This window comes from Amphiura filiformis, chromosome 6, assembly GCF_039555335.1.
Source record: "Amphiura filiformis chromosome 6, Afil_fr2py, whole genome shotgun sequence".
Lineage (NCBI taxonomy): Eukaryota > Metazoa > Echinodermata > Ophiuroidea > Amphilepidida > Amphiuridae > Amphiura > Amphiura filiformis.
Window position 1 is genome coordinate 68696388 of NC_092633.1, and position 67364 is coordinate 68763751.

At 36.1% G+C, this 67364-nt stretch overlaps 2 protein-coding genes across 3 annotated transcripts; one reads left to right on the plus strand and one right to left on the minus strand.

Moving 5' to 3' along the window:
- Window positions 1-748: 748 nt before the first annotated feature.
- On the minus strand, window positions 749-16585 carry LOC140155913 (ras-related protein Rap-2a-like). The gene is given in 3 exon segments (XM_072178931.1): window positions 749-2315; window positions 15783-16084; window positions 16087-16585. Coding segments are annotated over 2 exon segments (558 nt in total). The 5' UTR covers window positions 16369-16585; the 3' UTR covers window positions 749-2315; window positions 15783-15808.
- Window positions 16586-21028: 4443 nt separating this feature from the next.
- LOC140155914 (mediator of RNA polymerase II transcription subunit 14-like) lies at window positions 21029-59591 on the plus strand. Of its 2 annotated transcripts, XM_072178932.1 has the most exons (36): window positions 21029-21117; window positions 24952-25183; window positions 25667-25772; window positions 26631-26725; window positions 28062-28140; window positions 28249-28378; window positions 30538-30578; window positions 30902-31018; window positions 31787-31865; window positions 32541-32673; window positions 33102-33249; window positions 33964-34032; window positions 34490-34532; window positions 34996-35121; window positions 35406-35490; window positions 35668-36050; window positions 36804-36835; window positions 37829-37957; window positions 40277-40353; window positions 40730-40890; window positions 41416-41547; window positions 42164-42255; window positions 42631-42780; window positions 44635-44712; window positions 45101-45224; window positions 46094-46161; window positions 46600-46851; window positions 47029-47131; window positions 48211-48330; window positions 49460-49672; window positions 50868-51091; window positions 51526-51655; window positions 52658-52719; window positions 54168-54395; window positions 54704-54893; window positions 57145-59591. In XM_072178932.1, exons 2-36 carry the CDS (start codon window positions 24987-24989, stop codon window positions 57204-57206), a joined length of 4458 nt encoding a protein of 1485 aa, XP_072035033.1. In that variant the 5' UTR covers window positions 21029-21117; window positions 24952-24986; the 3' UTR covers window positions 57207-59591. The 2 variants fall into 2 exon arrangements, with proteins under 2 accessions (XP_072035033.1, XP_072035034.1); XM_072178933.1 differs by lacking the exon at window positions 48211-48330.
- Window positions 59592-67364: the final 7773 nt, after the last annotated feature.

The following is a 67364-nucleotide window of genomic DNA, read 5'->3' on the forward strand; positions in this document are numbered from 1 at the left end:
GTGACCTTATTTTGATTCAGATCCTGACATACTTTATTCAGTCAGCAAATAATAGTTTAAACTGGGTTTTTTTTAATTGTTAGAAACCAAGGGTACCCACCGGGGTCACTCCCATTGTGGCCTGTACACCATCCGCGATAATCAACTTTTTGAAAAGCACCCTAAACAAGGATTTAACCCTTGGCTAAAACGACACCCTAAACAGGGATTTCATTCCTAACATCAAATTTCATACCCTAAATTTCATTTCCGCGTATTTAGAAATTGCAATTTTGCTACCCTTTTTCCAATTTTTCATGTTTTTGACACCCTAAACGCGATACGCAGCAGTATCGTGCCTACCCACTAAAAACGACCCTTTTACGCTGTTTTCATTATCGCGGATGGTGTACAGGCCACAATGGGAGTGACCCGGGTACCCCATCATGTATTTACTTTGGTGGAGCCAAATGCGTATCTTTGGACACATTCTTTAGCCATGTGATTACTTGGTGCCCTAGCATGCTTGATTGAAATCACCTTAGAATGAATGAAAATGAATGTTTTTTATCCTGATCAATCATCTAAAAGCAGGCATCGGTCACACAATACACTAAATGTGTGCATGTTTTTCTATTAGAACACATTGTTATTCTTCCCCTATTATATGCTGCCCAGTGCACAAAAGAATCTGGCCTTGAATACCACACAATGCATCATTCTGTGAGTTGCCTCTGCATTTGGCAATATTTTATCTGACTAAAGTCCCAATATAGGACTTCCATACCTCTTAAATTGTGCATAGTAGTAGTACACATACACAATCCCCTGCAATAGTGCATGCTGTGATAAAAAAAAGTCTATGTATGCAATAAATTATGTGAATCTTAAAAAATCTGACAAAAGTTGAATGCCAGCCAGGGTTCCTGCTAGGTTCAAATATTATGGAGGTCCACTCCAGTTGGACCCCATAATCTGCAAAAATTGAAAACTATGGGGTCCCAAACAATTTTTTGGGGTCTTAAAACACAAATTCTGACACAGTTATCACATTTTAGTCTCAAATGATGGGTTCCAAATGGACCCCATAATTTATCAAATTTGAAAAATATGGAGTCCATGATGATTTTACTGTGCTAAAAAAACCACCAAAGACCACATAACTCGGTGTAGCGGGAACCCAGATGCCAGCATCACCTTAAAGCACAAATAGACAATTTTTTTGACACAGTGCACTTGGTGGATGTTTAATTGTTGAATAAAGTTAATTGGGTGTAAATAAATACTGGTCTTGTTTAAAATCAATTTACCCAACACTCTTCTTATTGCCACATCACATTTGTACAGCACTTAAAAATTTAAAAACAGGGCTAATAAAAATAAAAAACACTTAAGTACAATCAGCGCAGCAAAACAACCATCAATATATGAAAATTCTCATCTGTATGTTAACGTCAGAAGTAAATGGCTAAATGCGAAGATCTTTTCCAAGATCACAAATATATTATAGAGGATGTTATCATGATTGTAATCTGAGACGTTGTGTTCCAGAAGCACAGAAGTATGGCTTGATCATATAGTTAATGCTTAAGTGTCTCAGAATTTCTTTTTTCTGAATATTTCCTTAGCTGCAAGATATTTTTCCAACATTTTCATATCGGTAGTAAAAAACCACAACATTTTCAGCTTGATCATGAAAACATTGCAGAGTATTGCAATGTGTGAATATACATGTAAACCATATTAACCATACATGTAATATCAAGAATAATAATTATGGTCCGGCTGGTTACATGAATGAATTTCCACCGCTTGGCTTGTTCTCCTCTTGTTTTCTTTGCTGCAATCAGGCTGATAATGTTGTAATTTGGTTTCAGATAATCCAACGACAAGTCAAAGAGCTGATTCTTCTCCGTTGTCTACGTTTACCAACAATTGCAAGTGGAAAGTTCTTTCATCTTAAAAATTCTGGAGTACAAAGATATACTTTTATACTTGGCTTAAAATTAGACTAAAACATTGACCACAAACAAAGCCACAGTAAACAATTCTGGACATAACAATGGACTTGCCTTGAAGGGAATTCTCTTCAAGGAAGCAGCACCGTCTACTGGAAAAACTTTGATGATGCTGAATACTGTATGGATCTACTCAGATGGAAGCACCCAGCTAGAAAAAACACTGTAAGATTCTTCGGTGGCTGAGATCACCAGTCATGGTACAAAAGAGTTTATCGGTTGGGTTTCATGATGCGTCAACAGCACGTGGAAAATGACAGAACACTTTGTATAATATCCATTTCAAACACTTGATGCACATTTATGGAAGACTGCAGACTGAAACAGAAAAGAAAAGAAAACATTTTTAATTGAAATCAAGAAAATCTGACATTTCTATGTTGTGATTAAGGCCATGATAAGTTTCAAGTTGTTGATTTCAACTTGCAAGTAACATTTTCCCCACATTCATCCATAAGTTGGTCTATGGAGCATTATAGAAGTAGCATTTTTCCCAGGGCCTTAGACCTGCTGTAACCACAAGTCAAACCTCAAGACTATCTACAGGCATCCTAAAAATCTTATGTAAAAATCATAGTTGTGTCAATATAATACGGGTTATTGAACTACACATATTGCCCTATGGCTTAAAAGCATGTTGGAATTCGTGCCAGAAATAATTATACGAAGCATAAATGTTGAGCTCTTTGGGAGTTATAAATTACTATTGCTCATTATGTATACAGCATCAGCCAGTATACAAACAGGTATAAAGGAAAGCTGCAAATATTTTCACAAATTTTGTCAAGTGGTAATGTATTTTTTAAATGCAAAATATGTTGTTTTAAAATATCTTAGTAAACTATTTTCATGACTACTAATATTTTCTCTCCTTGAATTTTGGCTTGAAATTAGTACTGCCAGGTTTTGTGAGAGCTGGTCACAATTTAGAAATAAGAATGTCTGCAGACCAGTGCACAAAACCCAAATTTATTGAAAAACAAATGTATAGGGCCTATATGCCTTGATATAACTCTTGAGACATGATAAGTTCTATCATGTCAAGTTTCCCACTTATGTAATGTGTGATTTGCTCCATAGTGACGCCATAAATTTTGGTTGAATTTCTACTTTTTGTATGATTGTAATGCCAAATGGTGTACAAAAAATACCATGTGAAAGACTAAGTCTGAAGTGCTCTAATTACAGTAAATTTTTATAATAAAACCGGAGATCTCTGGTTTTATTCCTAGTTCACTGATCGAGTGGTGGCTAAACACATCGCGTGCATGTGTATTAATTAAATCATTGAACCAGTGACATATAAATTGTGTGCATATTGCTATTCGTCTTACGTCTTGACGAATGAATTGTGTGCATATCACTATTCATCTTACATCTTGTTTGTTTGTCCCAAAGCTACGCCAACATTCATGATAATATTATAGGATCTGTGTGCTAATTTTACGCATTCTAGGCGCTGGAATGAAATAGTGTCTTCGTTATATCTCATTTGTTTAGCTTGAAATTAAAAGGGGACAATGTGATTGAACACTAACATTAAAAATAGGAATCTATTCTTTAAATATCACATATTGCTTTAAATATTATTTCATGATGACTTTTGCCCGGTCAACAACCCATTACCCACCAGCCCACTGTCTGTCGGTGAGACCAGATTCATCACACTACATGTATCAAATGTAGGCCTACCATATTGATAATTATAACAATTGTGTGGGAAATCACAGTTCCTGGAATCCTCTGAACTCTATTAACTCTCTACCAACACCACACCACAGCAATAGATACCTTTCCTATTTTCTATCCCTTTATTTCATGCACACCATACACCCACTGTCATAATGGCATTTATCCAGATGCAAAGAAGTTTTGACAACAGTACACCTGTCTGACTGAATCGGAAGTGTGACCTCTTGGATGATTTGTGCATGACATTGACAATGAATGAAATCCACACAAAGAGGATGTATAGATATAATAAATATCCATTAGTTTAGTCATCTATCAATTTATTAGTATACAGTATAAGCTGCTTTCTTCAAAGTAGTAGGGAAGTATGATATGGTATGGGATAATATTTTGTATTCCAAGAACATGTACACAACAAACAGAAATGTCAGCCCTACATGTATAGAGATTTGTGATGTTCATTTTGTATACATTGTCAGGCTTTATCTGCAATGGTTTGGACTGTGAAGTCTGAATACACCCAAATAATTACTTACATTGTACAATCACATACACAAAATACCTCATAATCTGCATAATTACAGTACATTTACATACACCTTAGGAAATTAAGCATAGCCATACCACCTATTAAACCTTAAGATACACATGTTTATTTGCCTTTTTATAAACCCTAATGATCTAGACAGCGATACTCAAAACAAATGTCAAAATGTTTAATGTTAAATCCTAACCTCCCCCACCCGGTTTAACACTTTTTATCAGCTTCTGATTTGCTCCAATTCCAGTTCAAACCATTATTTTGAAAATGATTGTCAAGTTTACATTTGACCATGCAACATATACATAGTAGGAACCTGACCTTGTACAAGATGACATTCATTTCAATTAATGGTACATTATTAATTTGCTTTACATTAATACATGAATCCAAAGCTTATTGGAAATATAATTCTTCATTTTCTATGGTCTGGTAGCCATTCTTTAACACACTAATGCACTAGCCTTCAGCCCTTCATTTTCCATGGAAATACTAATTAAACTATGAACCCATTAAAAAGCTTTTAAACCACATGTATATCATAGCAGCCTTTGCAACATGATTAAATGGTTTCCACATAAATTAATTTCAAAGGAAATTTCCTTGTTTGGAAATGAAATATTAGCACCGCTTCCTGTTCAAATATCCTATCAGAATAACCATCTTTAAAAGTTTCACAATTGAGACTGATAATTATTTGCAAAGGATTTTTCTTTTCATATATCATGGACCTTTGTCTTACTGCACTTTCGACTGAAGTTGCCAAACTGCGTAATAATTTTACCTGAGTTGTATTTATTATCTTGTTTGGTTTTAGTGACTAGAATTATATCCAATTTATCCATTTGTATCAGCAATTTGTTAAATCCAATTAGACCACCCTTTTTCAATGATGACCTCATGAAAGTAATTTAAATTATTAACGTTGGGCATTGGGTGTACATGTACATGTAAGGATTTTTTTACTTTGAGTATAGTATTTATTCATCCAGAAGTGAAAAAACAGAAAATGGTATTGCACTATTTGAAGTACAATGTTTGTTTACATTGCAATAATAACAAAGTGAGTTCTTCTGTGATGTATATCTTGCAGTTACATTGTCCAAGAACTGAGCAGCCCCTCAAAAAAGATGTATCCCCAGATTGCAATAATGTTTACAATTGTATTACAACATGATTAGTGTGCCCATCATCTGTGATCAAATGATAAACATACTCCAAAGTTCATAGCCTGATTGTGTCATAATAAATTGATTTCATAAAATTCTTATGTATCTGCATTTGTTGTTATGTCATGTTGACTCAATTATGTCAATGAACCATTTTGTTGACTTCTGTCTGGCCCACTAGAAATGATCACAACATGTAATGAAGTAAACTGTGACAGTGTTACTGTGGGTCCTATATTGTTATCCTGTCATTGGGAAAGTAAAAATTCACTTGAAATATAAATCATGGAACTGTTAGTGAACTTTTTATGAATAGAAAATGATACAACACTAATCAACAGCAGCATTCAACATTACACAATTTTGAGTTTACCTTAATTTAGAGCTACTAATTTTGGAAGCCAAAAAACGCATCCTGATTGTCCAAAAAATGCAAAAAAATGTTTGCGGATTTGGAAAGTCCTTGGACCTAACATCAAGTGCTGCAATCATTAAAAACAAATTGGGGGGGGGGAGAATCTCCAATTGGTGATCTTTTAATTTTTTACACGGATTTGGAGAGTCCCTTTACCTAGAGCGAAGTACATGTACTGCAATCATTTGTGGTTGATTTTTTAAAAATCTGGAAACAAATTACAATTTTGTATCCAAACAGGTTCAATTTGTAACTTGTGTTCACTGCATAATCTATTGAGGATCTAAAAATGCATTGGTTTTGTACACAAGTCTATATCTTAAATAGATTTTGAAGTGAAGACAAGATACAAATCTGCCCCATTTGGTTACAAACTTGTAATTTTTTGGTAATTTCTTTTTAATCAACCACAAATGATTGCAGTACTTCGCTCTAGGTCAAGGGACTCTCCATATCCATGAAAAAAAATTTTTTTTAAACACACACACACACAAAACAATAATAATTTTTTTATATATTTTTCATTTATAATTTTGTTACTTTTGCCATCTTTGCCGGCAAAAACTGTGGTTACCACCTGCAACAAAAAACTTGTGCATCCTGCAATAATTCCACAAGCACGCAATTCATTTGGATTGATGGTGGGATTTGGTGGCTTAATTTATCTTGCGAAACAGGGCAAATTACCTAAAGAATCACTTCATTCAAAAGGAATGTTTACATGTACATCAAAAACTATGATGCCTGCATACATGTACAATGCTTCCACACCGAGGGAATTTTTACACAGAAGTTGTTCTTTATGAAACTGACCTCCACCATACACAATCTGTGCAGTGAATTGTAAAACAATTATTATGATCAACACTATTAGTCATGTCAAAGTTGTGATGTGGAAATTATTAAAAACTTTTCACAGTACTACAGTAATATTTAATACAGTTTTGTATCCTGCTCTTTCTAAGCTGCAAATTTTTTATCTTTTATTCATGGCAAGGGATTAAGACAAAATATGGATCAATTAGACTGAATATATTGTTTGGATACTGTGAACCCTTCATTTATTCATAGAATACTGTGAATGGCGCATTTATAAATGATGACACAATGATTTGCTCATGAATAGGATTTTATTGATTAGGGATTGATCTTCCACATCAAGTGAATCATTTCACAACTGATTGCATCAACTTTAGCCAACAATACAATTCATGTAAATTTGTGGGCATTAAATGGGTGTGGTTACCCTATGTACTTTAACATTTCTTCTGAATTCATTATTATTACTAGGAACATTAAAAGTAATAGTGTATAGGTCTGTGTGGGAAATTAAAAAATGGTCAACTTTCAGCTCAACAGGTCCTAAATATGGAAAAATAAATATTATTGATAAAGGGGTATGTACACTACACCCCTGTGGTAAATTTGTGACTATTTTAGCATTTTTCTCAAAAAATAAAAACACACTGGTAACAAAAGTTATGTATATTAATTATTGGGGCAAGGAATCCAATTACTACACTGAAATTTCAGTGACTCAAGACAAGCGGTTCAGTATATATGATAGGAAATGAGGTACATCATAACAGTACCTTATTTCTAATCATAAATAACAAACCGCTTGTCTTGGGTCACTGAAATTCCAGTGTAGTTATTGGATTCTATACATAACTTTTGTTACCACTGCTTATTAGTTTTTGAGAAAAATGAAAAAATAGACACAAATTTATCGAGGGGTGTAGAACCCCCTTAATTTTGTATTCCCTATAATACAGGATCCATCTACAATGTACAAAATAAATAATAAATAATATAATAATATAATAATAATAATAATAATAATAAATAAATAAATAATGATCTGCGCTGAGTGTTGTGGATCATTTTGGCTTCACCTGATTGGCCCCCTTTCCACACATGCACATCTGACAGGAATACCATCCACATCACATAATACATGGTTATCCCCCTCTCCCTTCTGATCCTCCTACCAGACTATGACACACAACCTCACAAGTTAGTCAAAAGTGTGATGACTCCTACATGTACTTATGAGCTTGTAGTTGTAGGGTGTGTGGGGGATGCAAATGTGTATAAATTGATACTTTTCCATAGCATGTAATTTCAGCATGTTTATACTGAGTACCTTGCATTACCGCTCTTTCACCTTTCCCAAAAATCTTAATTCCCTCACCATCATCAGGTTGTTTCTACTGCACTGTAAATGCAGTGGGGAGGGCGGAAGTCCAGAAAATAGTTTTTGTGACCTTCTAAGGTCAGATTTTGAATGCTCGCGCTATTTGTAGTAGGCTGAATTCCGGTGTCACCTGCAAAATCATCACCCGAACTGTTTCTACTGAACATTACCGCGCATTTACCACTATTATTAACTACTTCAAAAGGTGGTTGACGGATGACGGTAAGGTTCAATCGCATCACCGCGCATTCACTCGATCGGTTTCTACCGGGGCTGTTACCGCATATTCCACACATCACCTGGCCCCCTCTTCACTTGAATTCACCATGAACCATAATTTGCACAGTAGAAACACACTCTTTGTGCATAATTTTGCATACATCTGATTTTAGAACAGGAATCGAAACAGAAGTCATTGAATGACCCTGATTAGCACTGATAAGCCCCTGATTTGATGCTAAATACACAGGCTCATAATAGCAATGCAAAGGAGCTTGAAAGGAACAGTCATGGTGCAGTTCTGTTTGGAAATACCATAGCCATACAAATGTAACAATCTGTGGAGGAATTGAAAGTTGAATGTATTTATTTTGTTTTATTGATTTTTAGAAACATGGTCCAGTAAAATTGACATTCACAGCGATATTGACTTGGAAACCTCGTCAACTCAAACATTTTCTAGATGTTCCTGAGAGTCACAAAATTTATCTCCTGAAAACAATGAAAATTAAAAATAAAATTTTAGGACCATTGAAATTAGCTCTTTACTCAATGCAGAATAGGAACATAGTGCTATGGTGTACATGTATGTACCATGACAACAGACCTGCTATGCAGTCATGTGGAATGTAAATCACCTTATTCAAACTTTCCAATGGTAACGTAATGCAAAATTTTATGGACAAAATTATGGCGTATTTAAAATTTGATCTATGATAAATAATGCATAGAAATGACACCTACACAATACTTGCAGTTTTGCACTCTACATGTCATACCTGTACCAGATTTGCTCATTCAACAGGAAAACGCACAGCATACATGATTCTACATGTAATAACAGCCATTTTAACCTTTACATGAACTCAATATTCTAGGATGAACACATGGTAGAGATAATATCAAGTGATGAATGCAACCAGTCCAAACGCTAAATATGTAACATTGTACATGTACATTGTACAGTGGCAAAAATACACTACTGAATGACCTTTTGTGAACTATGCCAAAATTAGCTATTCTTAATTTGCTTTAAATAATTAAAACTAAAATTAATGTTTGATTTCACAATTTGTCATAATTATTCAATTGGGTGTGTAATATGCACTGAAAAATTGTTTGTTTTAAATTTGGTATAAGTGCAAAAAGATCACCAGTCTCAAATATAAAAAAAAAGCTGTGGATCAGAGTCAAGTTCACTCATTTTTTTATAATTTGCAGGTTATAATATATGGTAAATTGACAGTTCTTGACTTCTCAATGGATCATGGAGTATAATGTAAAGATTGGACCACTGAATTAAAATTTACAATTTAGGATTCCATCTTTGTGGGGCACTACTGCTCATTCAGGCAAGGAGGCAATATTGAAGGCGATTTTGACCAGTGAATCAAATCCAACGAGAACCTGAGAACCTGTTTTCCTGAAGATTCTCGCTGGATTACAATTACGAGAACCAAAATTGGTTCTTGTAAGCTTCCAAGTCTCGGATCGCATGTTGTGTTACATTTTACCTTTACTTGCATCGGAAATATGATTTTTAAATCCAATTAATCCAAAAATGTAATTCCGAAATGTTGGTGAAAAAGGTAATTTTTTTTTCATTTAGCTGTCAATTTTAATACGTATGTGTATTATAGAACGATCACGAATGGAAACCCATGGGCTCAGAACTAGTTTTAAGTTAGAGCATTGTCGTGAAAGGGTAGTGAAAACGTTAAATGACATGCATTGTCTGTCAGAAAAACATGAGGGGAAGGTGGTGACAGCCTTATGATTTTCTGTTTTTCTCAACATTTTGCGGGAATCGAAAGCCTGATTTTGATGAGAACCAAAGGTTCTCGCAAGCCCTTTGCGAGAACCTGAATAGGTTCCCACAATTGATTGTGAATTTGAACCCCTGATCCCTAAAAACCATAGGTTTGTCTCTCAAACCTGGTGTACATGAACTATGTGAAATGAATCCATTCTAAAGGGTAGCCCTACAGTACATGCGGAGTACGCACTGGGCCTTTTTTACAGGCTTTTTTAGTTATCCCAAATTCCCAAGCAGAAAAAACACAAGGAATGTTTGAAACTTAAAATTTACATACATTACATGATACATGTACAATTTGTTGATTGATTGGGAATCAAAGATTAGTTTTCTTCTAATTTTATATCAAAATACTAGCTGTATCAGATCTGTATTGTGAGTCACCATTCACTTTCTTACTCAAGCAAATGACTACTTCAGTACATCAATTATATAGTCCAACTCACTCTTAATCCTTCAATAATCACAACACCCATTTCTTTTATCGCTTGATTGATAGCTATACAAATTACAGGTACACTTTGCCTTAATGTAAAGATCAACATGGCCACATCTTATGTCAGCTCATCACAATACTCTAGCCTCCTTCTACAAAGTCACCGCCGATAATTTGAAATAACTCGTTTCGCAATTTGAATAACGTGTGGCAATGATCCCGGAGGGAAAGCAAGAGCGTTCAACCAAAAGATGATGACGATGAAAATGAATCTCTTCATCATTGAAAGAGGGTGAAGGGGAGAAAAATTTCAATATTATTGTCGGTGTGTAAGTTGTGTTGGCATGATCTAGCCTGCAGATATGAGTTTGATGTAGCAGTATAAAACACTGATAGGACATGTCAATGGCCATTGCACGTCACAGGATGAATGAAGCTCAAGAGTATTCAACACAAAGGATGACTTAATGGATGGTCTAGGTTGAGGATCACCTGAAGCATAAACCTGCAGAATAAACTTTGATTTCATGTAAGCACAGTTCCAATATCTGTGATGTCAGGTATCAATTCTTGTATGTATGATGTATCATCAGCATAGCAACTGTATTGTGACTGAAGTGAAGGGGAATAGAGATATTTGGGGCCAGCACGGCTAGCGAAGACAGGGCCTTGCATCCTTCCAGTGGGGTCATATTATCATATCCCCTAAAATCAGCTGAAGCTATAGTATTAGTAGCCTAACAATTCTGAATCATTAAAGTGTACATATTTTGTGATCCTAGCATCCTCTTCTTGTAAACACACTGTCAGTTGATATGGACACGAAAAAAGCATGTTCCACTTCCCAAAATTTCAGTTGATTCTGATTTTGCATTTGCGAGTTATACATGATTACGTGTACACCGCTGGCGCTCCATAGGCCACTGATGCAGGGTTCCTGTATGACAATGAAAATGAATCTCTTCATCACTTAAAGAAGGTGAAGGGGAGAAAAATTTCAATATTATTGTCGGTGTGTAAGTTGTTTTTGCCATTTTTGCCTGGTTTAAACCAGCAAAATGGCAAACATACATACATGTAGTTCTTAATGTTATCAACAAATATTTTTTATAAGAAGTTCCTGAGAAGTATTCCTGAGCTTTCTGTGTACTTGTTAATATTTGTGGGACTGTACATGAGTTTTTGCCAGTTTAAACCAGGCAAACTGGCAAAAACAGGTTTTTACCAGTTATTGCCACTTGGCCCACTTTCCCGGCAAAAACAGGTTTTTGCCGGCAAAAACCGAACCCTGATTTGGAGAGTCCTTGACCTAGTACCCAGCCAGAACTGCAATCATTCACAGTTGATTAAAAAATCAATAATTACTATTTTGTAAAAAAAAATACAAGTTCTTGCATTTTTGGCAGGAAATCACATATTTTGCATTTTCTAGAAAATATGTGTATGCCTTCCAAAATCGCGTATTCCTAGTAGCCCTAAATTACCATACCAGCGAATTATACTTATCATTGTATCATTTGTATGCATACAAAAATTCTGAGAATATTTTGTGATACACAGGATTGAACTTTCAATGACCCACCTCCATTGTGTAGATTCCTATTATTAATCAATATCATTTAATAAATAATCAATAAGTGGTGAGGAAGAACTCATATAAATTGATATATAATAATATTGATTGCTATCCTAATCAAGGCAGTAATCATCAATTCAATTGTTACTGTTAAGTATACTCAATTAACACTAATGTGATGTTGTTCATTGTTTAGGAGGTACTAATCACCTGTAAGAATTTTGCTACCTTGGGATTTAATTGTTCTAATTTCTAATCTGCATAATTAGCTGCCTTATACTAGTTATTAGTAATTTGTTTGTAGGGCTGTTGTCGAGGAGTATTTTCATTGTCGACAATCATCAAATCTCAAGATCCGACATCGGCAAGTTGTCGACAAAGCAATACATGAATGAAGTCTAAGTTCAGAATCATGTTATGCGTTGTTTATTTACATCAAAATATGTGTCATTTGGACGCCCTGTTTTCAATTTGGACACCTTAAAATTATTATTTTTATAATGGAGTGAATAGGGAGTGGACACCATGATTTTGAAGAATAAGGTATTTTTGACCATTTTGGACACCCTAAAGACACCCCTCTGGCTAATGCCTTGTGGTGCAGCTACACGCTGGGCCTAATACAAGGACCTCATACAATGTATTCCCTTCCAAGAGCAAAAAACCTATAGGTTAGGCCAGGTTAACATGGTTACAGGAGGAACTAAGGCCTATGATTTTATATTCATGTTGATTTGGCCTCATCCATTCCATTTACGGAAATTGCTCTGCTAAACTAAATTATTGCTCAATTTCTATATGCCTGGCTGAATGTAGTATGTAAAACAAGATCAATTGTATGTTTTCAATTTTTGTCATGTTCATTTTTCAAGCTTACAGAACTATTCATGTATTGTGTGGGTTCATTCTTATCCATGATCAGACAGTAACATTCAACGTAGGCCTATTTGGCTAGCATCCAAACCCATGTTATGACTCACACTATTCCAACACTCAATATTCTATTTAGTAGTTCAGTGCCTTTTGACCTTTTCTTTTCATGTGCTTGAATTGCTTTTCAGGTGTTCAGCCTAGCTTGGCTGTGAGTAACTCCAACAAGAGTTTCCCTAATAATAAGACAGGAAGTTCTAAACCATTGATATCAAAATGATGAATGACCTTTATGTCCACAAATATGATTGTTGACAATATGTTGGTTAGAATCATGTCTTGGTTGATTGACCTGATGAGTCGGCTCATTACGTTATTATTGTGTTGGATTGTGCATAATATTTCAACTATTTATTGTCTGTTGTAATGATTTTAATTTAGTACTTCAATACATACCTGTAATTTAGTACCGTACCGTACTTCAATACATACAGCCTGCACACTGTAATCATTACATGTATGCATTTATAGTACCACCAAACAAATACCCCGTTTACATTGGGCAAAAGTCGTAATCGACTTAAGCCGTATTTTGAATTACGACCGCAAATTAATTTGTTTGATGGGTGTTTACACTGCATCGGCTTAATTCAATTTCAAATTCGCATTCACTTAATATCGAATTCGCTTTGTTACCAATGGTAACGGCAGGTAAATATGAATTCAACAACGTGTTCGTTTACTTTTAGCAAAAAGTCGTAATTAATGACGACTTATTCGAATTCACTTGAAATGAATGATGATACAAGTCATCATTGGAATTACGACTTTTGAATTACGATTAATTACGACTGTACCTGTTTGACACGTATGATACGAATGAAGTCGATTACGACTTTAGTGAATTCGATTACAACTTTCGCCCAATGTAAACGGGGTATAATTTTACAACACGTACAGAACTTGGATACATAATTCCACTTTTCCTCCACAAATTATTTATAATTTAGTAAAATTAAAATTTACAACACCATCTAGCCTACATGTACTGTAGATCCATGTCAGATGTTTTGTTCGCCAAGAAAATTGACCCAGGAATAAATAGTGCAATACCCACATGATAAGATTTCTAAATGCTCGTCTTGAAAGAAATCCATTTACCCGTCTCCTACAGTATTTAAAAAAACATTCAAACAAAACCTCATCAATGGATATTTACATGATAATGTTTAAAGTGCTTTCTCCTGCATGATTTTTCGGACTTTATGTTGTCTGTCTATGGCATTCATAGAATTTGTAGCCTTATATAAAATATCGAATATTGTATTTTTAAGCTGTAGACTTTACACGCTTTGCGTAACTTCTGTGGCATCCACATCTCTCATACCACATTATTAAAATATTATTTTGTAATATTAATATTGGTATCTCAATTGTAAATTATTTGGCATTGCATTGTTACTAATTTATTACAAATGTTTTTTTTTCTATATCATGTTATTTATATGTATAGTGTGTTGAGATGAAAATAAAACTGAACTGAACTGAAGGGTTGCGCCCGTATGATGACGTTTAAAGGTCATCACACTTTCACTTTGACCCGGGAGGTCGGTCGTTGCCTCGCGGTTAATTGATCGGCGTGTGTGGCAACGAGTGATTTGGTCCAATAGCGGAATGGGTTTGATCGAGTGTTTTGCATGGACCAATGGGGGCAGGCCTTTTAAGAAAGGTCAGCTTTTGTTATTCATATCACAACGCATTCAGCCTTCATCCAAGACGGATCAGATATTTATTGGATCAGATATTTATTGGATGGCTGTTTCCTTTCTCTGTCTATGGGTAACTGCATATGGCTTGTAATTAATTTATTGACAGCCAGTTTCAAAATGATTTTTTTTAGGGGGCCATCCTACACCACCAGTTTTACGACTGTCTTTTATCATATTACGCACACAAAGTTTTGTCAACTTGCCTAGAAAAGTCAAATTTAATCTCTGTGCAATCCTATGCAATTCCCATATCACATCGTTTAAATCGGCGATCGTTTTTTTAGCCTGAAGTTTGGCTGGTTCCCACAAGCGTCATGCACATGCACAGCTAAAATAATTGACCGGGAATTGGGATCATTAAACGTCAACCGTTTCAAAATACGCAATGACAGTAAACTTAATGGCGAGCGGTCCGAATTCTGAGCCATACAAGTTCACGTGGTGAGTGAACTAGGTAACCTATGTATGGATGGCATACCACTCATTAGCCCGAGGTACTCACACCTCCGTCACTACGATTTCCACTGTCCTTTTCCGTACGAAGGTCTGAGACTCCTGAGCATATGGTCCAGGGTACACATAAAATAACACTTTTTCTCATAAATACCACTGTAAAAGACCAGACTTGTGACTGTTATCGTCCCTGTGTTTTGAATTCTTCCTATAAATTACAAAAATAGATGCCGTCAGTGTGACGTCATCTCCGCGACGTGAGTTCACAGTGCCCCGTTTTTACGTACGTAGGGCATTCATGGCCCTAGTGAGGAAGGAACAGGGCCATGATGTTTCGGGCTAACCATTGGCATGCTCTGATTGATGACATGAAAACAATCAAAGGTACAGAGAGTGCTTTTAAATACTATCTAAGCACATTATTCAAGCAATTGTAATTTAACATAATACAGAAAATTAATAATAATAGAATTATAAACATACTTTGGGTGCACATCAATCTTAACATGTTACTTGTTAGAACATCTCTTACACTTAGACAGTTGAATTTTAAGTATGAAATGGCCTCCATTTATGACGTCATGATAAATTATTTATCATATGTATGGCATGGCATGGGCGTATATTCTTACCTGCGATTAAAAAAAGTTGTGTAGAGCTACAAAATATTGCATTTATGACAGCAACCGCTGCCTTTTCCTCTTCTCGGTACCAGAACACGCATAATTTCTACAACACATTCTGCAAACACTTCATTAACGTTCTGTGTACTTTTGGCCGATGTCTCGTAAAACGGAACATTCCATCGTTCCGCTAGTATCATTCCTTCACTGGACGGTACTTGACGTTCTTTCTCTAGATCTGCTTTATTTCCAACTAATACAATAGGCACTTGGTCTGATCCTTTAACTCTGAGGATCTGGTCTCGTGAGACTTACAAACGTCACCAAAACTTTGTTTACTTGTGACGCTGTACACAACTAGAAATCCCTGACCATTTCTGATGTATAAATCTCTCATGGATGCAAATTGCTCTGTTCCAGCAGTGTCTAGAATTTCTAAAATTGCCATTGTATTTTCAACTTCGATGGCTTTTCTGTAGAAATCCTCTATCGTTGGATCATATTTTTCCACATAGTTTCCCGATACAAACTCTACAGTTAGTGCACTCTTTCCCACGCCTCCACTACCCAACACAACAACTTTATACTCCCTCATTTTGGAACTTTTTACACTCGTTCTTTCCTACTTTCTACGACTCCGATCGTTAAATGGAATATGTATATCCCTAGATTGGTATTTTATCTTGTTGTTGAAGTCCTTCTTAGGCACATTTTGGTTGAATACTTGGTCAATTTTGAAGTAAAACTACTCCCAACTTTCAGATAGTTTTGGTTCCGTATCAATCACCATAGACTTCCACATCAGTCGCCGTCTTGTTGCATTATGCGGGATGCCAACTTTCTCAATGTTGCTGCCTGCGGGCGCAGTTTATGCCCCCTAAGACGTTGAAAATTGACACAATTTCCATTTCCTATCAAGAATTTTCACCCTCTGCTCCCTATAATAAATAGGCATAGGCATTCCAGAAAAACTTCATGGCATTTTTTTGGGGGGGGGGGCGATTAAAAGTATTAAAAGGATCCTGTTTTGTCGAATAAAAAACATAGCGAAACCATAATTTTTAGTTAGTTCCCTGGCTGAAATTTGATACACTTTTGATACACCACTTTTGATACGTATGAAAAATGTATGAAATAAAAGGCTTTGAATTGGAACCCTCATTTCATACACTTTTAGGTATCAAAACTGTATCAAATTAACATTGCATACACATTTTATACATATCAAAAGTGTATCAAATGCCAAGATAATGTATCAAAAAGTATCAAATGAAATGTATCCTTTCATTTCATACATATTTGATACATAATTATATCAAAAGTGTATCAAATAAGTAACTGTATCAAATCAGGGTTCCAATTTAAACTGTATCAAATTAGCGTTCAAATTTTTATCCTTTCATTTCATACATATTTCATACATAATTTATATTAAAAGTGTATCGAATATGTTACTACTGTATCAAATGAGGGTTCCAATTTAAACTGTATCAAATTAGCGTTCACATTTTTATCCTTTCATTTCATACACATTTCATACATAATTTATATCAAAAGTGTATCAAATATGTTACTGTATCAAATCAGGGTTCCAATTTAAACTGTATCAAATTTTCTTTGAAATTTTTATCCTTTCATTTCATACACATTTCATACATAATTTATATTAAAAGTGTATTGAATATGTTACTGTATCAAATTAGGGTTCCAATTTAAACTGTATCAAATTAACATTCAAATTTTTATCCTATGGCATGGCATGGGCGTATATTTTTTTTACCGGCTAGGCCTATTATGTGATCAGGGAATAAATAATGATGATGTGATATTCAAAATTTGGGCTACTAATTTCAGATTTTTTCGAAAACACAAATTTGGAATGCTTAGACTTTGTGCCCAAGTCTTTGAAATTTGTTACTGAAATTGTAATAATAGGGCCTATGTGTCATGTTTTTGGCCCATTTCCCTTGAATTTGCAAAAGTAGGCCCTATTTATTTTATTCAAGTTATTTTGCTGGCACTGAGTTTATATTAGGGTTGGGGTCAACTTAGATCATTTTCTTCGGAAGGGGGTCCAAAATGTACAAAAAGTCGGCGTCAATAACATTGCGACCCCCCGGGACACCCCCTATTTCGGCAACTAACCCCTATCACCACCACCGATACACCTTAGGGACCGCTCATTATTAATGTGGGAGGGGCCGGGAAAAATGTAGGGGTTATGTGATTTTCACTTTGACAAACAGGGGGGGGGGGGGTTATGTGATTTTATTTTTCCTGATGGGGGGTCATGTGAAATTTAATAGTCATTCACTATTTTTTTAATGTATATACCAAGAATCCTGGAAGGTCTTGCATACAGTAACAATATATACAACCATACATAACTTGACTTACCGGTATTCACACAAAATTGTTCCCATTTTGCACCATATGTCACCATTTTAGCTTCAATTGGGCCAAAAAATTGTGCGCTTCCCGCGCATTTGTAGTTATAAACATAGTCAACGGCCAAAATGTGCTGGATTCAATCCCCGGATTCACTATACCAAGTTCAAGAAATATTTTCTTTTTCCTACCCCATCCCCCCAATGTCAAAAAAGAAATCTACACCACTGCCACATGCTATACACACCTCTCAATCCGCACCACATGACCACCCCACCTCCAAGCACACACCTATAAATTTTCTCATCAAAAGTATATAGATCTATTGGCATAGGGGTAGATCCCTGGGGATGGGAGTTAAATTCCCGAGGGGGATGGTCCATACAATCACAGTAGGCCTTGGCCTATCATGTGGGTTTCTGACCAAATTAATCTTATATTTAGCAATTTTTGTCACAAAATTGCAAATTTTTGTGCGCTTCGCGCGAATTTATTCCACTTTGCATCATATTTCATTTTTTCATCAATTCAGCTTCAAAATGGCAAAAATATCTTTGCGCTTCTCGCGCACTTATTTTGTCGCCAAAAAGAGCTGGATTCCCTATGACTTCAAGAAATTGTTTCCCACCCCATCACCCCCAATGTCAAAATCCCAATCTCTGTGACTGAATTAATTAATATTTAAGTTTGCTTGAAGGGAGGGGGGTGTCAGGGGTAGCGTTAACCCCCCGATCGGGGGTGAATGACCCCCTACATTTAAAAAATATTAATTTTTCACCCTCTACATTGGGCATATAGGCCTATGTGCAAGCTCGGGGGTGAACTCTGACCCTCTACTTTTGGACCTTACTCCTACCCCTGACTACACTGCAAAATATTTTTCACCCCTGAGATTTAATTTTCACCCCATGTATTTGGATTTTCTGCAAGCTCAGGAGTGAAAAATATGGGAAAGCAACCCCCGACTTTCGGGCCTTAATGCTATACCCCGGGGGGGGGGGGGGTTATGTGATTTTGTTTGATTCAATAGGGGGGGGTACGTGAAATTGATTCATCGCAATAGGGGGGTTAGGTATTTTTCACCCATTAAGCTCAACATTCTCCTGGCCCCCCTCCCGCATTAATAATGACCGCTCATTATTTACAGGGGGGGGGGCCGGGAAAAATGTAGGGGGGCTATGCGGTGTTCACTTTAACAAACAGGGGGGGGTTATGTGATTTTATTTTTTCCTGATAGGGGGGTCAGGTGAAATTTAATATTAAATTATTCACTATGATTATGATTCACTACAATATTTACCTCATATTTGGCCATTTTAGGCACAAAAATGTCGATTTTTGCGCGCTTCGCGCGAATCTATTCCTGCGCTTTGAGTTTAGCTTCAATATGGCAACATTTTTATGCGCTTTGCACGCATTTATGTCATAAACTTATTCTCTCACCAAAAGGTGCTGGATTCACATTTAATACTTCAAGAAATTTTTCCAACCACCTCATGTCATAAAGAAATCTACGCCACTGTTCATCAGAACATTAGCCATATGGCAGGGTGGCAAGTCAGTCCCCTCCCCTGCTCAGTCGACAGATGTATTGTGACAAACTTATGATTAGCATCTTCCTTTTGGTCTATTTTAGACCCTAAATTAACCCCATTTTTTTAGTTTCAAAATGCCAAATTGCCGCGTGCTTCGCGCGCATTTATCTCAGAAAAAAATGAGTAGATCTGCGAGATGTGCCCTTAAGTTCTGGTGTTTTTTTCATCTTGAACTTGAACACGAATCTCAAAAATGAGAGTTATAATTCCATCCATTCTATAATTCATAAATATGAGTGCTAGGGCAGCTCCTCTGATGCTTGGAAAAAGCATAAAACTTGTGGGACTAAATTAACCAAAACTTTGTGAAAGCCCTAGATATGCATCATCCTTTGGAATGATTTAGGCCACCTGATATTGCCCTCAATTTTGTTCATTTTAGCTTTTTTGTCACACGCTTAATTCGAGCGCATTTGTCCAGGTAATGTTATTTTAGTAGCAGATCAGTGGGACGATTTGGAAATCTTGCCCCCCCCCCGGCTCGGTGACTCCGATACATCTCTCTTTGAATTTTAGCATTGAAATAGCATATTTTCTGGGGACAGCTTGGAAAAAAACTTGGATTACAATTGTGGGGAGAGGGGTGTCTTCTATACGAAGAGCCAGAGGTGGCAATCATGTTGCCATGCCCAGGGGCCATCAAAAGGTGAATCCGGCCATGGTATACCAGCAAAATGTATTTCTCAATGGGGGGGGTTACGTATTTTTTGGCTGTTATAGGGGGTTATGTAATTTTAGATGCTGCTAATAGGGGGGGTTGTGTAACTTTATTAACTCAATTTTGAAATCCTCCCCCCCCCCCCTTATAAATAATGAACGGTCCCTTACCCCTACAGGCTAAAAATAATTGTATTGAATCCGTCTTTTTGAATAAAAATAAACACACTATCTGTGGTCATCTTGTGACTCCCTACATTTTGGTCATCACCCCCCCCCCCCTCTTTTTCTTTCCAAAAATGTATGACCCTGTATATTCCCCCCCCCCTTCCGAAGAATAGTGCCCTTGGTTTTCGAATACAGACCGTGACTTTGGCATGAAAAATTAAAAAGCTAGGGGTACTCAATTTGACATGCAAATATTGTGTTTTTAAAATACGATTTTATAAATACCACGATGTAGTTTTACATCTTTTACTTATAGTTAAATTTTAACTTGTTTGGACTCAAGAAGAGTAACATAATCTCAGAAACAAATAAAAAAATGTATACATTTAGATATCGTGGAGAAATAGAAGATGTTTGCTTAATTTCTTTTAAAAGTAAATAGAAACACTGGTGGCTGAATTCGGAACCAACGTAGGAAGTTAATTTTCGGGAAATAAGAAGACAGATTTTTTTCTAAAATTTGTACATTGTTAAAGGTATTTATGTCGAATATTCTTTTCTGTTTATTGTACGACTATTTTGAATTATTATAGGTAGGTTTTAATATTTTTAAGTGCAAGAAAATATGGTTAATTTGATCGGGGAAAGGTAACGAATTATCGACGATGAAGTAAGCTTATAATATAGTTATACAAAAAATAGAAAATGGCGATGTTTTCTTAAAATTTACACTACCCGACCATAAGGTTGAAATTACAAGTTTTATCAAATTGAACTTTGGCATCAAGGTTAAGCATGTTTTAAATGTACAAACTTACCTTTCATTCCATTGAACAACTTCAACAAGTTTTATTTGATCCCAACATTTCTGTTTTATCGCTCTATTTGACGTGTCGATGTCGTACGATCGTATAAAGTCAACAGACTAGTTGAGTAGTTCGCAAACTTAAAAAACTGGGCAAAACAGACACATCATTTATCGGTATGACATTTTCGTATTGGCGCTGCCCTATTTAAGTTTGCACTGCCACTGAAGTGAAGTACCATCTCAGTTTTGGTGCGCCGATTAGACAATAATAACTGCGCACCATCTATTTTGAGGTCATTGTGTGAAATCGGAGGGTTTTGTTTTGGGCTGAGGTATTTTCCGAGGGAAAAATACCGAGGCCCAAACAAAACCCCACAATTTCACACAATGACCTCAAAATAGATGGTGCAAAGTTCTTATTGTCATTCATTACCGTCGTATCTAATATTTTGAACAAATCAAAATGGCATTTTATGCCATAAAACGCTGTTAAATATAACCAGTTTTAATCATTATTGTAACCTACCCTACAAAAAAATCAACCAGGCGAATATAACATTCACGCCGACAACAAGAGCTACCAATCACAGAAGCGTGACGGCATCGCGTAGGCGTGTACGTTGCCATAACGCGTAGCTTATACACGCACGCGCGCGCAGAAGTCATTGTTGCGCGTCCGGAGTCATTGTGAGTTATTAATGCACAGTCAGGCAATCAATTTCTTTTGATTGGAGTACAGGCTTCGTGTATATTAATGAGGTTATGAATGTGCATCATGTGGCTGATGACTGTGCATATACGAAAACTTATGCCAGGTGAATTCAAATTTGCCATCAAACTCCATCATTTTATAGATCAAATTAAAGCCCTTGAGTAAAGAAAGCCAACACTGAAAACCTTTTTGTCATAGCACTTTCCGTAGGAAAGTTACATCTAGTCAAAGATTGACTTTCATCAAAAAGATTCAGCTAGCAAAATTCCCAAAAAAAGGAATTTCGGGGGTGTTTCTAGATCTTAGTCTCATGACGATAGCAGCTTTTTAAAATGGAACTGCTATCAAAATCCCTCTGAAATTCCATGTGCGAGTCTCTCATCACCAAAAAAAATCATATAATATTTGGGTCAAGTGAAGTAGGCCTATTATAGACAACATATTTATGTAGGTTTCCTTGAGCAATCGGTTCTTTTAAATTTCAATGTAAATTTGTATTGCCGGTTTAGGCCATTTTGGCTGACTAGCAAATGTGTTAACTGACGTTTCCCTCTCATACCTAAAACTTATTTATTCTGTAGGTATGAAAGGTGAATTCAAATTTGCCATCAAACCACATCATTTTATGTATCAAATTACAACCCTTGAGTAAAGAAAGCCAAAACTGAAAATTGTCTTGTCATAGCACTTTCCGTAGCAAAGAAGTTACATCTTGTCAGAGATTGACTTTCATCAAAAACTCAAGATTCAGCTAACAAACAGCATTTTGGTGGTGTTTCTAGTCCTAGATCTTAAAACAGTGATCTCATGATGATATAGCAGCTTTTCTATGTGGAACTAATATCAAAATCCCTCTAAAATTGCATGTGATTATCTCATCACAAAAATAAATCATTTATTTGGGTCAAGTGAAGTATAGACAACATATTTATGTAGGTCTTTTAAATTTCTATGTACATGTAAATATGCATTGTGTTTGGGCCCCGGTTTAGGCCAAATTGGCTGACTAGCAAATGTGTTAACTAAGGTTTGCATCTCATACAGTGTCTATATTCTGGATAAATAATGAAGTAATAATTACAATTTTGAGCATAGGCATTTAGGCAAGAAGTACAAGAAGCTGTGTAATTAATATTATGACAAACATGCAACTATTTAAGCTACAGGAGCCTTGTATTTTTTAGTGCAAACTGTATTGAAATCATGCAATTGCGTTGCACTAGCTTTTTGTTAGGCATGGGAACGTTAAACGCATGCATGATCCGTTTAAAAACGTTTAGCAATTGTGGTAGATGTGTAACACGCAAGTCATTTTAAAACCTTCAGGGTTTTTTTTTCACGCTATGCACCCACTGTGGTGTCTGTCTACACGTTTAGGGCCACAATGAGTGGGATAGAGGATAAATGAGAGAGCTCATGATCTTACAACCTTCCGACCAATAGCCTAGCACACCAAACTACATGACCACCCTCTACCTCTAGGCAAATACTGTAGCTGTCTACAGGGTGGACTAAGGATGACCACCATTTCCCTTCTCCTCTGTTCATCCACCAGTGGACTGCCGTTGACTTTGGAGGTCATAACTCATCCACCTTCACTGTCGATGCTAACTGCTGGTGCTAGCTCACTAGATCAATTAAAGCTTATAACAAGGGCTTTAACCTAATGGTCACCAACTTTGGGATTTGGCGCCCAATTGGGCGGGGTTATTTTATTTTATGTGCTATGAGCATGTGAAAGCTTATAATAAGGGCTTCCACATGGTCGTCACCTGGTTTTCGTTTGTGGGCAGGGGAAGGGGGTTAGGTTATACCTGGTCTCATGTACCCATACCTAGTGTATGGGTACATGGTGTAATGAATCACTCTCACAGCCACGGATCGAGCTGTCAAAGAGTGTATATTTCAAAACATGATAACTGCACCAGTTATAAAAATTCCCACACACATACCACTTTCAAAATGCACTCAAAGTCCTTATTCCATATCTGAAAAATATGATCCCCAATTTGTACTTTATTGATAAAAGTCTAAATATCCACATGACAAATTCAGCTGTACATGTCCATTGTATATGTTCACAACATGACCCATAAACATTTTTAAGCTTTCAGACCTAAGACACATGCATAAGGCCTTGATAGCAGTGACATGTGCAGTCAATAGCCCAATGCATGCTGAACAAGAGACTGTTTGGGAGTCCACATGTTCATTGACCTGCACATGGCTGACATGCTTCAACTGATGATGTGGCATTTAGCAATGTCATGATAGTGACCTCATAGTCACAGTCTCTGTTCTGTGGGGTATTGGAAGAATAACACATGTCTATATGAAAGGTCAAAAGTTAAGGGATTGTTTTGTCAGACATTTTGAGAGCCAGATTTAATCAACACCATTTGAAGCATGGTGTAGCTTACAAACAGGACACATAATTTCAGGATATTGACTACAAATTTGGACCAATAAATTTCCAGAGACATAATACAACCAAGGAAGCTTACTTCAAAGATGTTTAGGGCAACAGTGACATGGTAAGTAAAATAGTCAAGGAAGAATACCTTGGTGTACATTTGTAATGTAATTTCTGGTCTTTGTACATGGACTTCATGTCTCCCTATTCCACACGCATAGGGTCAGGTGGGGTCACGGGCATAGATATCTGTGTTTGGTCAAACACAACTATGCCATCTAGTCTTGATTTCTTGCCATTCAAAAAATGTATACTTTTATATATGTCTTGCATGAATAATTACAAAGTTATGGCACTTTTACTACATTGTACATGCATGTCTGAGAGTACACAGCTGCCTTAAAGTGATTCATTTTGATTTTTTTTTTATGTAACAGATCATGTGATAGTAACGCACCAGCAAGCAAAAATAATGCCTCCAATCTCAACTCCACAAACCCAACTGAGCTTGACCCCAATGGGTGGGGTTGGAGCTCAGGTGGGACAGGCTCCTCATCCTGGCAACAATAGCATCTCATTGGGGTTGCTGCTGGATTTTCTCGTACAGAAGACGTATCATGAGCTATCTGTGTTGGGTGAATTGCTCCCTAGGAAGATGGATATGGAGAGGTAAGTCTATGTTTTATAGGACGCAACCGATTATCGGATCAAATATCGGATCGGTAGACAAATGCCATATCGGATGAGCCCTAATGCTTTAAATTGAGTAATGGAGAGAGTAGGGCTTGACTTATGCAGAGGATGTTTAAGGGAGTGGTTTAAATTGAACATTAAGTTAGCTACAACTTACTCTGTTGAAAAAGTTTAGAAAAGCCTTTTAGCAGAGTGATTGCTTCCATTAAAAGTCAAGGTGTAGAGTACAGGTATGTTGACTAATTTAAAATTTTTAAGCATAAAAGTTGCTACCATTCCTCACAACTTTTAAAATCACATGATCTTTGAATATAATGTATAATTGTGACTTCAAAGTGTCAAAAGGATACTCAAGTTCATTTCATGTCTCATTGTATAATATGTGTACAAAAATGTTTACAAATCAAATCAAGTGCAGGTCCAAAATCATAAATGACTGAGGAATGATTTCTCTTACAGGAAAATTGAGATTGTCAAGTTTGCAAGGAGTACCCGTCAGGCTTTTGTACGACTGTTGGCTCTGGTTAAATGGGCAAGCAGTGCTGCTAAGGTGGATAAGTGTGCGGTAAGTGTCAAAATGTTAAGTCTTCGCAACTTGTTATTTTGTAATTAAAATTGATCTCAAACAGGAATGACAGAAATTACAAAATGTGGTACCGGTACACATCAGGGCTCAAGATACTTTGTTGTTTTTGTTACAAAAACTTTAATACAAATGTACGTGGTTAGTCGTGGTAGTACAGGATATAGCATAATAAAGTTGATACTGATATTGTTATACTTTTATCTTGTTTATGCAAGCTGTGCCATTTGTAGTGTACGTTTCCTTTTAAACTATAATGTATCGCAATTGGAGGCTATTTCAGTGTATTGTTTAGATTACCGTATTGGTCCGAGTATAGTCCCATGTTCGAGTATAATCCCACCCCATTTTTTGAAAAATTTCAGAAATTGTAAAAAAAAATATAAAAAATTTTAAGTTTTTTTTTGGTTTTGGAGTGTCCCTGGACCTAGACCTAAATGCTAGGATCATTCATGGTTGACCTAAAAAAAAAATGCATTGAATTTGAATGCATTTTGAAATCATTAATAGAGTATGACATGAAAACAAAGTATCAATTTTCATATTAAAAATATCTTGAATTTTTTTTTTTTTTTTTAGGTCAACCATGAATGATCCTAGCATCTAGGTCTAGGTCCAGGGACACTCCAAAACCGGAAAAAAAACTTTAAAAAAAAAAAAAAAATTTTTTTGAAATTGAGTATAATCCCACCCCCAATTGTGAAAAATTTTCACATAAAAAATGGGTGGGACTATACTCGGACCAATACGGTAATTGTGATTACTTCCTGTAATTTAACCCCTGTGGATCATTTTCATTTTGGAATCAATGTTGTTGTTTTTTTGTTTTTTTTTTAATAGGCAATTTCAGCTTTCTTAGATCAGCAGTCACTGCTGTTTGTAGACACGGCAGATATGATGGCAAGAATGGCTAGAGAAAATCTAGTAAATGCAAGGTAAATAGAAAAAATAAGGGATTCTATTATACTTTGATCATAGATGATTCCTGCAACATTAATATTATTTTGATTTCAATGCACCCAACAGGTATGTAACAGTACTGAACATTTTCATCAGGACTGTTGCCCGGACTGTTGTTGAAACATAAATGAAGAAATTTTATATTTCTGGTCCAATAAATCAGTACTCACTGTCTAGCAATCTAGTCACTCACTCAAAGTCTAGCAAACTTCTTTCTCAATACTATTGTTGTTATTACGATCTTCTGTTTACTGCAGATGATACTGGTTGCTCAGCAACGCGGTTGCCAGTTCATTTTCCAAGAATATCGTCAAACATGGCACTTTAAGGTTGTGCCTAAGTTAAAGACTTAAAACACTTTATGCAGAACCATCCTATTGCCTCCGACTTGCCATTAAAAGCCTAATGCTAAATTTATGATGTCAAATATCATTGATATACCGTAAACATTCACCTAATGGCGCACCTGGGCTCCTTTGCCTTGGGGTAAACTGTGCAAATAGAGAGTTCCCTCCTCTGAAATCCCAACAAGAACTAATAGTGCCGTGCCCTTATGTGCTAGTGGGAATTTTACGGGAGGGCACTTTAAGGTTGTGCCTAAAATTCCACTTATGTCAAGGGAGCTATTAGGTGACTGTTTACGGTTGTGTGTCTCATCTTAAGTTGGGAGTAATGCAGGGTCTTAGGCAGGATTTGAAGGTTTGGGTGTGTAAATTCAAAAAACTGGGTGTGTAAATTTAAGATTTGTGTCCAAAGTATAAGCCATGTGGGCAAAAACTGGGTGTGTATTTACAAATTTAGGTGTGTAAAATACTCCCTACACACGGCTGGCTGCCTAAGCCCTTGGAGTAATGCCATATTGGATTTTGAATTGAAGGGCAGATTTTATTGCATGCACTATAGCTAAAATAATAATTTCTCGATCATGAGAGTATGAATGTACTGCGTGCACTGCGTAATGTCGCAAGTTTAGTGGAATGACACAATAGCGCGATCGAATTGTGCACGCACAGGAAATGCAGCGCTACCCAAAACGTGTGTGTGGTAGGCGCTGTACGCCGACGCAATTGTCATTGCGTGCCTATCGAGCTCTCATGATCGAGAAACAGTTATTTTAGCTATAATAACCTGTTGTGCATATACACACGCTGTCCATAACACTGGTGACGCAACTCACTGATTCAAATCTGCCCCATTGAAATCCAACATGGCATTACTCTAAACTTGAAACAAGACAATATAGTTTGTTATTAGTTATTGCTCAGTGTCCTTGTGATAGTTGACTATGTTGTTTTATTGTTGCCGTTATAGGTTGCCAAACTTTTCCTTACCATGTGCTGTTGATGTTCTGACCACAGGATGCTACAGGAGACTGCCGACATGTATTAAGGTGAGTCTGGTTATCATGGCACAACTACAACAAATTGATCTAAAAACATAGACAATGCAGCTGTTATGTACTAACTGAATTTATGTTCTTACATTTGTTCCCACATAGGAAAAAATCGTACCACCTGACCCAATAACATCCAATGAGAAAGCATCAGTATTACAGAGATTGAATCAGATTATTCAACATAGACTAGTGACAAGTGAATTGCCACCAACTCTGGTCAATTTAACCATAGGTAGGTAACTTGAATGGCTTACAGTTAAGATGGTGGTGACACGGTCTGACCCAAGCCAGGCCAAAGGCAATAATCTTGAAATTGGGAGTGGATCAGGTTGTGTCAAGCAATGAGCAATCAGTGAACTCTTATACTACAGGGTGTAACAATAAAATTTGTACAATTTGGAAAGTAGAATTACACAAGTATGCTGCTTATTTTTTGGTTTAATATTTATATGTCTATCAAGATAATTTCTTCAGCCACCAGACAAGCTTTCTTCCAATAGAATCGATGGTATACAAGTGAAGATATGGCCAATTATATTACCTAGTCTTAAAAACGTGTGGGCCACTTTTGTCTGTGTGCGACAAAAGTGACTGAATAGAGTTGAACCATGGACCACTTGGTCTTATGATAGGCAATTTTAAACAATGGGGTATTCGAAGTGGTAGAAATGATTAAATCTCCTTGAGTTTTTGAAAGTCACAACTATAAGCACTGACATAACACCCTCATTTACTAGGAGTCATGGCTGCAGCTCCACAATGTTGGTTATCTACTTATGAATACAAAAACTGTTCTTAGTTTTACCAATAATGATATTTCAGGAATATGAGAAATTTTTTTATTTATAAGACATTTGAAAAGAAATATCATGACTTCATTTATAGATTTCAAAGAAATATCATATTATTATTTAGTACATGTTAATTTATGAAGAAAAACCACTTCATAATACGTTTGTGTCAGTTCTTTGATGTTTAATGCACAATAAGCGTACACAGTTTTTTACGCGTAGCGGTGCACATTTGATATACGCAAACATGGCAAAAGTGGCCCAACACGTTTTCTGGAAGATTTAGTTAATCGGACATAGCTTTTGAACCCAAGCTAGTAAAGAAACCAACTAAACGTCTTCTTCTAGCTAAGATATTACACATTGTATTGCATATAACATTTGTGTCATAACTCTTTTTGTTTTTTCCTGAGAAGTCGAAATGTAATTGTACAAATTTTATTGTTACACCCTGTATATATTTCAGCACAAGAAGTAACATTCAATCAGATTAGTCAATTATCAATCACTAAAAGCTGAAATATTACTAAAGCATATTTTAAATAATTCTTGTCCCTGGTAGAATGTACCTGTTGCGTACTAAGCGTGTACGCAGTGTAAGGCGTGTGCATGCATTATACACCTGTGTGTTATCACAGAGCTGCAAGTTCCACCTTAGCCAAGAAATATTTAAAATTGGCAAGCTTTGAGTGACTGAAATCTGACCAATGAGCTGAATCATTTAGAATGAGCCATGCTATTCATTGGTCAAAAATCAATGGCTTGATGCTAACAACTAGCGACTAAATTCTCCTTCATAGCTAACCATCAATATGTTTTTTTAATATTTTTTGCATGCTTTTATCATGTTTCTTGTTATTATGGTTTTCATCTCTCCTTATATATTTTGCCTGTAATATTTGCATATTGTTAATGTTTTTAATGCTTTGTACAGTGCTTCGAGATTATTTTGTAAGCGCTTAATAAATATGTGCATATTATTAATTATTGTATTATTATTATTCAATCCAACTTGACATTATGGTATACTCTGTATACACAAATGTGGAACGTAAACTAATGAGTTCCCAGCATGAATGCCTGATCACTAATATCTAGTGAATTTCACAGATATGTGCAAAAGCTAACTCAGCCATGTATTTGACTAAGTGTAAAGTGGGTTACTTTGTTTGTAGCAACATTATGATCTGTATCAATGCAATGTCCAAATTCCCCCAGTATGAATGATATTTATTTGATAAATAAAGCCAACACATTCGAGAAGGGCCTGGACCAATAATATTAATTGGTCTGCAAAACAGCTGTCAGGTTCATATGCTGCCTATTAGAAGCTCACTCTGAAGTGGCTATGAAGATTTGGCTAACACATGTTCAACCTATTGCGATCATTTTAAAATTGTGCAATGTTTGCTAAAACATCTGTTGCCTGTAGTCCATACTATTTCACAGACTTGCAATATGTGTGGAATCTTATGATGCAATGTATACTCATCTAATATCATTAAATGCTCCTGAACTTATTGAAAATTCAATGCATTAAAAAAAGTTTTATTTGAATTGCTTTAGTGTTAATTACAACTTTTGCACATTTGTTTTTCAGCTGAAGGGAGAGCTAAGTTTCATGTACCACAGGAGTTTGAGGTATGTGTGACTGTTGGTAAAGGAACAAATATGGGCGGTATTATAAGATGTATCAGATATTGGTTCTAATTTAAAGTTAAAAGTGTGAAAATGCCAAAACAACAAATGAAAAAAAGAACAGTACTATTAATTTAAAATTTTAAATAGAAAATTAGTTAGAATTGTCACAGATAAAATACTGAAAATACTTTGTGTCTTAATTTTGGGTGGCTAATGGTGATGATGCAATGCTATTGATGATGTTGCTGCTGCTGATGGTATAATAGTGATGATACGATACCAGTGATTATGACATTGATGATGTTGATGATACTTTCTTGCAGGCTACTTTGACCCTCATGGGTGATGACCCAGCTATACCATGGAGACTACTCAACATTGATATTCTTGTTAGTGATCCAGATACAGGGGACGGTAAAGTCCTAGTACATAGTATGCAGGTATGTTGTATTGATCAACTGAAGTTCAATATTATACCAGGTCAGGTTTTCCCAGGTTTGTAGATGTAACAATGGAGGTCAAATTGCGTATGTTTAATAGTCCTACTAAGAAAGCCATAATTTTCTCTTTGATCCATGAAACCTGAAAGAAGTGAAGCCACTTAACAATAGGAACTTAATGGCCAACCAAGAGGATCTCTTTTTCCATCAATGCAGGATGTAAAAATGCCAATCTTCTGGAAATTTCTGGAATGCTGGAAATTTACCAAAAAGGTTTTTTTTTACATATCTGAAATGGTATGATGATATTTTCTAAATTTTCTAATAAAGTAAGATATTTTTTGTTGTTGCAATGCGATACACCTTTACCCCTGCCATAGCCTACTCCTCAGTTTTGTGCTAAATTTTTTCACTATTTCTACAGTTCACAAAATGTTCAGGACATTTTGACAGATCCCACTGGCATCTCTGAGGGGGTGGGGTGTGGATGACTAAATAGTTAATAAATTAAGCAGAAAGTTGCTATGGAGGACAATGAAGTTGCAACATAGAACTCAAAGCATAGGGTTTATCACAACAGAAAACTCCCAAACAAAAATGGTGAAGTATATACTGGCCCATAGTGGGATAGAAACACTTTTCTTTATCAATTTACAACATTATAAGATTTACCTACTTGCTATAGATCAAAATAATGTACTCAATGTTCAAAGAATCACGACAAAATAGAGTATTCAGACTAATATGCGTTTATATTTTGTGTTGCAGGTGAACTACATACACCAGCTAGTCCAGTCCAGATTATTCAGCGATGAAAAACCTCTCACAGATATGTACAACTGTTTGCGTATCCTTTGTGTTTTAGTTGATGATCATCTGGTTTGTCCAAAGAGCTATTAGAATGGAATAAGATTGTAAAGTTTGAGTTCCTATGTCACTATGTGGAAAGCACACTTACGTATAGATGAGTTGACCTCAATGTTTATCAACAAAGGCAAGGGACTGGTATATCGATATGCTTGAGTGAACCCCATGCAACCACTACATTGTTCAATAGCCTTATTGTGATGTGGCGGGAGTTTTAAAAACAGGAGCCCTGAACAAAATATGATGCACGCGCATACTGCCAGGCAAAAACAATGGAAATTGTGATGATGCGTGGGCATACTGCCAGGCATTGACATCAGAAGTCAACTCATCTATATCAGTTTAGATAATATAAGCTAGCTGTGTCCAACATTAATAATTATGTAGCTTGTAATTGTGCCAGATTTAATCTTGTATCAAGAGATATTTTTTCTTTGTTTTCTTTCACATTGATAATATGAAGTATTGTACATTTAAAATTGCTTTAAAAAATCCAGTTAGTATGGTTGGGATAGATAGACAACAGAATAAACAAGGTTTGATGCTTTAAATGATAAATCTTAAATTGTGGAAAGAAAATCACATCATAAGAGCAAAACTAATGTCATGATTTTACCATATGAAGCAAGAGGCAACTCCTTAACTCCATATGTAGATGTGTTTTGCCAGTCATTGCAATTGGAAGTACTCAACTCTCAAGCACAGAGGTTGATAAGGGAAAGATGGGGAGAACATGTCATGATTGAGAAATATATGGCGGGACAGTGTCTTACACTGGCATACTGGAGGTACGTAATAAACCTTTCATTCACAAGCAATTGCTGCTGGGAAATTCTTCACATAATTAGCAGAGGCACATAATCCACCCGGTTTAAACACTTCAATTCAGATATTATAAAAGCTGTTTTCTGCTAAATGCATACAAATGCAAATTTTGATATATAGATTTTAGGAGGGAATATTTGGGTGGAAATGAGTCATGAAATTAATTTGGTCAACATTTTAAGGGAAAATTCTTGAAGTTTGGGTTAAAATTTGAGATTGTGCCAATTGTATGTTCTACTCTTGAATCGTGTCTGAAAATAGAAAACTTTGATTTTTGTGCTAATATTTTCACTGAAAATTGAAAATATAATGTTCAGGGTGGTTTTAATGTAGAGAAATCTGTTTTGCATAATGGTAAGAAAACATTTCTTTCATTCTGCTATATCATTAGGGCACAGAGTTTCGGCAATGATGGTAAACAGGAGAAGTACACACTCTCTGTGGGTATCGATTCATCGGATGCAGCTAAACCATTACAGGTCAATCATGAACCACCACTTCCCACAGAGGAAGCGGAGCATGTAAACCAGGCAATAAGGGTGAGTAACACTATGTGGCCTTATAGGTGGATTTGACAAAACCAAACCTGTGCATGTTAACACTGAAATTTTAGGGTAATTATGTAAGATCCAATGGCCATCACAGCCAACCACTAACAAGTTAACAATGAACAGCAACTTGCCACTGGAGGAGCAAAGTATGTCAACATAGTACTTGCTGAATAAAGGAGACTAAGGCAAGAGAACAAATTTATTTGATCTATAGATCGACCATCGATGCTTGATCGATAATATTATTTGTGAAATCAGTTAAATAACTATTGTTAATTGTGATAATATGAATCTTTGCCTGTATTGACAATGATCATTATAAATTTAGCATTAATTCTGACTAATTAGTTGCTAGTTTATTAATATCAAGCATCGAAGCAGCATCGACAATCGATCCAGAGATCGAACAAATTTGTTTCTCGTGCCTAATTTGGTGTGTTATATGATCATATAAATGATCTGTAAGATGCTGTAGTGAATTTCTTGGGATCAGATGAACATGAAGGTGGCTATGATTAAATGGTGTATGCCCTCTGTTGTTTTCTGCTTGGTCTCCAAAGAATTGTATTCAACTTATACATCTGGGATTTGCCATCTTCTCTGTGGTAGGTTTTTTTTTAAATTCAATTGTGTTAATTGTAGTAGGTAGTTCCTGAAGTAGTTGGTAATTTGTTAGCCTAACATTGTTTTTTATCCCAACAGTGTGACAGGTTGTCAATTGAAAGGCTTCTAGTTGAGACTGTGTTGGTGCGATCCAAGATTAAACTACAGGTAAATATGTAATGTCTTACAAATTCAGTGATACATGTCAAAACAAATTTGATGTCTGTATATACATCAGTGTAGCAGGAACCTGAATTGTATGTTGTCAAAAAGGGGAAGATGACATGTTAGATTTGATAGAATTGTGTTTTTTAAGGTAGCAGCATAATATATGTATTGTAGGGTATCTCAGTAGACAGCCCAATTGTGGTTGGCCCTTGAACAGCTCTGAAATGTACAGTAAATATAACAAACCAAGTGTATTTGGCCCTCAAATATAAATCTTTGAAATGATTTTAGCCCTCCATGGCCTGTGAGCAAATTTGCTTGAGAATATTGGTGTATTGGAACATGTTTTGTACTATATAGCTACTCAAATGAGTACAACATAAATAATTAATGGTGCAAAGTAACTGTATGTGACACTATAATCCGTGAAGTAAATATAATTCCCTCTATCCTGTAGGAGCTACAGACAGTGTTACAGAGAGACCTCATCTTTACAAAATGTAAGTAAATAATAAATTGTATCCATGTCGCCTCCATTCCCCTTATCCTGTTATGTGAACTATGAAGTGGAACAAGTTTAGAGCATTTGCTAATTGGACCTAATTGGAATAATTAGATGATTAAAATAACTGGAACTTTGTGAATCTCAATATTCTGCACATTGGTAAGATAATGCCTTCAGCTCCCAAAGTGCAGAATGGTAAATGAAGTAACACATTTCTACATTTCATTTTGTAAGTCACCAAAATTAATTTTCAAGAAAATACTGAAACAAGTCTAAAGTACCCAAGGGTACACTGTAGTATCAACACTGAGTAAGCATAATGTTGGCAGTTGAGACATAAATTCTAATTATTTGATATCTACAAATTTGTACAATCAGTACCGGTATATAAAGATATATATTTTAAAGTGTAGAACAGTGTATGCATAAATTGACTCGTGTGCTCATTTTCTTGACAGCAACAATTGAAGGCACACCAGCCCTGTTATATCTTCCCATAGTAGAACCATGTAGCCCTGCTGAGTATTTGACGGTGTCAGTAGACCTACAAACAGGGGTGTTACAGCCAAATATTGCCCATTGTGGTAAGTCAAATGATATAGTTATCAAAGATTGTAATAATAAGATTAGAGAAGCTTTATGCCTTCAATGCAGATGATAAAATAAGGAGTTCTAAACTCAGGTCTCTCCTCAGTGTTCTTTCTATGTGCAGGTGGCAATGAACAGATTTGTTCAAATTGTTTTTTAAAATCATTGATTGTAAAAAAAATGAGAATATGGAAAATATTGTTTACAGACATAATAGTGATTAATTTGAGAGTATTAATATTTTTAAGTGAAATTTTTTCTTCTACATTTCCCCCAATAGAAACAGGTCTTCTGGAAGAAATAGAGGAATGTCTGAACTCTGATCCAAGTAAATTAGCAAGTTTCCAATACATTGCGACTCTAAGGTAAGAATCAACTTTTGTTCTGTGAAGAATGAAACAGACAGTCAACATTGCACTTTGTTAAAATAACACATTTCTTAATCAAAATAAAAGCTATGATCCAAATCTGATATATAAAGTGAGATATTTAGTCAAACACTACATAAATGATTCAATTTTGATTCCATCTTAATCCTACAGAACCTTGATTTTAATGGAACATTGTAAACAGTCGGTGCAACTCTTACCTGTACGCTGCTGGGAGAAGCTCCCTCTAGTGGCCGTCTCAGGAGAGCATCCATTGAACAAGCTGTCATCTAAACGACTGTACCTACAACTCATGAGACATAGCAGTTATTACATAGTAGTTGACTTCAAAAACAAAGGTCCCCATCAAGATGAAATAGAAGCACGTTATCACCTGATGCGTGTGCGATCTGCAAGTTTTTATGACCAATCCAACGTCACTATGGATATGACTAGTACTTCTGAAGCTGACACAGCAGAGACATACCTGGCACCATTAAGTTTATTAGCTATTGATCCAAAGGGCTGCATTCATGGACCAGACACATATGCACCAGGTACATAGTGCTAAATAAATCATGCTTTTAATTAATGTTTTGTTAATCTTTTATTTTAATCATTATAAAATTGTATAATTTAAATTGTGGTCTTCAGAAAACAATGATTGTGTTCTCAAGATCACAGTGATAATCAACAAATAAAAAGAATTCAAACTCTTTGGAGGTCTTTCAAGGTAAACAAAACATATCTTAACTTTGTATTGCATTTGACCAACTTGTGGGTTTGGTTTTATCATTTCTGTGCAGAAGTGAAACCATGTGTTGATATCATTTGTTTTTTCTCCCCCTCACTAGTGCAAATATATAAATATATCAGCATCACATGATCCCAGTCATTTCCAAAGTCTAATGCAAAGTTCTATGTCAGGATCATGTGATCAAGAGTAACATTGATGGTATGTTTTCCTAGATCCATATTCAGAGCATTGATACGATCAAGTGATTAGAATATATAGTTGTGGTTTGTTTTTGTAAATGTTTCTTCCATATTGTCATCATTTACTACACAACACCAAAACCATACAGATTATTAGAACAAACAAGCTTAATTAATGAGCAGTAACAGTGTTTACTTATGTTTCCAAGTATTAGTGTATCTAGAGCTCATGGAAAAAAAATAGTGTCAAGCAAAGATTAGATTTTAATATATTTTAAGAAAGTAAAACCTTGGTATTGGTACAAATTTTTGTGTATCCATATTCGCAAACTTGTTTAACCGCATTGTTGTTTGTCAACCTGTTTTTCTTGTAGTTAAACAAGACTCAAATGCTTACAAAAGAAAGGTAAGTATTAGGTTCATTTAAGTTTGTTGTGTGGTCATAAAGTTGTTGTGAAGTAAACATATGCTCGTGTTGAAGTCCAGATATGAATGTGTAATCATATCTTCCTGTAATTTCAGGTGTTTGTCTTCCAGTGGCTATCATTAATTTGAATGTCACATGGACAAGTTGTGCATTTTAATGGAAAGAAATAATGCCAGCCATGTTTGTTGCAGTTTAAAGACAAATTTCTTCATCTTTGCCTTTAAAAAAATCCCATTTTTCCAATTTTCCTTTTTAGAATTCTCTTTTGGAACAACTTTTAAAATATCTACACTACAAGATTCCTATTGCGGCCGCCTGCACAGGAACACCGCTGCCAAGGTACTTGCCTGTACTGTGCGGTACCAGTGCAGTACCACTGCTGGTGGGTCCTGTGCAGTAGTAGCATTGGTACTGTGCAGGTACTTTGTGTGCACCTGTCAGGTACCTTGTTTACGGTGTACCTGTGCAGGTAGCTGCAATAAGAACCTTGTAGTGTAGTCATGGAGTCAGAAATACAAAAACTGCAATGAAACAGAAACTTGAAAATTGATAATGGTTGACAGCAGTCCAAAGGTGCAGGCAGATTTGGTGAAGATATGTTTGCATTATGTGTAGATGAATTGTATATGTTTTTGAAGCAATATTTGTGGCTCTGTGTGAGCTTTTGCCATGTATCATTATACTAAGTTTGTTCACTCTGATTGGAATGAGAAGATATTAGGGAATGATGTGTCCTTGAAATTTTCTGAATTTTTTTTTTTTTCTTAGCCTACTCCATTTCCAAGTTCCCATTTTGCGGATGGTGATGGCGAATACTTACTCCTTGTAAATAGGAATTAAAATTTTGCACAACCTAGAACCAGACTGTTAGTAAATCCCATTGCACATGTTTGCAAGAAGATAGTAACATACTACTACTAATGCACATGTTTCCTGCATATGATAATGATGTTTGTTTTCTTGTGTGTACAGTTAATGTCTGTTGGAAGCAGTCTAAAGAGGCAACGATACTCCACACATTGTGAATACTTTCAAAGTGAATTAGCACATATCGTTGCCATGTGTGATGCAAGAATACCATACATTACACTATGTGAAGAGGTGAGTTTATTGACCAAGTCACTCCACTCAGAGTGAATTAGCACATATCATAACCATGTGTGATGCAAGAATACCCTACATTACACTATGTGAAGAGGTGAGTTAATTGATCAAGTCACTCCACTCAGAGTGAATTAGCACATATCGTTGCCATGTGTGATGCAAGAATACCATACATTACACTATGTGAAGAGGTGAGTTTATTGATCAAGTCACTCCACTCAGAGTGAATTAGACCATATCGTTGCCATGTGTGATGCAAGAATACCATACATTACACTATGTGAAGAGGTGAGTTCCTTGACCAAGTCACTCCACTCAGAGTGAATTAGCACATATCATAACCATGTGTGATGCAAGAATACCCTACATTACACTATGTGAAGAGGTGAGTTCCTTGACCAAGTCACTCCACTCAGAGTGAATTAGCACATATCGTTGCCATGTGTGATGCAAGAATACCATACATTACACTATGTGAAGAGGTGAGTTCCTTGACCAAGTCACTCCACTCAGAGTGAATTAGCACATATCGTTGCCATGTGTGATGCAAGAATACCATACATTACACTCTGTGAAGAGGTGAGTTCCTTGACCAAGTCACTCCACTCAGAGTGAATTAGCACATATCGTTGCCATGTGTGATGCAAGAATACCATACATTACACTATGTGAAGAGGTGAGTTCCTTGACCAAGTCACTCCACTCAGAGTGAATTAGCACATATCGTTGCCATGTGTGATGCAAGAATACCATACATTACACTATGTGAAGAGGTGAGTTCCTTGACCAAGTCACTCCACTTAGAGTGAATTAGCACATATCGTTGCCATGTGTGATGCAAGAATACCATACATTACACTATGTGAAGAGGTGAGTTCATTGACCAAGTCACTCCACTCAGAGTGAATTAGCGCATATCGTTGCCATGTGTGATGCAAGAATACCCTACATTACACTATGTGAAGAGGTGAGTTCCTTGACCAAGTCACTCCACTCAGAGTGAATTAGCACATATCGTTGCCATGTGTGATGCAAGAATACCATACATTACACTATGTGAAGAGGTGAGTTCCTTGACCAAGTCACTCCACTCAGAGTGAATTAGCACATATCGTTGCCATGTGTGATGCAAGAATACCATACATTACACTCTGTGAAGAGGTGAGTTCCTTGACCAAGTCACTCCACTCAGAGTGAATTAGCACATATCGTTGCCATGTGTGATGCAAGAATACCATACATTACACTATGTGAAGAGGTGAGTTCCTTGACCAAGTCACTCCACTCAGAGTGAATTAGCACATATCGTTGCCATGTGTGATGCAAGAATACCATACATTACACTATGTGAAGAGGTGAGTTCATTGACCAAGTCACTCCACTCAGAGTGAATTAGCACATATCGTTGCCATGTGTGATGCAAGAATACCATACATTACACTATGTGAAGAGGTGAGTTCATTGACCAAGTCACTCCACTCAGAGTGAATTAGCACATATCATAACCATGTGTGATGCAAGAATACCCTACATTACACTATGTGAAGAGGTGAGTTCCTTGACCAAGTCACTCCACTCAGAGTGAATTAGCACATATCGTTGCCATGTGTGATGCAAGAATACCATACATTACACTATGTGAAGAGGTGAGTTCATTGACCAAGTCACTCCACTCAGAGTGAATTAGCACATATCATAACCATGTGTGATGCAAGAATACCCTACATTACACTATGTGAAGAGGTGAGTTCCTTGACCAAGTCACTCCACTCAGAGTGAATTAGCACATATCGTTGCCATGTGTGATGCAAGAATACCATACATTACACTATGTGAAGAGGTGAGTTAATTAATCAAGTCACTTGTCCATTTCATCTATCCTCATTGTGAAGAATCAAGTGTTCATCCTTTTTGATGCAGAAGCAATTGAAAATGCATAAACACATGAACCCTAGTATCAAAGCCTTTTCTGAGAACACCAAATGCATAACTTGTCCTCGGAAAGGTGATGTGTTATTAAAAATGTCCTCGTAAGAGTAAAACAGGAGTATGTGCATTTGGTACTTGGAGATAAATGCCCCCTATCTTACACGAAATCTTGCCATCACATATAGGTCATTAGAAAAACCTTGTGTACCTTCAATTTAAGTCCTCAGATTTATTCTTAACCAAATACACACCCACACAAACACATACATAGCAAGCATCAACATTTTTTGCTTTATCAATTATCTAACATGATAATTATGTAATGGATGGACATTTCCATTGATCAGCTCATAATTTGGTTTTTGTATTTTCTTCTTATCCCATCAGCTTACAAATGCAAATATTCCATACCAAGGAGTGCAAGTAGAAGCTGAAGGTGTTGGACTGGTGCTCAGAATATGCGAGTAAGTTCAAATTCGAGAAAAGATGGTGAAGGTTACAGTGGGGATTAGTACATACATTTCTTGTTAAGGCCTTGGTAACTATCTGTAATTTGTTACAGAATTGGTTGAGCAACTGTTTAATCCATGAAGCTGTCATGGTGGTATGGTTAAGGCAATGTTCTTCTATAAAAGTTTGGGTTTGATTCCCGGCAGGTCAATTTGATTTCCTCCTAATGTTGTCATGATTTGATGTAATTTCAGATGATGTTTTCAGATGGTTGCATAAATTGTATTCTACTGTGTCAGATAAAATAAAGAAGCAAACAGTTAATGGTACAATGTGTCCACTATTTGTCTCCTGCACAGTCTTCCTTATATCTCTGTTATTACTTGCCAGGTTACCATCAGTAGAAGGTGTTACAGCGGAGACCAACAAAGCTTTGGCATCATCGCTGTTAGATTGTTCATTTCGTCTTCAACCCCGTGGTCATGGACCTTGGCAAGTTCAGTTGGCATTTGGAAATTGTCCTCTATCGAGCACAGCTCCCAGGGAACAAGGTATGGACTTGGCAATATTGATTTTATTTACTAACTTTGTTAGTGTACAAACAGTTAATATATGATGTTCCAAGCAAAATTCTTGTTTGAACACCATTTCCACAATCATGAAAATGGAAGATTTTTTTACATTTGAAAAACATGTGATTTCTCTGTCATCTTTGTCTGCCCCCTCTGGTTTTCCATCTGGCACGAGTAATTGTACAAATATACCACCAAATGACTTGAGTGTTATTGTAGGACCATCATTTGTGTTCATTTCATTTTCCTAACCAGTGGTAAGGCTGACATTTAAATGGAAAGAGTACAGACATTGGTGAGATGTCAGGAATTTTATTTTTGCTCTTATGAAAGTAATCTAGGTATGGACTTCAAATTAAGCAGTTTAGGAGTTTGTAGCATTTTTGCGGATATCAATTTTTTGCCTATACTTTGTCTATATCTGTGATTTCCCATTTATGAAGGAGCACTCATATTATAATGTCATAATATTGATACAATGTTGTATATTATTACTTTTTGAAGGTTCTACAAGGTCTGTGTATCTAACCTATGAAGCAGGTAGTGTGGTACCAGTGTTGAAGCCATTCTTGTTGGATTGGAAAGCCATTAACAGACTTTATCAACCATTCCTACAACTAGCTGAAATCATTTCAGGTATTTGATTGTTTTATATTTCCAAACTGATAGTGACCATTTTAATTCAAGCAGTTAACACAATAACAAAACAAATCATGCAAAAGTGAGCTTAACTTCATAAACATTCAAACAGACAGTAATTATACACTAGTAATGCATGTGAAATGCATGCCTGCTTGCATGCAATTGCATACTTACCCACACCCGCCCCCCACAGACACCTAGGTACAGATTCAAGAAAATTCAAATTTTCTACTTTTATGGTTGTGTGTGACACAGAAAACGTTGTTTGCTTGTCCTTGCCGGCCCAAATCTTACAGGTTTTTAAACAGTTTCTCCTGACACTAGTGAACTGTTTAAAAACATGAATGAAGTGATACAGTAGGGAAATATTGCAAATAAAATCTACTTAGGCATTTGTATTAAGCTAATTATGCCTATGTCAACGTGTTTTGGGTATGAAATAACAAACAATCTGACCGATGGACATTGTCTGTCAAAGAGGATGTAAAGACAAGCAAACTATTTTTTGGCCTAAGAATGAGGCAGAAAGAGAGGGGTGAACTAAGAGGAAAGGAGAGGCAGACATATATGATAAATGGTTCTTATGTTGTTGTCTCTTTAATATCAACAGATCCGTCCCAACCTATGTTTCGTCATGTTGAAGTGAGATCATTCAATTATCAGAAACTTACGCTTGCTTATGGAAAGGACAAGACCAGTACCGTAAGTATATTGTAATAGTGGTGTGAATTCAGTAGGGTTACAAGATTTACATGGCGTGCAATTTTCTATATTATCCAGCACATTATTTTTACAATCACAGGCTGGTTAACTGATTCTTAACAGCCATATTTTAAATAGAAAGTGCAACAAATGTGCATAGGGATCTCAAAGTATTGTGGGGAACACATTTTGAATTTGGCAGATAACTAAGCTACATTGCAATAGCCATCATTAGACAGGGCAGTGATACTTTGTAGTATAGTAGAGGACAAAAAAGTCACTCCCTATCCTGCAAGAGTACTTCCCCCCAGCTTGAGAACAGACTGCCTAGCTATAGGCCCAATGTTAACCAAGTATTATTTATCTTTGTACCAGATGACAGTGTTGGTGGATCCCAGAGATGGTCGCTACAGGTTACTATGGGGTGTTGTTGGGGCATCATCAACAGCTAATTGTCATGTGATAGTACAGCATCAGCTGACACAGGAGTTCAACGAGCATCAGAATCTTGTTAGACTTATATCGGTATGTACAAGTTGAATATTGAAGGGTGACTAGACTGATTGATTTGCATCAGCTTAGCTTTCAATTCGCAGGTGTGTTACTTTGGTATTTTATGGTGCGTTATTTTATGGTGTTATTTTATGCAATGCAACTCTATTTCTAATGTATTTTGATGTATTTAGTTTGACCCCTGGGCAAAACTGGAAAAGAGTGTTGATCACTGAGCTTTGTATCCCAGGCAAAACAAGTTCTAATAAGTTAACAAGATACATATTTGGTGCATACGCACCAATATGAACCTCGCGCCAATGGGTCCGTGTTCAACGTACCAGAGGAAAAGTTGGACATATCGCACGACACAAAGTACAAAAAAGTGACTATATCTCATTAACCAATGATCCTACAGATATGCCACCCCTGACTTTTTTGTTCCTTATGACCAGATGGAAAGTTTGACATATCGCACGACTCTGTGGGATATTTGGTTAAAAGAAAGATAGAGGGTTAAGTACACAAAGTAGAAAAAAGTGACTATATCTCATTAACCAATGATCCTAAAGACATGCGACCGCTGACTTTTTTGTTCCTTATGACCAGAGGAAAAGTTTGACATATCGCACGACTCTGTGGGATAATTGGTTAAAAAGATACAAAGTTAAGTGCACAAAGCACAATAAGTGACTATATCTCATTAACTAATGATCGTATAGATACGCGACCTCTGACTTTTTTGTTCCTTATGACAAGAGGAAAAGTTTGACATACAGCACAACTCTCTAGGATATTTGGTTAAAAAGATAGAGGGTTAAGTGCACAATTTTTTTTTTAAAGTAACTCTATCTCATTAACCAATGATCCTACAGATATGCCACCGCTGACTTTTTTGTTCCTTATGGCCAGAGGAAAAGTTTGACATATCGCACGACTCTGTGGGATATTTGGTTAAAAAGATAGAGGGTTAAGTGCACACAATTAAAAAAGTGACTATATCTCATTAACCAATGATCCTACAGATATGCGACCACTGACTTTTTTGTTCCTTATGACCAGAGGAAAAGTTTGACATATGGCACGACTCTCTAGGATATTTGGTTAAAAAGATAGAGGGTTAAGTGCACTAAGTACAAAAAAGTGACTATATCTCATTAACCAATGATCCTACAGATATGCGACCGCTGACTTTTTTGTTCCTTATGACCAGAGGAAAAGTTTGACATATCGCACGACTCTCTATGATGATTGGTTAAAAGAAAGAGGGTAAAGTGCGAAAGTACAAAAAGTGCCTATATGTCTTTAACCAATGATCCTACAGAAATGCAACAACTGTCCGTTTGTTCCTGATAATCAGAGGAAAGGTTTGACATATCACACGGCTACACGCGGCTTTCTAGGATCATTGGTTAATGTTTTAATATGCATGTCCCTTATGGTACATCGTAGTAACCTCAAAACACCCCTATACCATTAATCGAAGAAAAATGTTGATATCAATTTGCCCATGACTGTCACTGACGTGTCACTGGCCTCAATGGTCAGAGTACGCATGTGCAATTCAGCCTCTACACAGCAAACAAAAAGTCATAGAACGTCTAAAATATACAAAAACTCTGAAAATACTAAAATTTCACGTTTATTATATTACACATTATCATCGTTTGAATATTTGTTTTGACGTACGTGTCATAAATATTTAAATGAAGGTAAATGTAATTTACTATATTCAGGCTTTCCCCATGTCCCCACGTTCGATTCAGAAGTAAACACTAATAATAAATAAATAGATTGGGAAGTATTCACATTCTTTGTGTTTCTTTATCAAGAAGTTTGACATAACCTAATTCAATATTATGTTGTGTTTTTATTTTATCCTGACAGGTTCTGTGTGAAACTCAAAGTGCATTGCAAGCTATATGTAAATTACCAACCATGCCATTACTGGGAGCTACTCAACAGGTAAAGTTTACAGTCCCCATCCCACTCATAGCACATAAATCAGTCAAATTAGTTCACAGAGTTTGTCTTGTTTACAGCATGCTCAGCTTTACTCTACTGAGGTTGTACACATATATTGTGAATCTTTTTGCATAAAATATTCCTAGAAACAGCTTTGTGTTGGGCTCCAATTTGGGCTCATTTTAAATGTAATGAAAAGTAACCAGAGGAGAACAGACAACCAAGCTTTCTTGCACTGTCAACCTAAGTAACATTGATCATTTCTTGTGCCAAAAGTCAAACAAGTGACATATTTTCTCATTAGTTTCAATGTCTCTGTAACTGCTTATGACAAAGTCTTAACATAGAGCCATTCTAATGCATCTTATGTAACCATCTTATGTTGCAGCCACAGCCAGTACTAATGTTCAGCCTCTTACCACAGTCTAGCACACACATACGAGTTGTGTTCAGGAATACATATTGTTTGGACATACACATATGTAAAGGAAAGAACACTGTGTCTATCAGAGGTATGTTGTAGATGGATGACTCCTATCCAGTGGTATAATTATACATGTATATATTTTCTTAGACATCTCATATTTATGTGCATTGGGACTGATAACATAAAATTAGTGATTAGACAATCTGATCAGTTATTAATGAATCGGCTTGATTTTGATCTTATTAGCATATTTGTGAAGTTATCAACAGATGGATTCCTCCCAGTATACTGCCTTGTGAAAGCCAGTTAGTAATAATAATAATAATAATAATAAGCATTTGTAATGCGCCATCAATCTAGTAGAACTATTCCGAGGTGCAGATATGAAAGACAAATAAGTACAATTAAACATTAACATACTTATAAGTACAAGTACAATTAAACATTAAAATACACACATACATATATGCTTTGTTAAATAAATAAGTTTTTAACAAGTTCTTAAGAGTCTGAAAACAATCACAGTTTCTTATATTCAGAGGTAACAAGTTCCAAAGCATGGGTGCAACAACAGAAAAGGCTCGATCTCCAAATGTAGATGAAGCCCATGGAACGACAAGTAATTGTTTATCAGAAGACCGAAGTGTGCGAATCGGAATATGAGGAAGAAGAAGATTCATTAATTATTCTGGTGCAGTGCAATTCAAAGCTTCCAAGTAAAAATGAGTATTTTGAAGTCAATTCTCGCACGAATAGGTAGCCAGTGTTGGATACTTTTCCTTATTTGATAAATGCATAGTAGCCAAGAATGTGCAGAAAATGGAATAAATTGAGTTCAATATTTTACTTTTGAAGGAAACAATCAAGTTTTACAAAATGGTAATGGTTTCATCAGAGTTTTTAGTAGGAGTGACATCAAGTCAAATGTTTACTCTGTTCTTGCTTTTTTATCAGATGGTGCATACAGCATGTTTGACATCATGAAAGTTGTGGATGGTTTCACACCTGCTGCTGGGCTTAAGGTAAGTGCATTGAATATATTATATAGAAAGTTGAATTTGAAGTCAGCCTTGTACATTGGAATAGTAAATAAAAAACACCATCAATTATTTGAAGCTAATTCACATTCCCATTACCAACAACATAGCAGAGCACTCATCGATAATCATCACTGATTATTATGATCATACGCCCTTTGTTGTGATCTACAGTGAAAATATATGTTAACATTTAATTTGGTGGCTTGAGCTTACAATGCTGCAGAAGTGAAAAATATCTTACAATGAAATTATCGTTTCAGCAGTGCCCAGTGTCTGAACAGAGATTTAATCAACAGAGATGTGTATTAACGTTGTTATTGTCATCTTGTGTAGTAAAAGCAAATTTACAATTTAAAATTTTGTGTCAATCAAATTTTGAAGCCTATAATTTATGTTACAACCCTTCTTTTTTTCTCTCAGGCTTTCCTGGAAATGTTTGTGGATGAATCACAATTGCGTAGACGGTCAGTCAGTGAGGATGACAATCCTCCATCCCCAATTACTATGGAGTCATCATCTGATAACTTCCTACCCATGCAACATTCAGTGCCATCACCCATGAATGCCAGGGTTACAGGCTCCGGATTTGCGCATCCCATGACGCCACCAACAGCAACAACCAGTAATCCAGCTACACCTGCCTCACCCCATACATCTGTCTTGTCAAATCAGGTAAAGAAAACTCATTACAACTCACATTTCATGAAAGTAAAGTCTAAGACCTTCTTATGTATTCTCAGTTCTTTATTCTCATCCAATTAAAAATCGATTTTTGCAGTGTACTTTATCTTATGAATTCATGTCACGTTAATTCACCTAAAATACATATGAGTATGTGTATTTTCTCAGCCTTACAGCATGTCCCCAGGGCCTAGTGGTTATCCGCTGGCATCACCTCCATCAATAGCTGCACCCTCACCATCAGGGGTAATGTTGGGTACACCTTCCCCAGGTAAGCATAGACAACATTCAGTGTTTTGTTTGCAGTGATATACACTAGGTGAATATGTAACTAATAAATAGTTTTATATCCTATGTATTCTACTACTGTCTTTTGTCTTACCTTAACAAAATAATTTACATATAAAGTCAATATTCAAAAGTTCATTCTCTCCATGCACAGTAATCTAGAGAAACCTACAGGTTGAAAATCAATTTAAAGTCATAATGTATGATTTCTGTCAAATTTAAAATATTGTTATTCTTTACCAAAAATGAAAAGAAATAATATTAGTAATAACTGTCAGTGTCAGGAAGGGTTTGTTTAGTCCAGGTAAAGTGAAAGAAACCCCACAGGATATTTTGACTGTTGAATGTTGAGTTCTATGGGGATATTAATGAAGTAATTAACCACATTATATCAAAATTGCACTGTTGACTTACAAAAACAATGAATTGGGCTGATTTCATTTAGGTGTAAGTTGGGATATGTGTAAATATTACAAATAATTTAATCCAAAAAGTCAGGTTTAAAAAAAAAAATCATATTTTAAGATCATACATTATGGCTTTAATTTGTCATGTCTATTTGTATGTATAAATTCAACATTAGTGACTACAAATATGCCATTTTTGCCATATATGTGGATGTGCATGCATGCAATTAATTATTTGTATATGTGCATAAAAGTAATCTCTAGAATCAGCAGATACTTAAATAGCAATATGTGGCTGTGAAAACTTCTTATGTTCAGAGTTAAAGAAGATATGAAAGCATTGCCATGAAAATGGTATAATAAGATCCAAAGCAGCAGTGTAGATTGATATCCACCCTCAAACTTACTAACACCATAATAAAAACATTCTAGTGTCCGTCAGATCACTTGTGATTAACCCACGGTTCTGACAGTGAAAATTTACTGGTTCACAATTGGTGTGTAATCCTGTACTTTGTACTTTGTCAGGGCATCATATTCCACATGTTGTAGACAAAGCTCAGCATACCAGTAATTCACTGTCAGTACCAAATACTGTTTGTTCCCACTGTCAGTACCTAATACTGTTTGTTCCTTGATTAACCACTATAAACAGCTCTAGGAGCTGGCTCACCCGGACATCCTTATCATGCTCCCTCACCGGGGACACTACATGCTGTCCCATCTCCTGCACAGATGCATTCACCTGCTACAGGACCATTTATCAGTCCACAGAGTGAGTAGTGTTACCACTGACTAATATCTGTGTCAGAGTTTCTTGTACAATACTAACCACATGGACTAATACAGACTATTATCCAACAGTCAAAGTACCCGTGCATTGTATGCTGTGAATTCTCACATATTCATGAGGGCTGTTCGTCCGATCGTGCGTGTCTAACAATCATGTCAGCATCGCATGCCTTTGGTAGAGCGTTGTGTGTCTTCGCGAAAGACAGTAAAAATATGCGGTATGTACCAAGCAGGCTCATCTGACCTCATTATCAGGTAATGCTGAGACTTTGACTGTTTGGAGTTTGTCTGTATCTCTTTAGTCCATGTCAGACTAACCCATAATATGATGTGAACCATTTCTGTATGCGTATTGAAGTGACATTAACTTTTATTGGGTTTAATGTATTTGCATTTGAATTGAAAATTGACTGCAGTATTTCAATCAAATTTAACTTATTTTTTGTTTGTTTGTGCAGTTCATAAATTGTGTATGAAAAGAACCAAAAGCAACAAACCAAAATACCAATTCATCAACAAAAAATGAATTTTCTGTTAGTGCCTTTCATGTGAGATCCATCCATGTATCAGCTTTCGTCAAAACCTTCTTATTTTCTAGAATTTTGCTGAAAACTGTTGAAAAGGGTTTGGGTTTAAGCAGACAGTGTCACATAAAATTTTAGATAGTATTGAAGCTGATGTGTGCTGAGGGTCACCATTTGTGAAATTACATTTGTGTGGTTCAATAAAGCACAAATAACGTCTCTGTAATCACTTGTTACAAGCTTTATAACAATTTGAATACATTTCCTTAAGAAAATAAGCAGTGCATGAGTGGATTAAACATATTTAAATTTCTGTATGAAATTTAATTTGTAACTGTATGAGTTAGAAGACAAATAATTACACATTACTTGGGAAATCCCCACTTTGTCTAGTTCAGTCTATTTACAAGTTCAACTTTCTGCATTTGCAAAGTGTATAGGATCCTGACAAATTAAATGACAATTTGACATCATATATTGCAATTTCTCTGGTTTTCATAAGAACAATATTCAGGAAAACAAAACAAGCAATCACCCATATTTGTCACTTTGAACTCATGTCAAGCCGTCACTCTATGATATTTGCAGGTATAACTGAGAGTCAAACTGCACATTCACCGTTCACCAACATGGGTTTAGCAATGGCTTCACCAGGCACACGCAATTGGCCTGCGTCTCCATCTATGCCGGGACCGTCTCCTGTTGGGAGATACGGTGTGGCTCATTCACCGGGTACAGCTATGACTCATTCACCAGGTAGTAGTGGAATCAATCAACAGCAAGGGACTCCACAGGCTACAGGTAAGTGGAAATGTCATCCCCCACTTTACCCCATCAAAATGCTCATATTTTTCTCAGTAACATATTCAAATTAGGCGCTCCAAATCAGTATATTTCTGGAGAAATCATCAAAAACTGTCGAATTAGTGTCGACTGTGGTATACAACGTTTTGGACTGATTTAACAGTTTTTGATGATATCTTCGAAAATACACCGATTTTGAACTCCTAATTTCAATATGTTAATGAGAAAAATAGGATCTCTCATTTGATATCAATTTATTACATGATCATGATGATTATCATTAATAAAAACATGATAGACTACCAGAATCACTCTGTATAAATGTCAGTAATTCCATAAGGAATTAAGTCACATTTACAATGAACATTTATGTGTTCTTTTTGCATGAATGTTTTGAAAGAGACGACATGTTATGATATACGTAAGTTTTAAAGAATTAGATTTTCCAAATATATTAAAACAAAATAGGTTAGCCTGTTTTAACTCTGTTTAGCACGCGACTTTGCATTGCGACAAACACAATGTTTTACTATTGTCAGTTACTTGCCTTTTCCGGCTGAAAAGATCAGTTGAACCAATTGAGCCACAGAGGCATACTGGAGAAGAGCAAAAGGTATCAGAACTATAACAAATACACAAAGTCAGATTGGGATGTTGTGTTACTTAAAGGGGCATTTCGTGATCCACAGCCTCATCCCCCCACTTTTCCCAAAACAAGTTGAGATTTTTACACCACTGGATACCTCTGGCTACATAATGTTTATGTACCAAATATTTCTTGCAGATTAATTCGTTTAGCAAAAATATCGCCAAATTTGAATTTCGTTCTGGCGCACCAGAGCGAAATTACAACACATTGTCTATGGAGCAGTGTAATACACATAATCATGCATAACTGCATAAGCATAAAATCGGAATCAACTGAAATTTTGGAAATAAGCTTTTTTCGTGGATATCTACTGAAAAATGTCATAAAAAGAGGATGCTAGGATCACGAAATCCTCCTTTAAGTAGTATTCCCATAATGTCCTATAAATATTGATCTCTTCTGCCCTACACTGACTAAGGAGCACAACCATCACCAAAATTTTGTTTTCACATATTACTCTAACCTTTATAAAATTAATGTAATTAATTATTTCAATGCCAACTAAGCACATTCTTTGTTCCGTTACCCCCTTGTTTTGTACAGTTCCTCGCCCTCAACCAAGGATCCTTCCTCATCGTTCATGGGCTGCAGCAGTGCCAACAATCCTGTCTCACGAGAACCTGCATAAACTCTTCACACCAGCTCCTCCACCAGGTGTATCAGGAGGCACAACATCTCATATGTGTAGTCCAATTGAAAGGTTCTTGGGCTGTGTATACCTCATGAGGAGATGTCTCAATAGGCAATTACAAGCCTATGGGGAAACAGTAAGTATGGAGATAGATGGCTGTGTTGCTCTGGCACAGCTATATGGATAAGACAAAAATACATTCTTATTGCTATCGAGTTTTGGTTAAATTAATCTCAATATAAATTTGTATGTTTTGACTCCCACTGCCAGATCCCAAAATGCAAATGTTAACTTAAAATTAATTTGGCAAAAGTGGAAATAGACCAATGAAAGATGAAACATGCACGTTCATCTTGCTAAATATGCTGTGTAAATAAATCAAAAGTGGCCAGGTGAGATAATATTGCATCAAAAATGAACACTCCAACCAATTTACTGGAAGCAGTGAGTAATTGAGTTACTGGAAAGGAAACAGTGCTACCTCTCAGATTTGTAAGAAATAAGCTTTATATTTGCATTTGTAATCATCATCTTCCAAGATTAATGATTTCTTTTTTCTTCTTAAATCAGATCCACCTGACCCATATACCCGTCAATGAACATGGAGTGACACAGTTCAAAAGTGAATCTCTCATATATAGGATCACACAAAACCCAACAACGATGCAGACATTACAACTCCAAGTCAACCCACATCCAGGTAAGATAAAAGAAGCAAAATGTGACATGATCAAGGGGAATGAGTCACATGTCAACCCTGATCAAAAATGAGTTTTATATAGGTTTCTAAGGAGGACATTTTGTGCTTTCACAAACTGAAAACCCCATGTTGATATGACTTTACTTTTTGAAGTTATGTCAATTTATCAATCGCTGAAAACAATATAAAACAAAAGAATTTTAACACTTTTTTGCCAATATCTCAAAATCAATATTAGCGACATCCGACTCATTTCCCTTGATCGTGTCACAAATGTTACGACACCATTCTCTTAATACTGCTTATAACTCGCCATTCAACATTCAACACATCTGCAAGTTTGATTCTTAAACACTTGCAAACGTTCCTGCAACCTTATAGGTTCTTACCTGTGTGATATGACACAAAATCACACACTTTAGTATGTGGGTGTTGACACGATACTCGTACGCGCTATATGAACCAATCGGAGGTACATAGCAACATACAAGACTGATTGATTTTAAGCCCTTGGTAATTCTATGTAAAATGTAGGATTTAATTTGATTAAAATTTGTACTTCTAGTTGGTTTTGATTGACCACTTAGATGGTTGATAAACAGGTAGTCTGAGGTAGGTATCAAATTCACTATCATTTACTGATAATTTTACTGAGAGTTTTAATTTTGGGAGAGACAGTCGAGCCCAATATTTCAAAACTCGGAGTCAAACAAATAAATACTGGGCGTAACGGTAAAGCATGCAATTTTATCATTATTATGTTTAGGATCCAATATTTTCACACACTTGGATTCATCAAAACATAATATCAAGGATTTTGGTGTTACCAAAAATTTGCCAGCAACTTTTTGCCAGAATTTGGTAACTTTACCTGTTATCATTCTCCATATTTTTAGTTTGGCAAATTGTGAAAAAAATTTTTCTCTGACATCCCTATTAGTTACGACATGTGATCTTGAGGATTTGTTTATATGTTCACCAATTTTTTTTTTAATCCCACAGATTGCAAAGATCCGTGGTCACATGACGAACTTCAGGTGCTAGAGAAATTTTTTGAAACCAAGGTGAGTGAATGCCAGGGTTTGAGCTTGTCAGGTGTACCAATACAGAGTATAAAACTGACACATGCCAACTGCAAATATCTGTATGCAGGTTAGTAAAAAGGATATAATAATAATAGAAAACATTTATAAAGAGCAACATATCAACGATCCCAAAGCGCTTTACAAAGAAATAAACAATTATTTAATGATTGACAACACGTACAACTATCTATAAAAGTACCTTACAGCTACATACTATACCAGCCTAAAAACCATTAAGTTTGCAAGAGAGAGGAATCAAAAACACAGAAAGGCTGGGTAAATGGGAAGAACACCAAACAACAGACAAGGCAGACCAGTCTGAGGGCTGATTCCACTCTCCCCAAAACAACTAAATATACTAAAAACAACAGACATAAAAAAAAGTGAAATGAGATAGTATTTACAAGAATCACCTTCTAAAAAGTGTCATTAAGACACAAACAAAACAATAAGATCATAATCAAAAAATTACAAATTAAATAGATGTGTTTTCAGAAGATTTTTGAAAGTGTCCACGGACAGAGTGTGGTAAATGTTCACAGGAAGTTGATTCCATAGTGTTGGTGCCAGCTGTTGCATATGCTCTGTCACCGTAAAAACTAGTTGAAGACATCCATGGAACTTTAAGCATGCTTTGTGAAGGTTACACAAGGGATTGTATGGTTTGATGAGATTAGAGATGTAATCCGGAGCTAAGCTGTGTTGAGCCTTGAAGGTGATGAGCATGTGTTTGTATATGATCTGAGTTCTGATTGGAAGCCAGTGAAGACTTTTGAGGACAGGGGTGATGTGGTCTATCCGAGGAGAGAGAGAAACTAACCTAGCGAGCTGTATTTTCTACACACTGAAGTTTATCAATGTCAGACTCTTCCGAAACCTCATCAAGTGAAAGAAAAGAGCTCGAGTATGACTCACTAATATTAACCGTGAGATCTTCGTAGAGGGCATTGTCAATACTGTCTCTGACCTTCTTGATTTTTGTGGCAAAGAAGTGCGAGAAGCGATTTGCAAGATCTTTTGATGAGTTATGCACTGGAAGAGTTGGCTGAGCTTGGATGGGCGCGGAGAGTTTGTCTATGACACGAAAAAACTTCATTGATAACCAGTCTTAGCCTTGTTTAGCAAATGATTGTATTTAATACATTGTTGCTTGTAAAGGTCTCTGTGGCCTACTATATTGTGGTACTCTTGCATGTTATAAAGGATAGGATGTGCAGGGGTGAGCAGTTGAGAACAATTTGATACTTGTCAGTAATTTGAAATCTAAAAGCCTATCATAATATCATATTTAGCATTGGAATTGTAATCTATCAAATTTAATAAAGTCTTAAAAAAGCAATTTACTTAACTATACTCCCATCAGGAAACACAAAATGTATTTCGATATAAAATAATCATGTCAATTATTTCTGTTTGTTTACAAATAGGTTGGTTGTCCTCCATACAAGTATAATGCAATGGTTGCATTTGTTCGCTTGTTGGGAGCACCGACACGCATCCTCAAAGACTGCATTCAGCTTCTACGTCTTGAATTGTTACCAGATCGCACATTGAAATGGACCATCCAGTGGTGCCTGACCATCCCACCTAGTGCACCACCTTTGGCACCTGTTGGTACTTCAGCTGTGGTCATCAAGAACAAGATTCTGTTCTTTGTAAGTATATCCAAGGTTGCCCCAAGCTGGTAAATTATAAAAAAAGGTTCTCCTAGAATATAGATACTATCAAAGATAGGCCATGTTTTTTTTTTTCTTCAAAAATGCATGTTTACACCAATGTGAACAACTGAAAAGAAATGTCCATGTGTCTAATGTTTGCATTTGTGTGCTGGCATTCCCCAGTCCTTAGAATATCCTTCTCAAACTTTGATGGAAATTGGATGTTATGGCTTTAACAATAACATTAGTTTGAAACAACTGTTTATTTTATATATATATAAATATTATGATATCTTCTTATTTAGATTCAACTGACTCGCATCGGCTTGACTGTGCCACAAGGGCAGGAACCTCAAACAGTCGTGATCCCAATACTTCATGATATCCAGAGCAACACAACACAACATGCAGACCTGAGGAATTCACCTGTTACTCCTAGCATGCATAGTGTACAGAATATGATGAAAAGATTTAATGAGCTCTACACAAATAAAAGTAAGTAGCAACACAACACAACATGCAGATCTGAGGAATTCACCTGTTACTCCTAGCATGCATAGTGTGCAGAATATGATGAAAAGATTTAATGAGCTCTACACAAATAAAAAAAGTAAGTAGCAACACAACACAACATGCAGACCTGAGGAATTCACCTGTTACTCCTAGCATGCATAGTGTGCAGAATATGATGAAAAGATTTAATGAGCTCTACACAAATAAAAGTAAGTAGCAACACAACACAACATGCAGACCTGAGGAATTCACCTGTTACTCCTAGCATGCATAGTGTGCAGAATATGATGAAAAGATTTAATGAGCTCTACACAAATAAAAGTAAGTAGCAACACAACACAACATGCAGACCTGAGGAATTCACCTGTAACTCATAGCATGCATAGTGTGCAGAATATGATGAAAAGATTTAATGAGCTCTACACAAATAAAAGTAAGTAGCAACACAACACAACACAACATGCAGACCTGAGGAATTCACCTGTTACTCCTAGCATGCATAGTATGCAGAATATGATGAAAAGATTTAATGAGCTCTACACAAATAAAAGTAAGTAGCAACACAACACAACATGCAGACCTGAGGAATTCACCTGTTACTCCAAGCATGCATATTGTGCAGAATATGATGAAAAGATTTAATGAGCTCTACACAAATAAAAGTAAGTGGCAACACAACACAACACAACATGCAGACCTGAGGAATTCACCTGTTACTCCTAGCATGCATAGTGTGCAGAATATGATGAAAAGATTTAATGAGCTCTACACAAATAAAAGTAAGTAGCAACACAACACAACATGCAGACCTGAGGAATTCACCTGTTACTCCTAGCATGCATAGTGTGCAGAATATGATGAAAAGATTTAATGAGCTCTACACAAATAAAAGTAAGTAGCAACACAACACAACATGCAGACCTGAGGAATTCACCTGTTACTCCTAGCATGCATAGTGTGCAGAATATGATGAAAAGATTTAATGAGCTCTACACAAATAAAAGTAAGTGGCAACACAACACAACACAACATGCAGACCTGAGGAATTCACCTGTTACTCCTAGCATGCATAGTGTGCAGAATATGATGAAAAGATTTAATGAGCTCTACACAAATAAAAGTAAGTGGCAACACAACACAACATGCAGACCTGAGGAATTCACCTGTTACTCCTAGCATGCATAGTGTGCAGAATATGATGAAAAGATTTAATGAGCTCTACACAAATAAAAGTAAGTAGCAACACAACACAACATGCAGACCTGAGGAATTCACCTGTTACTCCTAGCATGCATAGTGTGCAGAATATGATGAAAAGATTTAATGAGCTCTACACAAATAAAAGTAAGTGGCAACACACCACAACACAACATGCAGACCTGAGGAATTCACCTGTTACTCCTAGCATGCATAGTGTTCAGAATATGATGAAAAGATTTAATGAGCTCTACACAAATAAAAGTAAGTAGCAACACAACACAACATGCAGATCTGAGGAATTCACCTGTTACTCCTAGCATGCATAGTGTGCAGAATATGATGAAAAGATTTAATGAGCTCTACACAAATAAAAGTAAGTAGCAACACAACACAACATGCAGACCTGAGGAATTCACCTGTTACTCCTAGCATGCATAGTGTGCAGAATATGATGAAAAGATTTAATGAGCTCTACACAAATAAAAGTAAGTAGCAACACAACACAACATGCAGACCTGAGGAATTCACCTGTTACTCCTAGCATGCATAGTGTGCAGATAATATGATGAAAAGATTTAATGAGCTCTACACAAATAAAAGTAAGTAGCAACACAACACAACATGCAGACCTGAGGAATTCACCTGTTACTCCTAGCATGCATAGTGTTCAGAATATGATGAAAAGATTTAATGAAGTAAGTGGCTTTAAGGTTCATTTTGCATTAACACCTGTTTGGAACAGTCATTTTCCCTGAAAGTAATTCAAAGTGATTCTTGGAAAAAAATCAAATGTCCTCATCCGGTGACATATAAGTTACATTAAAAACGACTTGTATTATTTGTATGATTTATTTGATATCAGGTTTTCTTATTGTAATTTGAAATTTGTGGCATCTTATATTCATTTATTCTTTATTCTCACTGTGCAGCACAGAATCTTTCTGTATTTTGAACAGATTTATTTGACTTGAACAAATAATCCTGATCTTATTTGTTTTTAAAATGAACTTTCTTTCTGTTTCTTATGTTGCAGCCGACTGCACCATATTTGCAGCAGTGAAGGACCTGATGGCCAACCTTGTGATTCCACACTAATCTAGTACAGTAGTCTACAACTGAACTGTGATGGTCATCATACACATCAGTGTGCTCACCTATGCATTTAGAATACGGACCTTGTATTTGAGAAAAGGGTACTGCAATTATCGTTAGCAGTACTTGTGAAACATTGTTCTAAGCCATATATGCTGCTGCCTATGAAGTATCTACAACCGATGCATAATTTTGAGCCTACACAACATGTACCCTCCTGTCATTCTTACAGCCCTCGTTCAGTGGAATGACACTTATTGACAATCCAGCTTATTCAAAGAGATTAGACAAGGAGAATCCAGATACTGCCATGTTTACATGTCGTTAATGGAGGTGATCATCTTGTCATGTACTCTGCAAACTTTTACTTTCAGATTATCATTCATTTTTGGTCAACATGAAAGGTGTGACTATTTGTATTAAGACAGTGCTCCATGTGCAAACATTTGAAATGCTAATACATGAAGATGTCAAAAACATTTTTTCAGGCCTTAATGAAAATAATATTCCAGATGTACAATGTTTTGATGTTCATTATGACATGGTGAGCAATACAGAGTCTCAACTCTCCTTGTCAGAACTCTTTGGTTAATAATGAATAAATCATTTTATTTGAGACATTCATATGATATAAGACAATCAAGCACAGTAGTGAGGCACATGTCAAGAAACTTCATTTGGAGATATGGACAAAACAAGTATACTGTTTCTTTCCTGTTTTATTGTGTGAGCAACACTATCAACATTCATATCTCAAATGAGACAATGCAATTTTGTTGGCAGTGTCAGCAAAATATAAAAGTTCCAGTGTTTACAAACTGTCCTAGGTTAAGATTATATGTGGTTAACATTCAGCTCATTCAATTATAGACACAATCAATCAAAATGAGCTTTTTCACGCTAAACTTGTTTTCTTATTTTCATGTCAAATTAAAAAAGCAATAAGATTTCTGACAAATCCAGCTTATTTATTCCTCCACAACGTGATGAAATGATACTAGTTCTCACTATCAGATATGTTGCCTTTTCCTTTTGAATGAAGTATCAATGTCATTCCATTTCCTGTATTGTAATCTGATTAGCTGATAAAATCTGGGGATCTCAAGATTATTTAAACAAATTATTTATTAAGGAATCTTCCATTTTTGTCACAAATACAAGTACATTACAATCATGTGAAAATCAGAATTCTGAGAAACATTCAGAGTACCCTCCAGGAAATCTTATAATATTGTCTAAGTCAATAGTGCTCAGTTTCTGTAATGTGTCGTTTTTTAAATGGCAGCATGGAATTTTTTTTTCTCAGGAATTATAGGCCACAGTTTTGATGGGTTTAACGAGAAGTGGGATAAAAGATGCAGTTATACTCCAGTTTATATGCAGACACAAGAAATATTCCTACTTCTTGCTCATTTATCACACCTGACTTTTTGCTACCAACTGGGCAAAATTTCAACCTAATCATGTAAGTACATATCAGGTGCTCCCCATCATGGTATGTTCAAATGATTGTGAACTATTTGATCCTGGAATTTCATGTTTTTATTCAGCATCAGTTAAACATAATGTCATGAATACTAAATGAGAAAGTATGCTTGGATAGCTAAGTATAATATTTTGAGATGAGAACATGTACATCTAGCTAAAAGGACTTGTTGGGCAAAATTAGACTCCACCTTTGAAGTAATGGTGCTACAGAAGAAAGATGATCACAATCTTGCGCCTCGCTTTGAAATTTGAATTCGTAAGAGGTAAATTTTTAAGTGCAATTGGCACTATGATTCCATTAAAATAATTATAAATATGGTCAGCTAAAAGCGCACTTAAATGACTTCTGGTGACAATGACTAAACATTGCTCTATATATCTAATAATTCAAACATTTTGCGAGGCAAATCAAATGAAAAAGTAACTCGCTACTTTAGTTTTCACCATCAGGTCTAACAACTTGATCACAAGTGACTTGGTCCACTGCTTTTCGGTGAAAGCTAAAGTAGTGCGTTACATTTTATTGGATTTGCCTTGCAAAATGTTTGAATTATTAAATCTACAATCCTACAAATGCATCTATTTATTGATTGCTCTATATCATCTAGCTGATATTACTAAGGAGCTCTTGCAAGCTGAACAAGAGTTTTGTAGCACCCAAGCTTATAAATGAAATGGCTACTGTTTAGAAGACACATCATTTGATGCACTGAATCATGAATATAAAATAAAAGCAAACTGATGAAATGTGTTAAAACTTGTATTCATGTTTTAACACAAAGAAATACAACATCATGGTTAAACAGAAGTATATAGATGCAAGGTTTACTCAAGAGGACAGGGTTTAAAGTAGTGTGATCAGATTGACATCCTCATCGCCCCAGTAAAGTGGGGGGGGGGGGTCAAAAATAAGGATTTTGGCATCAAAAGAAAGCTCATATTTTCTTATAATGCCCGTAAAATTTCAGGTCTGATATATGTGCCATTTTAGATGTTAGAAACAGAAAAGCGAAAGCCTCCATTGGGACCATTGTGAATCACAATTTTGCTTCTAATATTCAAACCATTAGTGCAATTTAACCAAAAACTTTGAATCATTTAGGATTCAATCATGTTTCACCGTTGTTCATCACCGTTTAACAACGATGTGTCGCGTCGTCTGCGTGGTTTACTTCGCGAGGGCAGCTTTAGCTGCCCGAGTTAAGTAAACCACGCAGACGCTGCCGGACGCGAAGTTGTTAAACGGTGATGAACAACGGTGAAACATGATTGAATCCTTTCAACAACGAAAAGAAGCTAAATATCGTATAATTCACGATTATTTTACGAGGAATGTCAGTTGATCATTGCCACTCAGCCTTACAAAAACTTCGATGATTTCTTTTGATATCAGCAATAAAACTACAGAATAAACGGGCAATGTTTAGCCGCTACCTGAAAAATACTGAATTCAACTTGTAAGCTGGCATACGCACAAAGGTTCCAGGCATGACGAATTTCTGGCGCTCTCGCAGAACGCGTAGTCTCGCTGGCTGTCACAGATACACGCTTACAGTAAAAGTGTGGGTTCATCACGGTTTAACAACGGTTGGCTCCTGTACAAAGGTATAGGAAGAGTTGTTGAAATTATTTTGATGCAGGCCTTAACAGTGGTGTACAAGATACACAATGGACAAATCTGACCACCCACCTTTAAAAGGTTATTGAACATTTTCCATGAGGATAGATTTCTGTCTTCAAAATTGGGAATGGAGATATTTTATGTACTGTACATATGTAGTAAAATGGAATTTGTGAAATAAATTGTTCCATGACAATTGTCAATGAAAATGTCTCATTTGTCCTGTATTGTTAAAACATGTAAGCAAGTCGGGAGATATTTCCCCCACCCCACTTTTAAGGTTGGTCTGAACCCTGGAATTATGGAAACTTTTGGGCCTCATAACTGCTAAAGTGTTGTTGTAAAGTATATAAAAGTATACATATTTAGAATGGCAAAGACTTGATAAGTTCATCTGTGATGTCAAATTTGGGCCAACAATTCTTGGGCCAAATTTTTTTTATTAATTTTTAAAAACTAGACAAAAATATCTAGGGACCGTTTTTTTATTTTTTGAATTTTGACCAACTTCACCAAAAATATTTGAAATTTGGGCGAAAATCGGGCTTTTTATGATTTTTTTTTTTAATTCAGCATTTTTGACCATTTTTGGTGCAAATTTCTTGAAGTTGGTCGAAATTCAAAAAAATGAAAAAACGGTCCCTAGATATTTTTGTCTAGTTAAAAAAAAAAAAAGATTTGGCCCAAGAATTTATTTTTACATTGCACGAAAAAAAGTGGGCCAAAAAACCGTTCTTTGGGATTTTGGGCCAAAAATGAGCATTTTGGCCCAAATTTGACCTCACAGATGAACTTATCAAGTCTTTGCCATTCTAAATATGTATACTTTTATATACTTTAGACCAACAATTTAGCAGTTATGAGGCCCGAAAGTTTCCATAATTCCAGGGTTCAGACCAACCTTAAGCCAAAACCCCAAAAATTAGGTACATTTCCACTTTTTGCGACAATTGTTTGCAAAATTTGTCGATTTTGCCCCTCCCCTGAAATTCACTTTTACCCCCGAAAAAAATTCCTAGTGCCACCACTGATTCCAAGGCAAATCTTTGAAACTATATTGATAGTTTACTATCAAAGAAATTTCAATTGAATGAACACATCTGTATGCGAACCGATGTTACGTATATGACTCGACAATACAGTACCAGAAGTTGCTTAGGCCACTACTTCGTCAACGCGTATATCAGTATTAGGAAGATAATTTATCAACACCGATATCAGCAGTAGATACCTACGAGGGTTTTTTAGAAATCGCCCAGAAGTGAAAGAGCTATATCAATGAAATTTTGTCAGTGCAATCACTGGTCCGTATGTGCACTATGGTTCAAAAATGGTCTCATACGTATGTTTACTTTTTTTACAGGTGGCACTAGATGCCAATTATAACCTGCTGCCCCAGTTACTGCGCATAAACTGCAAGATTGAGAAAATTGAGGCAAGCAGCATTATTAAGATCCTGCTTTTGAAAGGTTGCAGTGCCTAGAAAATCGATGATGAAATGAAAGTTATCTTCGGTGGTGATTGTGATATGTCACTGTTGCTTTTTGAAAAAGGAATTTTTATTTCATCACAGATTTTCTGGGCACTGTAACCCTTACAATGGAACTTAATCATGCTACATGCCCCAATGTTCTCCATTTTGCTGGTTATGCGGTTACATAGGCAGGTACTGACATCTAGCGCCTGTAAAGAAAGTAAACATACTTATGAGACCATTTTTGGTGTACATAAGGACCAGTGATTGCACTGATAAAATTTCATTGATATACATGTAGCTCTTTCACTTCTGAGCGATTTCAAAAACTTTTTGATACCCCCTCGTACATCATGTCTCAACAATACAATACTACATGTTGCTTAGATCACTACTTCGTCAACACCGATATCAGTATTAGGAAGACAATTTATCAACACCGATATCAGCAATAGATAACTTCACCCTGCCTCAACAGTACAGTACCAGAAGTTTTAGATGACTAGGCCTACTTCAACACCGATATCGGCAGTATAAAGATAATTTATCAACACCAATAACAGCAGTGTTCATAAATCTTCACCATAGGCCTATCTTGAAAATACTAGCGTCAGAAGTCACTACTTCGTTAACACCGATATCAGTATTAGGTAGATTATTTACCAACACCGATATCAGCAGTAGATAATTTCACCATGCCTCAACAATACTAGTACCAGAAGTGGTTTAGATTACTACTTCATCCACACTGATACCAGCAGTAGAATGATAATTTATCTGCACCAATATCAGCAGTAGATAACTGCATTATGCCTCAACAATACAGTACCAAAAGTTGCTTAGATCCAGGCGGCGAGTGGCATGATAGAGCCGGAAACTTGTGAAACCGCCCGGCCGTAAGGCATTTTCCATATACTCGGTTAATTTTGTGGGGTTCATTATCGAACCCCAACGGTTTTAGCTTGTATTTATATTATTTATTAACATAGGCCTATATTTGTTTGTGATATTTCAAGCGTTTTAAAATTTCAAAAAAAATCCAATTACACGGTTGACGATGAAAATTTACTGAATTTAAAGAATGCACGGCGACCACCACCTGCTTAGATCACTACTTCGAAAACACCGATATCAGTATTAGGTAGATAATTGATCAACACCGATATCAGCAGTAGATAGCATCATCGTGCCTCAACAATACTAGCACAAGACGTTATTTAAATCACTACTTCATCCACACTGATATCAGCAGTAGAATGATAATTTATCTACACCAATATCAGCAGTAGATAGCTTCATCATGCCTCATAAAGAAGTTGTTTTAGATCACTACTTCATCAACACCGATATCATCAGTAAACAACACCAGTATCAGCAGTAGATAGCTTCATCATGCCTCAACAACACAGTATCAGAAGTTGCTTAGATCACTACTTTGTCAACACCGATATCAGTATTGGGTAGACAATTATCAACACTCTTATATCAACAGTAGAAAAAAACTTTTATCAACACCGATATCAGCAGTAGAAAGCTCCATTTTGCCTCAACAATACTACTTCTGTTCTAGAAGGTATTTTAGCGACTACTTCATCAACAACAGCCGTAGAAAGATAATTTATCTACACCAATATCAGCAGTAGGTAGCTTCATTATGCCTCAACAATACAGTACCAGAAGTCGTATAGATCACTACTTCATCCACACTGATATCAGCAATAGAATGATAATTTGTCTACACCAATATCAGCAGTATAGATAACTGCATTATGCCTCAACAATACAGTACCAGAAGTTGCTTATAGATTACTACTTCGTCAACACCTATATCAGTATTGGGTAGATAATTTATCAACACCGATATCAGCAGTACTGAGATAACTTGCCTCAACAATTCTAGTACCAGCAGTTTTAGATGACTACTTCAACAGTTATATCAGCAGTAGAATGATAATTTGTCAACACTGATAACAGCAGTAGATATCTTCACCATATCTTGACAATACTAGCACCAGAAGCCACTAATTCTTCAACACCGATATCAGTTTTAGGAAGATAATTTATCAACACCGATATCAGCAGTTGATAGCTTCACCATGCCTCAACAATACTAGCACAAGACGTCGTAAAAATCACTACTTCATCAACACCGATATCAGCAGTAGAAAGGTAATTTATCAACACCGATATATAGGCTATCAGCAGTAGATAACTTCACCATGCCTCAACAATACTTGTATATACCAGAAGTTGTACAGATCACTACTTCATCCACACTGATATCAGCAGTAAAATGATAATTTATCTACACCAATATCCAGTGGCGAAAAGAGGGGTGAAAAGCCACTTTTTAGCCAAAATTAGGTGACAATGCCCCCCCAGCCGGAGGTTCTGCCCCCCCGACAAAAATTCTGGCGCCGCCACTGCCAATATCAGCAGTAGATAACTGCTTTATGCCTCAACAATACAGTACCAGAAGTTGCTTAGATCACTACGGTACTTCGTCAACACCGATATCAGTATTAGGTAGATTATTTATCAACACCGATATCAGCAGTAGATAGCATCATCATGCCTCAACAATACTAGCACAAGACATTGTTTAAATCACTTCTTCATCCACACTGATATCAGCAGTAGATAGCTTTATTATGCCTCAACAATACAGTACCAGAAGTTGTTTAGATCACTACTTCATCCACACTGATATCAACAGTAGAATGATAATTTATATCTACACCAATATCAACAGTAGAGCTTCATTATGCCTCAACAATACAGTACCAGAAGGTATTTTTAGATGACTACTTCACACAAGACGTTGTTTAAATCACTACTTCATCCACACTGATATCAGCAGTAGAAAGATACTTTATCAACACCGATATCAACAGCAGATAGCTTCATCATACCTCAACTATACCAGAAATTATTTTTGCAACTACTTCATCAGCACCGATATCAGCAGTAGAAAGATAATTTATCAACACCAATAACAGCAGTGTTGATAAATCTTCACCATATCTTGAAAATATTAGCGTCAGAAGTCACTACTTCGTTAACGCCGATATCAGTATTAGGTAGATTATTTACCAACACTGATATCAGCAGTAGATAATTTCACCATGCCTCAACAATACTACTACCAGAAGTGATTTAGATTACTACTTCATCCACACTGATACCAGCAGTAGAATGATAATTTATCTGCACCAATATCAGTACCAAAAGTTACTTAGAATCACTACTTCGTCAACACCGATATCAGTATTAGGTAGATCAGCAGTAGAAAGCTAATTGATCAATACCGATATTAGCAGTAGATAACTTCATCATATGCCTCAACAACACAGTATATACCAGAAGTTGCGTAGATCACTACTTCGTCAACACTGATATCAGTAGCTATCAGTATATAGGAAGATAATTGATCAACACCGATATCAGCAGTAGATAGCATCATCATGCCTCAACAATACTAGCACAAGACATTGTTTAAATCACTACTTCATCCACACTGATATCAGCAGTAGAATGATAATTTATCGACACCAATATCAGCAGTATTAGATAGCTTCGTTATGCCTCAACAATACAGTACCAGAAGGTATTTTTAGATGACTACTTCACACAAGACGTTGTTTAAATCACTGCTTCATCCACACTGATACCAGCAGTAGAAAGATACTTTATCAACACCGATATATCAACAGTAGATAGCTTCATCATACCTTAACTATACCAGAAATTATTGTTGCAACTGCTTCATCAGCACCGATATCAGCAGTAGAAAGATACTTTTTTTTCAACACCGATATCAGCAGTAGACAGCTTCATTTTGCCTCAACAATATTACTACTATAAAAGGTTAAGGTCACTTTGTTTAGTGACTACTATACTTCACCAACACCGATATCAGCAGTATAATACTTTATCAACATCGATGTCAGCCGTAGATAGCTGCGTCATGTCTCAACAAATACAGTACGGTTGCTTAGTTCACTACTTCATCAACACCGGTATCAGCAGTAGAAAAATAAATTATCAACACTGATATCAGCAGTAGATAGCTTCCTCGTACCTCAGCAAACAAACCATGATGATTAATACACCGATATCAGTTAGTAGAAAGATAATCACCGATATCCGTATTAGGAAGATAATTTATCAACACCGATATCACTAGTAGATAGCTTTATCATGTCTCAATAATAAAGTACCTCAAGTTGTTTAGATCACTACTCCATCAACACCGGTATCAGCAGTAGAAAGATAATATCAACACTATATAACTTCATCCTACCCCAACAATACAGCACCATCAGCAGTAAACGATAATTAATCAACACCGATATCACCAGGCAGGTTGGAGTTGCTTTGGAAGATTCAAGGACATTCTATGTGATAAAAAGTTACCAATGTATCTGAGAAGTAGAATGTTCAACCAGTGTGTATTGCCAAAATGACATATGGGGCAGAAACATGGACAACAACCAAGTACCTGGAACAGAAATTACAAACAGCCCAAGAGCAATGGAAAGGAAGATGCTTCACATTACCTTAAGGGATAAAATTAAGAACACTGAAATAAGACGTCAAACTCAAGTCAAAGACATTATGGTGAAACTCAAAGAAGCGAAATGGAGATGGGCAGGTCACCTTGCACGAAGGGAAGATAACAGATGGACTAAACGGCTTACAGAATGGCAACCAAGAACAGGGAAAAGATCAAGAGGAAGACAGAAGAGGAGATGGCGTGATGACATTACTGCCTACATGGGACCTACATGGACAAGAAATGCAAGAGACAGAGAACAGTGGAAGAATCATGAAGAGGGCTACGTCCAACAATGGTCGAACACAGCCTGGTGAGGTGAGGTGAGGATATCACCAGAAGTAGTAGAGAGCATGTCTCAACAATGCTCGTGCCAGAATGTGTTCTTTAAACGACTACATCAACACCGATATCAGCAATAGAAAAATAATTTATCAGCACTGAAATCAACAGTAGATAGCTTCATCATGCCTCGTACTAGAAGTTGTTTTAGATCACTACTTCATCAACACCGATATCATCAGTAAAGAGATAATTTGTCAACACCAATATCAGCAGTAGATAGCTTCATCAATCATGCCTCAACAATACAGTATACCAGAAGTTCCATATAGATCACCACTTGGTCAACACTGTTAATCAACACCGATATCAGCAGTAGGCCTAGATACCTTCGTCATGCCTCAACAATATACTACACTAGAAGTTGTTTAGATCACTACTTCATCAACACCGATATCAGAAGTAGGAAAATGATTTACCAATACCGTTATCAGTAGCCAGTATAATTATAATTGTTTTGATTCTTTTTGTAAATAATTCCTTAAACGTGCTTAGACTCTTAGAGCTTCTCTTGTTAATTGAATCCTATGCACAACAATATAATTATATTCAATGCCAGTCGTATATGCCATAATGTTTATAATTATTATTTATTTTATATATTATTCTATATCTCGTTTTATTTGCCTGCTTAACGACCCATTTCAAGTTAACTTGGGTTGAGAAAGGCAATTTATTTTG

Excerpts from the sequence above, each read along its gene's own strand:
- LOC140155914 (XM_072178932.1), top strand. The coding sequence starts at position 24,987 with ATGCCTCCAATCTCAACTCCACAAACCCAACTGAGCTTGACCCCAATG. Across the intron at positions 26,726-28,061 it reads GAAAATCTAGTAAATGCAAG|GTTGCCAAACTTTTCCTTAC; the intron begins GTAAATAGAAAA and ends TTGCCGTTATAG. Across the intron at positions 42,781-44,634 it reads ATCTTGTTAGACTTATATCG|GTTCTGTGTGAAACTCAAAG; the intron begins GTATGTACAAGT and ends TTATCCTGACAG.